The 72,089-nt window shown below is 44.0% G+C and overlaps 1 protein-coding gene and 1 long non-coding RNA gene across 2 annotated transcripts; both read left to right on the top strand.

Annotated features, from left to right (window-relative positions):
* The first annotated feature begins 24,659 nt into the window (after positions 1–24,659).
* LOC138800617 (uncharacterized) lies at positions 24,660–28,968 on the top strand. The gene is made up of 2 exons (XR_011364484.1): positions 24,660–27,259; positions 27,316–28,968. It is a non-coding gene; the product is annotated as an uncharacterized lncRNA (long non-coding RNA).
* Positions 28,969–36,369: 7,401 nt separating this feature from the next.
* On the top strand, positions 36,370–69,313 carry LOC138801728 (uncharacterized). The gene is made up of 4 exons (XM_069984819.1): positions 36,370–36,417; positions 36,498–36,627; positions 40,176–42,047; positions 69,210–69,313. Exons 1-4 carry the CDS (start codon positions 36,370–36,372, stop codon positions 69,311–69,313), a joined length of 2,154 nt encoding a protein of 717 aa, XP_069840920.1.
* Positions 69,314–72,089: the final 2,776 nt, after the last annotated feature.

The following is a 72,089-nucleotide window of genomic DNA, read 5'->3' as shown; positions in this document are numbered from 1 at the left end:
CTCCCTTTTCTCTCTTTCTGTGCAGGTCCTTCTCCCTTTTCACTCTTTCTTTGCAGGTCCTTCTCCCTTTTCTCTCTTTCTGTGCAGGTCCTTCTCCCTTTTCTCTCTTTCTGTGCAGGTCCTTCTCCCTTTTCTCTCTTTCTGTGCAGGTCCTTCTCCCTTTTCTCTCTTTCTGTGCAGGTCCTTCTCCCTTTTCTCTCTTTCTGTGCAGGTCCTTCTCCCTTTTCTCTCTTTCTGTGCAGGTCCTTCTCCCTTTTCTCTCTTTCTGTGCAGGTCCTTCTCCCTTTTCACTCTTTCTTTGCAGGTCCTTCTCCCTTTTCTCTCTTTCTGTGCAGGTCCTTCTCCCTTTTCTCTCTTTCTGTGCAGGCCCTTCTCCCTTTTCTCTCTTTCTGTGCAGGTCCTTCTCCCTTTTCTCTCTTTCTGTGCAGGTCCTTCTCCCTTTTCTCTCTTTCTGTGCAGGTCCTTCTCCCTTTTCTCTCTTTCTGTGCAGGTCCTTCTCCCTTTTCTCTCTTTCTGTGCAGGTCCTTCTCCCTTTTCTCTCTTTCTGTGCAGGTCCTGCTCCCTCTCCTGTGTCTTCTGATGTTCATCTCGCTTATCTTGCACTACAGCAAGCAGGTTGAATATTAGAACAGCAGGGCCCTCTGCCTTTCTGGGCCCCTAGAAGCACTGTGGGCCTTGGCACTTGCCCAGGTAAGCCCTGTGCTGACGCCGGTTCTGGGTCTGGACCTCGGTGAGTGGTAAGTATACTTTACTCTTCCTCCACTGTCTCCCCCTGAGGTCACACATGTCTCCAGTAGTGTTGAGCGGAGTTGCCGGACTGTTTGTGTTCGGTAACATTCTCTGAACCTGAACGCTCGGCGTTTGACTCTTGGCATCTGGAGAAGTTGGACATAACCATAGGGAGTCCTGGAAAACATGGATAAAGCCATAGGCTTATGGCTGTATCCATGTTTTCCTGACAGGCCTATGGTGGCATCCAACTTCTCTAGATGTTGGGAGTCAAATGCCGAGCGTCAAATGCCGAACTGAATTTCCAGTGTGTGTGTGTGGGGGGGGGGTACCCTTTTAATGTCACATATGAAACATCACTGATGAGACATAAAATTTAGAGCTAATGAGTAAAGGAATGGAGAAGGCCGAGTGATGTGGCGTCTCGGCTCCGGGACTTCGCGTTGAGGTCGCCCTCTAAGAGATGAGTCAGATGGGAGCTTCTTCCAGCTTCTTTTCATCAGCCCTGCGGCTCTTCCAGGATCTCCGTATCTCCGCACATCTTAAGAATTCAGAGGTTTTCTTTCCATTCTTAGAAAAAAAAATAGTTGTGAAAAAAGCAAAAAAAAAAAAAAGCGTGGTGTAGTTAATGGATTAGCTGCGGCGATTATTTAGGCGCTCGCCGTCCTCCTGGTGTTCTGCTTCTCTTATCTGTTAATGTGCCAATTACTTGCACATTCATGCAAAGAACAAAGCTGCTTCACGGAGACTTTGAATCTAATATGTGCGGGAGGAAAGTTTACGGATCCGGCGTCGGCGCTAATACTGTACAGCGGCTCGCTATCATGTTCCCTATTAGGAGGCAGACTCTGGGAGAGGCGGAGAGCACTCACCCCTGCATCCTCATCTGGACTCCCATTCACCCACCCTTTGTGTCATGTAATGACGCACGCCGCAGGGAACGGCTTCTACAACCACTTTGTGTCTGAATGGAAACAAAAAAAGAAGTCACAGGGTCGAGGAACGACTGTATAATGATTGTGTTTATACTGAAGATCTGTGCAGAACATTAACCAGGAGAATCGCTGGAGAAGAAGGATAGAAATGGGACCAACATTAACAAAAGGACTGTAGAGCAGAACTTGACAGAGAGCAGAACCTGACAGAGAGCAGAACCCGATGGAGAGCAGAACCTGATGGAGAGCAGAACCTGACCGAGAGCAGAACCTGACAGAGAGCAAAACCTGACAGAGAGCAGAACCTGACAGAGAGCAAAACCTGACAGAGAGCAGAACCTGACAGAGAGCAAAACCTGACAGAGAGCAGAACCTGACAGAGAGCAAAACCTGACAGAGAGCAGAACCTGACAGAGAGCAAAACCTGACAGAGAGCAGAACCTGACAGAGAGCAAAACCTGACAGAGGGCAGAACCTGACCAAGAGCAGAACCTGACAGAGAGCAGAACCTGATGGAGAGAAGAACCCGATGGAGAGCAGAACCTGACCGAGAGCAGAACCCAATGGAGAGAAGAACCTGATGGAGAGAAGAACCCGATGGAGAGCTAAGAACCTGATGGAGAGCAGAACCCGATGGAGAGAAGAGCCTGATGAAGAGCGGAACCCGATGGAGAGCAGAACCTGATGGAGCGAAGAACCTGATGGAGAGAAGAACCCGATGGAGAGAAGAACCTGATGGAGAGAAGAACCCGATGGAGAGAAGAACCCGATGGAGAGAAGAACCTGATGGAGAAAAAAAAACAGATGGAGAGAAGAATCTGATGGAGAGAAGAACCTGACCGAGAGCAGAACCCAATGGAGAGAAGAACCTGATGGAGAGAAGAACCTCATGGAGAAAAGAACCTGATGGAGAGCAGAACCTGAAGGAGAGCAGAACCTGAAGGAGAGCAGAACCCGATGGAGAGCAGAACCCGATGGAGAGCGGAACCCGATGGAGAGCAGAACCCAATGGAGAGCAGAACCCAATGGAGAGAAGAACCTGATGGAAAGCAGAACCTAAAGGAGAGCAGAACCTGACTGAGAGCAGAACCTGATGTGAGCAGAACCCTATGGAGAGCGGAACCTGAAGGAGAGCATAACCCCAATGGAGAACAGAACCTGATGTGAGCAGAACCCTATGGAGAGCAGAACCTGATGCAGAGCATAACCCCAATGGAGAGCATGACCCGATGGAGAACAGAACCTGTTAGAGAGCAAAACCTGATGGAGAGCAGAACCCGATGGAGAACAGAACTCGATGGAGAGCAGAACCCGATGGAGAACAGAATCTGATGGAGGGGGGGCAAAGATGCACCTGTTCTACATTGCAGTAAAAAGCCGCTTATGAGCTGCTGTATGTCCTGCAGGAAGTGGAGTATTCTTTCTAGTCCAACACAGCGCTCTCTGCTGCCACCTCTGTCCATGTGTCTATGTCAGGAACTGTCCAGAGCAGGGGAGGTTTTCTGTGGGGATTTGCTGCTGCTCTGGGCAGTTCTTGACATGGACAGAGGTGGCAGCAGAGAGCACTGTGTCAGACTGGAAAGAATACACCACTTCCTGCAGGACATACAGCAGCAGATAAGTACTGGAACACTGGAGATTTTTAAATGAAAGTAAATTACAAATCTATATAATTTGGAGTCTTGTTGACTTGTAAGAGAAAAAAAAATCACTGGAGAACCCCTTTAAGGAGAGAGGAAAGCATAGTCACAGTGGGACCATTCTGATACCAGACTGAAGGCCCCCTGTACACAGACATACTGGTTATTCTGATATCCGCAGGCTCCTGCAATGACACAATAAAATGGAAAAACTATAGAATCTTGACTTTACAAGACTTTTTCAGGCTCCGGCCATGGAAGCCACAGTCCGTGCATTGGCCTATAGAACAGACGGGTCCCATACTCTCTGCAGTTCCAGGCCGGTCTCTACCCAGCTTCTTCTAGGCCACGTTTTCCCCCCATCTTATCTCCCCTTTGCCTCCATCCACCCATTAGGAAAGTGAGGCTTACCCCTGGCATGCACCAAAAAAAGGCCAAATTCCACCCCTCTTCTGCGGCGTACACCCGGGGTATATATATATATTTATATATATATATATATATATATATATATATATATATATATACACACACACTCACCGGCCACTTTATTAGGTAGACCATGCTAGTAACGGGTTGGACCCCCTTTTGCCTTCAGAACTGACCCAATTCTTGGTGGCATAGATACAACAAGGTGCTGGAAGCTTCCTCAGAGATTTTGGTCCATAGTGACATGATGGCATCACACAGTTGCCGCAGATTTGTCGGCTGCACATCCATGATGCCAATCTCCCGTTCCACCACATCCCAAAGATGCTCTATTGGATTGAGATCTGGTGACTGTGGAGGCCATTGGAGTACAGTGAACTCATTGTCATGTTCAAGAAACCAGTCTGAGATGATTCTAGCTTTATGACATGGCGCATTATCCTGCTGAAAGTAGCCATCAGATGTTGGGTCCATTGTGGTCATAAAGGGATGGACATGGTCAGCAACAATACTCAGGTAGGCTGTGGCGATGCAACCATGCTCAATTGGTACCAAGGGGCCCAAAGAGTGCCAAGAAAATATTCCCCACACCATGACACCACCACCACCAGCCTGAACCGTTGATACAAGGCAGGATGGATCCATGCTTTCATGTTGTTGACGCCAAATTCTGACCCTACCATCCGAATGTCGCAGCAGAAATCGAGACTCATCAGACCAGGCAACGTTTTTCCAATCTTCTACTGTCCAATTTCGATGAGCTTGTGCAAATTGTAGCCTCAGTTTCCTGTTCTTAGCTGAGCGGAGTGGCCCCCGGTGTGGTCTTCTGCTGCTGTAGCCCATCTGCCTCAGAGTTGGCCGTACTGTGCGTTCAGAGATGCTCTTCTGCCTACCTTGGTTGTAACGGTTGGCTATTTGAGTCACTGTTGCCTTTCTATCAGCTGGAACCAGTCTGCCCATTCTCCTCTGACCTCTGGCATCAACAAGGCATTTCCGCCCACAGAACGGCCGCTCACTGGATGGTTTTTCTTTTTCGGACCATTCTCTGTAAACCCTAGAGATGGTTGTGCGTGAAAATCCCAGTAGATCAGCAGTTTCTGAAATACTCAGACCAGCCCTTCTGGCACCAACAACCATGCCACGTTCAAAGGCCTCAAATCACCTTTCTTCCCCATACTGATGCTCGGTTTGAACTGCAGGAGATTGTCTTGACCATGTCTACATGCCTAAATGCACTGAGTTGCCGCCATGTGATTGGCTGATAAGAAATTAAGTGGTAACGTGCAGTTGGACAGGTGTACCTAATAAAGTGGCCGGTGAGTGTATATATATATATATATATATATATATATAAATAAAAGGGACCCCCCCTCTAAGTTTTCTGAGTAAAACTTTTTGTACGTTTTATGCTGTTGATTAATCTAAGTACAAAAAAGAAACAAAGTTTTTCCGAGCGTCTCTGGAGAAGTAACCAGACACAGACGGTATCCAGTACACCGAGGTCGCACATCGCCGCATGTTCTGGAAGTTCTAGAAGTTTCATCAGAGAAAAAACTTGTGGATCAATAAAGCTTAGAAAGAAACAAACGAACAGGAAGTCAGGAAACTTTTTGCTTGACTATAGCCGGGATCCATTTATTTATTGATAGAGACAGTGATGAGAGAAAAGCGGAGATCTGCAGCCGGCGAGGAGCCTAACTGAGGCGAATACCAAGACTGATCGCGAGACGCAGAGCGAGGGTCCTGGGGGGCTCATCTACAGAAATCTCCATCAGCTAGAATCTTTAGGCTAAACGAGCTATGTGGATAAGGTTTAAGGAGCACCTATATTCCCTGCGATCTGGCAAGGGGGTTCCGCGCCTTATCAACCATGTCCGCGACGTCCATGCAAACGACCCTAAGTGTTTAAAAGTAATAGGACTAGAAAGAGTTAACCCCCCAGGTAGTGGTGGCGATTGGCTGAAAATGTTGTTAAAAAACTAAACCAAATGGATAATTCGGCTGGATGCAACCGGAGTATCCGGTTTAAACGAAAGAAACGATTTAAATGCCCTTCTATATTGGTATTGCTACTGCTTGGTTTTAATGTGATTTCTTTGTGTTTTAACTTTATGTTATGTCTTCACATTAAGTATGCATTTGTTATAAACACACCTCTACCGGCGTGACGTATGCCAGACCTGACGAAGCGCGTGATCGCGTAAAAACGTTTGTCTGATTGCACCCGCTCCTCCACCTTCCCCCTTCCCTGCAGTGTTCACTACCCGGACCAATAAAGCGAATTCACGGCAACTTTGTGGTGAGTGACCGCCTCTATTTTTCTAACCACTACCTATTATAGTAGTTATATTCCTGTATATAGGAGCAGTATTATAGTAGTTATATTCCTGTATATCGGAGCAGTATTATAGTAGTATATCCCTGTATATAGGGAGCAGTATTATAGTAGTTATATTCCTGTATATAGGAGCAGTATTATAGTAGTTATATTCCTATATATAGGAGCAGTATTATAGTAGTTATATTCTTGTATATAGGGGCAGTATTATAGTAGTTATATTCCTGTATATCGGAGCAGTATTATAGTAGTATATCCCTGTATATAGGGAGCAGTATTATAGTAGTTATATTCCTGTATATAGGAGCAGTATTATAGTAGTTATATTCCTGTATATAGGGGGCAGTATTATAGTAGTTATATTCCTGTATATAGGGGCAGTATTATAGTAGTCATATTCCTGTATATAGGGAGCAGTATTATAGTAGTTATATTCCTGTATATAGGAGCAGTATTATAGTAGTTATATCCCTGTATATAGGAGCAGTATTATAGTAGTATATCCCTGTATATAGGAGCAGTATTATAGTAGTTATATTCCTGTATATAGGAGCAGTATTATAGTAGTTATATTCCTGTATATAGGGGGCAGTATTATAGTAGTTATATCCCTGTATATAGGAGCAGTATTATAGTAGTTATATCCCTGTATATAGGAGCAGTATTATAGTAGTTATATTCCTGTATATAGGAGCAGTATTATAGTAGTTATATCCCTGTATATAGGAGCAGTATTATAGTAGTTATGTGGCTCAGGGAAGAAACAGAGTGCTGCACCTCACACCTATGGCTGATACTAGTGCCGCTTGGCTAAATAAAAAACACATCAGAATTTTGTGTATGAATTGATCAAGCCATACTGCCCCATGTACCTCGTGCCGGTATCTGATACACATGGGTCCCTACACTAAGTCCACACTGTGCCAGTCAGTGGCCACCAACACCGCAGGCGTGCACAGCCAGGGAACGGGGGCCATGGGACGGCCCTGCGACCCCCATGCCACAGGACCAGACCCAAAAACACCACACCAAAACCCGGCCAGCACTCTGGTGTTGATTTTTAATATAGGCCTGGCGGCATTAGTATCAGCCATAGATGGGATGTGCAGCCGTTCCATTCTCTCCAGTTCGTGTTTTGCAATTCTCCCTCTCTGAACAGCTAGCACTCCTTTATAAGACCCACATGACCAAATTTAGCAGGATATGTCTGTGCTCACATGTCTGGACCCTATGTCTTCCCCATTCTGTGAGAGCAGCAATGGTAAGTGTAATACCATATCCATACTTGTGTCGTTTGGGGGCAGCCTTCCCCGCCGGTGGTGCTGGCTGGGTTTTGGTGGGGCTTTTTGGGTCTGGTCCTGTGACATTGGGGTTGCAGGGCCGTTCCATGGCCTCCCTTCCCTGCACGTGCACGCTTTGCGGGGTTGGCGGTCGCTGACCGACACGGTGTGGAGTTAGCGTAGGGACCCGTGTGGACCAGAGGACCTGCGCGGTGGTACACGGGGCAATATGGTTTGATCAATTCATATACAGACACTCTGGTGTTGATTTTTAATATAGGCCTGGCGGCATTAGTATCAGCCATAGATGGGATGTGCAGCCGTTCCATTCTCTCCAGTTCGTGTTTTGCAATTCTCCCTCTCTGAACAGCTAGCACTCCTTTATAAGACCCACATGACCAAATTTAGCAGGATATGTCTGTGCTCACATGTCTGGACCCTATGTCTTCCCCATTCTGTGAGAGCAGCAATGGTAAGTGTAATACCATATCCATACTTGTGTCGTTTGGGGGCAGCCTTCCCCGCCGGTGGTGCTGGCTGGGTTTTGGTGGGGCTTTTTGGGTCTGGTCCTGTGACATTGGGGTTGCAGGGCCGTTCCATGGCCTCCCTTCCCTGCACGTGCACGCTTTGCGGGGTTGGCGGTCGCTGACCGACACGGTGTGGAGTTAGCGTAGGGACCCGTGTGGACCAGAGGACCTGCGCGGTGGTACACGGGGCAATATGGTTTGATCAATTCATATACAGACACTCTGGTGTTGATTTTTAATATAGGCCTGGCGGCATTAGTATCAGCCATAGATGGGATGTGCAGCCGTTCCATTCTCTCCAGTTCGTGTTTTGCAATTCTCCCTCTCTGAACAGCTAGCACTCCTTTATAAGACCCACATGACCAAATTTAGCAGGATATGTCTGTGCTCACATGTCTGGACCCTATGTCTTCCCCATTCTGTGAGAGCAGCAATGGTAAGTGTAATACCATATCCATACTTGTGTCGTTTGGGGGCAGCCTTCCCCGCCGGTGGTGCTGGCTGGGTTTTGGTGGGGCTTTTTGGGTCTGGTCCTGTGACATTGGGGTTGCAGGGCCGTTCCATGGCCTCCCTTCCCTGCACGTGCACGCTTTGCGGGGTTGGCGGTCGCTGACCGACACGGTGTGGAGTTAGCGTAGGGACCCGTGTGGACCAGAGGACCTGCGCGGTGGTACACGGGGCAATATGGTTTGATCAATTCATATACAGACACTCTGGTGTTGATTTTTAATATAGGCCTGGCGGCATTAGTATCAGCCATAGATGGGATGTGCAGCCGTTCCATTCTCTCCAGTTCGTGTTTTGCAATTCTCCCTCTCTGAACAGCTAGCACTCCTTTATAAGACCCACATGACCAAATTTAGCAGGATATGTCTGTGCTCACATGTCTGGACCCTATGTCTTCCCCATTCTGTGAGAGCAGCAATGGTAAGTGTAATACCATATCCATACTTGTGTCGTTTGGGGGCAGCCTTCCCCGCCGGTGGTGCTGGCTGGGTTTTGGTGGGGCTTTTTGGGTCTGGTCCTGTGACATTGGGGTTGCAGGGCCGTTCCATGGCCTCCCTTCCCTGCACGTGCACGCTTTGCGGGGTTGGCGGTCGCTGACCGACACGGTGTGGAGTTAGCGTAGGGACCCGTGTGGACCAGAGGACCTGCGCGGTGGTACACGGGGCAATATGGTTTGATCAATTCATATACAGACACTCTGGTGTTGATTTTTAATATAGGCCTGGCGGCATTAGTATCAGCCATAGATGGGATGTGCAGCCGTTCCATTCTCTCCAGTTCGTGTTTTGCAATTCTCCCTCTCTGAACAGCTAGCACTCCTTTATAAGACCCACATGACCAAATTTAGCAGGATATGTCTGTGCTCACATGTCTGGACCCTATGTCTTCCCCATTCTGTGAGAGCAGCAATGGTAAGTGTAATACCATATCCATACTTGTGTCGTTTGGGGGCAGCCTTCCCCGCCGGTGGTGCTGGCTGGGTTTTGGTGGGGCTTTTTGGGTCTGGTCCTGTGACATTGGGGTTGCAGGGCCGTTCCATGGCCTCCCTTCCCTGCACGTGCACGCTTTGCGGGGTTGGCGGTCGCTGACCGACACGGTGTGGAGTTAGCGTAGGGACCCGTGTGGACCAGAGGACCTGCGCGGTGGTACACGGGGCAATATGGTTTGATCAATTCATATACAGACACTCTGGTGTTGATTTTTAATATAGGCCTGGCGGCATTAGTATCAGCCATAGATGGGATGTGCAGCCGTTCCATTCTCTCCAGTTCGTGTTTTGCAATTCTCCCTCTCTGAACAGCTAGCACTCCTTTATAAGACCCACATGACCAAATTTAGCAGGATATGTCTGTGCTCACATGTCTGGACCCTATGTCTTCCCCATTCTGTGAGAGCAGCAATGGTAAGTGTAATACCATATCCATACTTGTGTCGTTTGGGGGCAGCCTTCCCCGCCGGTGGTGCTGGCTGGGTTTTGGTGGGGCTTTTTGGGTCTGGTCCTGTGACATTGGGGTTGCAGGGCCGTTCCATGGCCTCCCTTCCCTGCACGTGCACGCTTTGCGGGGTTGGCGGTCGCTGACCGACACGGTGTGGAGTTAGCGTAGGGACCCGTGTGGACCAGAGGACCTGCGCGGTGGTACACGGGGCAATATGGTTTGATCAATTCATATACAGACACTCTGGTGTTGATTTTTAATATAGGCCTGGCGGCATTAGTATCAGCCATAGATGGGATGTGCAGCCGTTCCATTCTCTCCAGTTCGTATTATAGTAGTTATATTCCTGTATATAGGAGCAGTATTATAGTAGTTATACGAACTGGAGAGAGTGGAACGGCTGCACATCCCATCTATGGCTGATACTAATGCCGCTAGGCCTATATTAAAAATCAACACCAGAGTGTCTGTATATGAATTGATCAAGCCATATTGCCCCGTGTACCACCGCGCAGGTCCTCTGGTCCACACGGGTCCCTACGCTAACTCCACACCGTGTCGGTCAGCGACCGCCAACCCCGCAAAGCGTGCACGTGCAGGGAAGGGAGGCCATGGAACGGCCCTGCAACCCCAATGTCACAGGACCAGACCCAAAAAGCCCCACCAAAACCCGGCCAGCACCACCGGCGGGGAAGGCTGCCCCCAAACGACACAAGTATGGATATGGTATTACACTTGCCATTGCTGCTCTCACAGAATGGGGAAGACATAGGGTCCAGACATGTGAGCACAGGCATATCCTGCTAATTTTGGTCATGTGGGTCTTATAAAGGAGTGCTAGCTGTTCAGAGAGGGAGAATTGCAAAACACGAACTGGAGAGAATGGAACGGCTGCACATCCCATCTATGGCTGATACTAATGTCGCTAGGCCTATATTAAAAATCAACACCAGAGTGTCTGTATATGAATTGATCAAGCCATATTGCCCCGTGTACCACCGCGCAGGTCCTCTGGTCCACACGGGTCCCTACGCTAACTCCACACCGTGTCGGTCAGCGACCGCCAACCCCGCAAAGCTTGCACATGCAGGGAAGGGAGGCCATGGAACGGGGCAATATGGCTTGATCAATTCATATACAGACACTCTGGTGTTGATTTTTAATATAGGCCTAGCGGCATTAGTATCGGCCATAGATGGGATGTGCAGCGGTTCCATTCTCTCCAGTTCGTGTTTTGCAATTCTCCCTCTCTGAACAGCTAGCACTCCTTTATAAGACCCACATGACCAAAATTAGCAGGATATGCCTGTGCTCACATGTCTGGACCCTATGTCTTCCCCATTCTGTGAGAGCAGCAATGGTAAGTGTAATACCATATCCATACTTGTGTCGTTTGCGGGCAGCCTTCCCCGCCGGTGGTGCTGGCTGGGTTTTGGTGGGGCTTTTTGGGTCTGGTCCTGTGACATTGGGGTTGCAGGGCCGTTCCATGGCCTCCCTTCCCTGCATGTGCACGCTTTGCGGGGTTGGCGGTCGCTGACCGACACGGTGTGGAGTTAGCGTAGGGACCCGTGTGGACCAGAGGACCTGCGCGGTGGTACACGGGGCAATATGGTTTGATCAATTCATATACAGACACTCTGGTGTTGATTTTTAATATAGGCCTAGCGGCATTAGTATCAGCCATAGATGGGATGTGCAGCCGTTCCATTCTCTCCAGTTCGCATTATAGTAGTTATATCCCTGTATATAGGAGCAGTATTATAGTAGTTATATCCCTGTATATAGTAGCAGTATTATAGTAGTTATATTCCTGTATATAGGGGCAGTATTATATTATTATATGTACTAGTATACCACTATAGTATTGTATATAGAGGGCAGTCTAGCCTGTATTGTTGTATTGCTCGGCAGGTTGTACAGTAGTGATGAGCGAATAGTGAGATATTCAAATATTCGATGTTCGTACGTATATCCCGCGAATATTCGAATATTCGATCCCATTAAAGTCTATGGGAACAAGTATTCGATTAGTGAAAAAACATTTATTCGACCACTTGGAGGGTGAAACCGGAAGCTGGGGGATTTGAACGCTTATCGAATATATGTCGAATATTCGCGGGATATACGTACGAATATCGAACATTCGAATATCTCACTATTCGATCGAATATCTATTCGATCGAACAGTATTCGCTCATCACTGTTGTACAGTCATGGGCAAAAGTTTTGAGAATGACACAAATCTATTTCACATGATCCGCTGCCCTCTGGTTTTTCTGTGTGTTTGTCAGATGTTTTTATCACATACAGAAATATAATTCCAATTATATTATGAGTAACAAAAGCTTATACTGACAGCTAGAATGAGTTAATGCAGCAAGCCAATATTTGCAGTGTTGTCCCTTCTTCTTCAGGACCTCTGCAATTCTCCCCGGCTGCTCTCACACAACTTCTGGACCAAATCCTGACTGATAGCCGTCCATTCTTGCATTTTGTCAGAATTTGTTGCTTTTTGTTTGTCCACCCGTCTCTTGATGATTGACCACAAGTTCATTGGGATTAAGATCTGGGGAGTTTCCAGGCCATGGACCCAAATCCTCTATGTTTTGTTCCCTGAGCCATTTAGTTATCACCTTTGCTTTATGGCAAGGTGCTCCATCATGCTGGAAAAGGCATTGTTGATGGCCAACCTGCTCTTGGACGGTTGGGAGAAGTTGCTCTTGGAGGACATTCTGGTCCCATTCTTTATTCATGGCTGTGTTTTTAGGCAAGACTGTGAGAGGCGATTCCATTGGCTGAGAAGCAACCCCACACATGAATGGTTTCAGGATGCCGGTTACAGTTGGCATGAGACAAGACTGGTGGTAGCGCTCACCTCGTCTTCTCCCAATAAGCTGTTTTCCAGATGTCCCAAACAATCGGAAAGGGGATTCATCAGAGAAAATGACTTTCCCCCAGTCCTCAGCAGTCCACTCCCTGGACCTTTCCCCCAGTCCTCAGCAGTCCACTCCCTGGACCTTTCCCCCAGTCCTCAGCAGTCCTCTCCCTGGACCTTTCACCCAGTCCTCAGCAGTCCTCTCCCTGGACCTTTCCCCCAGTCCTCCGCAGTCCACTTCCTGGACCTTTCCCCCAGTCCTCAGCAGTCCGCTCCCTGGACCTTTCCCCCAGTCCTCAGCAGTCCACTCCCTGGACCTTTCCCCCAGTCCTCAGCAGTCCACTCCCTGGACCTTTCCCCCAGTCCTCAGCAGTCGGCTCCCTGGACCTTTTGCAGAATATCAGTCTGTCCCTGATGTTTTTCTGGGGAGAAGTGGCTTCTTTGCTGCCCTCCATGAGACCAGGCCTTGCTCCAAGAGTCTCCGCAGTCTCACAGTGCACAGTGCAGATGCCCTCACACCTGCCTGCTGCCATTCCTGAGCAAGCTCTGCACTGCTGGTAGCCCCATCCCACAGCTGGAACACTTTTAGGAGACGGTCCTGGTGCTTGCTGGTCTTTCTTGGGCGCCCTGGAGCCTTTTTGGCAACAATGGAACCTCTCTCCTTGAAGTTCTTGGTGATGCGATAGATTGGTGACTGAGGTGCAATCTTTCTAGCTGTGATACTCTTCCCTGTTCGGCCATTTTTGTGCAGTGCAATGATGACTGCACGTGTTTCTTTAGAGATAACCACGGTTAACAGAAGAGAAACAATGATGCCAAGCACCAGCCTCCTTTTAAAGTGTCCAGTGGTATCATTCTTACTTAATCATGACAGATTGATCTCCAGCCCTGTCCTCATCAACACCCACACCTGTGTTAATGGAGCAATCACTGAAACCATGTTAGCTGCTCCTTGTAAGGCTGCAATGATGGTGAAATGTGTTTTGGGGGATAAAGTTCATTTTCTAGGCAAATATTGACTTTGCAAGTAATTGCTGTTAAGCTGATCACTCTTTATAACATTCTGGAGTATATGCAAATTGACATTTTAAAAACTGAAGCAGTAGACTTTGTAAAAATTAATATTTGTATCATTCTCAAAACTTTTGGCCATGACAGTATAGTCAGTGGAATGACCATTAGGATGTATGTATTTATGATGATACTTTTGCTGTATTGCTCAGTGATAAATAACAGCAGTCATAGTCTCTGTATATACTTGTTGCTATGTATTATTTCCTTGTACATAGGGTAGCATTGCTGCTCAGTCTGTACAATGGACACAATGCTGCAGCTTCTGAGCGCGGTGACACAATGTTATTAGATGGTATTGTGCTGAGAGCTGTAATGTAATCAGCATTTTCTGCTTTAGTGGCGGCCGAGCTACAACGGCCCCAGGCGGAAACTCCAGAGGAAAATCTAGGAACGGATTAATGAATTGTTATTGCTGTTACTGAGAAATCTTAACAAAATTTCAGCTTTGCATTTTGTAACAAGTCATTACCTCACCACTTCCATTATGTTACTATGTGAACCGCAGATTGTCCTCACACTCCCGAGATCTGGGATCCAAATTGCCGGAAACTTCATCTAAACTCCCATCCTGTGGGTGAAAGGTTTTATTGATGGAGAAGTGACACAGATAGTGGAAGGTGTGATGTTAGGACACCATGTTATCCTATGGGGGAGGACACCATGTTATCCTATGGGGGAGGACACCATGTTATCCTATGGGGGAGGACACCATGTTATCCTATGGGGGAGGACACCATGTTATCCTATGGGGGAGGACACCATGTTATCCTATGGGGGAGGATTACACTATGTTATCCTATGGGAGAGGACACCATGTTATCCTATGGGGGAGGACACCATGTTATCCTATGGGGGAAGACACCATGTTATCCTATGGGGGAGGACACCATGTTATCCTATGGGGGAGGACACCATGTTATCCTATGGGGGAGGACACCATGTTATCCTATGGGGGAGGATTACACTATGTTATCCTATGGGAGAGGACACCATGTTATCCTATGGGGGAGGACACCATGTTATCCTATGGGGGAGGACACCATGTTATCCTATGGGGGAGGACACCATGTTATCCTGTTATCCTGTGGGGGAGGAAACCATGTTATCCTGTGGGGGAGGACACCATGTTATCCTGTGGGGGAGGAGGACACCATGTTATCCTATGGGGGAGGACACCATGTTATCCTGTGGGGGAGGACACCATGTTATCTTGTGGGGGAGGAGGACACCATGTTATCCTGTGGGGGAGGACACCATGTTATCTTGTGGGGAAGGACACCATGTTATCCTGTGGGGGAGGACACCATGTTATCCTGTGGGGGAGGAGGACACCATGTTATCTTGTGGGGGAGGAGGACACCATGTTATCTTGTGGGGGAGGAGGATACCATGTTATCTTGTGGGGGAGGAGGACACCATGTTATCTTGTGGGGGAGGAGGACACCATGTTATCTTGTGGGGGAGGAGGACACCATGATATCTTGTGGGGGAGGACACCATGTTATCCTGTGGGGGAGGACACCATGTTATCCTATGGGGGAGGACACCATGTTATCCTGTGGGGGAGGAGGACACCATGTTATCTTGTGGGGGAGGAGGACACCATGTTATCTTGTGGGGGAGGAGGACACCATGTTATCTTGTGGGGGAGGAGGACACCATGTTATCTTGTGGGGGAGGAGGATACCATGTTATCCTATGGGGGAGGAGGACACCATGTTATCCTATGGGGGAGGACACCATGTTATCCTATGGGGGAGGAGGACACCATGTTATCCTATGGGGGAGGACACCATGTTATCCTGTGGGGGAGGAGGACACCATGTTATCCTATGGGGGAGGACACCATGTTATCTTGTGGGGGAGGAGGACACCATGTTATCTTGTGGGGGAGGAGGACACCATGTTATCATGTGTGGGAGGACACCATGTTATCCTGTAGGGGAGGACATTTTGCTATCCTAAAGGGTGAGGAGGACACCATGTTACCTTGTGGGGGAGGACACCATGTTATTTTGTGGGGGAGGACACCATGTTATCCTGTGGGGGAGGAGGACACCATGTTATCCTGTGGGGGAGGAGGACACCATGTTATCTTGTGGGGGAGGACACCATGTTATCTTGTGGGGGAGGAGGACACCATGTTATCCTATGGGGGAGGACACCATGTTGCGGGACACCAGCCTGTATAAGGTTTGGTGTCCTGGACTGCAGGGGCTTTTGTTTGGAGAGGTAGGGGTTAAAGAGTAGTTGGGGGGCCGTGCTATAAGAACGGGCAGTAAGGGAGTTAAGAGGTTGTTAAGGGGTGGGGGCTAGTTGGCAGGAAGGGGTTTGACTTGGGGGGAGTCGGGGTCTATATAAGTCAGGACGTGGTGGGGCTCTTCCTCTTTCGACAGTTAGCTGCCAAGGTTTTTTGTCCCGCCCGCCCTCCCTATAATAATAATAAAAAAAAAAAAAAGTATTTCGTTGTGGTTTTGGATGTGGTATGTGTGGTTTTTTGGTGTTTGAAAAATCTTACTAAGTCACAGCTGGCGGAGGTTTATGGAGAAGTTTTGTTAGGAGGCAGTGCCCGGCGGTTTGCCCGGCGGCAGGCACGACCCCTGGTTAGAACACTTAACTGTTTTCCCTTTATATGGAAATAAAGCTGTGGCCGACCCCGCCCACAAAAAGGTTAATACTTGTCTGTGGTTATTTATAGCACGACCTCAATAGGCAGGTTGGGAAGTATCCGGGCAGTCTATCCTGTGGGGAAGGACACCATGTTATCCTGTGGGGGAGGAGGACACCATGTTATCTTGTGGGGGAGGAGGACACCATGTTATCTTGTGGGGGAGGAGGACACCATGTTATCTTGTGGGGGAGGAGGACACCATGTTATCCTGTGGGGGAGGAGGACACCATGTTATCCTGTCGGGGAGGAAGACACCATGTTATCCTGTGGGGGAGGAAGACACCATGTTATCTTGTGGGGGAGGAAGACACCATGTTATCTTGTGGGGGAGGAGGACACCATGTTATCCTGTCGGGGAGGAAGACACCATGTTATCCTGTGGGGGAGGAAGACACCATGTTATCTTGTGGGGGAGGAAGACACCATGTTATCCTGTGGGGGAGGAGGACACCATGTTATCTTGTGGGGGAGGACACCATGTTATCCTGTGGGGGAGGAGGACACCATGTTATCTTGTGGGGGAGGACACCATGTTATCCTGTGGGGGAGGAGGACACCATGTTATCTTGTGGGGGAGGAGGACACCATGTTATCTTGTGGGGGAGGAGGACACCATGTTATCCTGTCGGGGAGGAAGACACCATGTTATCCTGTTATCCTGAAACAAATACATTGTTTCAAAACTCATCTCTGTGAGCAATGAACAAATGAGACAGGACTTCTGACTTCTGACAAGTAAGAGATCAGATATCACTTCATTTTGTTACCTGAAAAACTGAATAGAGACTTGTAATACTTAACTACTGACATTTCAGAGATCGGATATTACACATAATTTTCTCAGAAGTCAGGTATAAGTAGTCAGTTGTCAAGTATCAATAGTCAGATGTCAATAGTCAGTTATCAGTAGTCAGTTGTTAGTCTGAAATCAGTTGTCAATAGTCAAAGGTCAGTTGTCAGAAGTCAGGTATAAGAGTCAGGTTTCAAATGCACTGTACTTTTAACTTAGAATCGCTAATTTATGTATCCTGTGACCCCACCAGCAGAATAGTGAGTGCAGCTCTGGAGTATAATACTGGATGTAACTCAGGATCAGTAATGTAATGTATGTACACAGTGACCCCACCAGCAGAATAGTGAGTGCAGCTCTGGAGAATAATACAGGATGTAACTCAGGATCAGTAATGTATGTACACAGTGACCCCACCAGCAGAATAGTGACTGCAGCTCTGGAGTATAATGCTAGATGTAACTCAGGATCAGTGCAGGATCAGTAATGTATGTACATAGTGACCCCACCAGCAGAATAGTGTGTGAAGCTCTGGAGTATAATACACAATGTAACTCAGGATCAGTACAGGATCAGTAATGTATGTACACAGTGTCCCCACCAGCAGAATAGTGAGTGCAGCTCTGGAGGATAATACAGGATGTAACTCAGGATCAGTAATGTAATGTATGTACACAGTGACCCCACCAGCAGAATAGTGAGTGCAGCTCTGGGGTATAATACAGGATGTAACTCAGGATCAGTACAGGATCAGTTATGTATGTACACAGTGACCCCACCAGCAGAATTGTGAGTGCAGCTCTGGGGTATAATACAGGATGTAACTCAGGATCAGTACAGGATCAGTAATGTAATGTATGTACACAGTGACCTCACCAGCAGAATAGTGAGTGCAGCTCTGGAGTATAATACACAATGTAACTCAGGATCAGTACAGGATCAGTTATGTATGTACACAGTGACCACACTGGAGTATAATACAGGATGTAACTCAGGATCAGTAATGTATGTACACAGTGACCCCACCATCAGAATAGTGACTGCAGCTCTGGAGTATAATGCAGGATGTAACTCAGGATCAGTAATGTAATTTATGTACACCGTGACCCCACCAGCAGAATAGTGAGTGCAGCTCTGGAGGATAATACAGGATGTAACTCAGGATCAGTAATGTAATGTATGTACACAGTGACCCCACCAGCAGAATATTGAGTGCAGCTCTGGGGTATAATACAGGATGTAACTCAGGATCAGTACAGGATCAGTAATGTAATGTATGTACACAGTGACCTCACCAGCAGAATAGTGAGTGCAGCTCTGGAGTATAATACACAATGTAACTCAGGATCAGTAATGTATGTATGTACACAGTGACCCCACCAGCAGAATAGTGACTGCAGCTCTGGAGTATAATACAGGATGTAACTCAGGATCAGTAATGTAATGTATGTACACAGTGACCCCACCATCAGAATAGTGACTGCAGCTCTGGAGTATAATGCTAGATGTAACTCAGGATCAGTAATGTAATTTATGTACACAGTGACCCCACCAGCAGAATAGTGAGTGCAGCTCTGGAGTACATTATTGTCAGGTTGTTCTTATAGTAAGCATAATGGGACACATTTATAAATCTGTGAGAAACAAATACTGGAATGATTTGCCCAGAGCAGCCAATCACAGCTCAGCTTTCATATCTTACAGCAGTCTGGTAGATGAGACGTGAGCTGTGATTGGTTGTGGTGGACCGTCTCTATAGATTGATATATTTCAGCCTTTGCTTCTCTCATCATTCGGAGCAGATCAGCAATGAAAGAGAAATATTTATAAGATCTCACTGAAGTGTTACAGTAAAATCCATGTTGGCCGGGGTCCAGCGTAATCGCAGCTCCATCTCGCAGCACAGCGACGCATTTCACAATAATTGCAGTCAATATGTATTTTGGGAAACATTTATGTCTTAGTGAAGCGACCTCTGAATTTGTGTGATCTTCATAGCGGGAGAACGTCTCGTCCGGGAGGCTCCGCCAGACGGCCCTTTTCTCTGAGGTTTTTTTGTGTGTTTTTCTAACATATCATGAATCTCGGCCTGGGAGGATGTGAAGTCAGAAAAAGATATCGGCAAAAAACCTTTAAATCCTGTAATAATAATGTGTTATTGTCAAAGCTTCACAGCGCACAATGGATTTCTCCAATCTCAGCCAAGTATTGATGAAGCAATAAAACACTGACTTTAATATCAATGGAGGGCTGTATCCCGAGCATTGCTGTGCTGGGTGACCGGCTGTGACAACCGGGACACAAGTCTGTAATGAAGCTGCCCAAAGGGGGAACGTACACAAGGTAAACGGCCACAGGGCGGCCGTAAATCACTGCATATAATCATATTCATGGAGTAGGGGACACTCCATACATAATGGGCATACTATTCCTTGGAATGTACTCATTCACTAATTTATCACATAGCAGCGGAGTGATCCCAGGCCGCCCTCAGCTATCCTGCTCTACTCCTCACATCAGAGAGGCTGGACACCCATTGAACCTCCTCCAGTCAGTAGAGAGTCTAGACCAGAGCTCCTGCCTTCCCTTTGGAGGGCTCCTAGCAGTGTGTGTACATGCTACAACCTTACTGCTCACTGTCATGTCTGCTAAATTACACTTTCAGCAATACCAGACATGATAAATATGAAATGTTATAAAATACTGAAAATTTATGTAAAACATCACATCAAAAGCAAAATATACAACAATATATGGCATCTCACAGAGCAGAACCAACCAGGGGCCCCGCAAGGATCCCAATAGGGCATTGCAGATGGGGCTCTTAGCGAACGGTTTGATCAAAGTGAATGTACCAACTCACCACGTTAAGGTGTCCTCAGAGAGTTGGAGCTACACTAACAATGGCCTCTCTCGGACTATGAGGGTGGGTTCATGCTAAGGAATTCTTGCGGATAATGTCCGCGGAATTCCGCTGTCTGTCCGCACGCACGACCGCGCACCTTTCTGCCGGCTCCATAGACACCATTCTATGGGCCGGCATATTCCGCTATCCGCCGAAGACGTGACATGTCAGCGGCTTACATGTGAAACATAAAGTAATTACAGCCTGCACATTTATTCTAACACTTGTTCACACTATGCAGTTTGCACACAGCCATGGCTAGCAGTAAATCAAAAACAGAAAGTTGCTGCAGCAAAGTGCAAGTGCCGTAGAGCATTTTTAAGGACATTTTTTAAACATGTTTTGAAAATCTTTTTTTGAAAAAGTTTTCTGAAAAAGTTTTTTTTTTTAGGTTCTTAGCAAACGGTTTGCAAACTGCTAGCCATGGCTGTGTGCAAACTGCATAGTGTGAACAAGTATTAGAATAAATGTGCAGGCTGTAATTACTTTATGTCCCACACCACCATGGACCATCTCCACCATGGACCCCTCTACCACAGACCCACTCCACCATGAATCTCTCCACCACAGACCCATTTCACTATGGATGAACTCCACCATGGACCCAGTCTACCACAGACCACTCCACCATGGACCCAGTCTACCACAGACCACTCCACCATGGACCCAGTCTACCACAGACCACTCCACCATGGACCCAGTCTACCACAGACCACTCCACCATGGACCCAGTCTACCACAGACCACTCCACCATGGACCCAGTCTACCACAGACCACTCCACCATGGACCCAGTCTACCACAGACCACTCCACCATGGACCCAGTCTACTACAGACCACTCCACCATGGACCCAGTCCACCACAGACCACTCCACCATGGACCCAGTCTACCACAGACCACTCCACCATGGACTTGACTGTAAGTCATCCCCAGCCGTAGCTCTAGACTACCAAGCCATGGCCCAGTTAGCTCTCTGCCTGTTCCCATGACACTTTCTTCAGTCTCTGCTCAGTAAAGCAGCAAAACCGTTTCTTCTCGTGGACTCCATCACACAAAACAGGTGGCTCTCTTCTTAGCTCTGGTCAAGCCCAACATAGCGTCTCTTGGTCGGTTATTCCTAGTGGCCTCCAGCCTGCTAGCACATCTTCCAGCCTTCATCCCATTGCTTCTACAATGGCCAAGATCCCTGCAGGTGAACACAGCATCTTCCTCCAGCACCATGCCAATCCTGTAACCTGTCACCTGCTCCTCCCATTCAGCTCGGTGTTGTGGCACCTTGGCATCCCAGTGCCCAGCCTCCATCTATCACCAGTAGGCTCCATCTGATGATCCACCTGTAGCCAAGAAGACCCTGATTCTCCCAGCCCAACAAGACAATCTATTATGGTGGCGCTGCGGAGTATCATGAGCTGACATCCAGATGACCTGCAAAGCCAAGGCTGCACATACACAGTATATATACTGTATATATATATATATATATATATATATATACACAGTCATAGAGACACATGTACAGGGCACAGACATGCAATCTGCAGGAGACTTTATTTCTATCTGGATAAGACTTTATTTCTATTGAACAGTATTGATATTTGCATTGATGTTCTATAATGTCGAGAAGGAAAACGTAAGAAGTTTGTGAGCTGCCGAGCGCGGCTGTACAATGTGCAGCTGATATGGAAGAAGGCTAATCGTTTCCTCCTGTGGCTGATCTGCGTGTTGTCCCCAGTCTACAGGCAGATAATGCTTCAGGAGAGTCCATCAGAGAAGCTATTACTGGCACTTAATGCCCTTTACAAAGGAAATGACCTTTACCTCTCCGCGTCTGCTGGGAAACACCCAGATTTCTGGAAAGGAGACATTCTGTGGTTTTCTATAGTTACCAACCTTTAAACTTTCAGAAGAAATATAACCTTAACCCAGCGCAAAAGCAGCTGCTGCAAGTGGACTGTGTGATCTGTATAACCGGCAGGATACAGCAGAGTACAGTATACAGCAGAGTACAGCTACAACCGGCAGGATACAGCAGAGTACAGTATACAGCAGAGTACAGCTACAACCGGCAGGATACAGCAGAGTACAGTATACAGCAGAATACAGTATATAGCAGAGTACAGCTACAACCGGCAGGATACAGCAGAGTACAGTATACAGCAGAGTACAGTATACAGCAGAGTACAGCTACAACTGACAGAATACAGCAGAGTACAGTATACAGCAGAGTACAGTATACAGCAGAGTACAGCTACAACTGGCGGGATACAGCAGAGTACAGTATACAGCAGAGTACAGCTACAACCGGCAGGATACAGCAGAGTACAGCTACAACCGGCAGGATACAGCAGAGTACAGCTACAACTGACAGAATACAGCAGAGTACAGAATGCGGCAGAATACAGCGGTCAACCGGCATTATACAGTGTGCAAAAATCATTAAAATCAACTGATGTCAGAAAGTAATATAGATTTGTAATTTACTTCTATTTAAAAAAATCTCCAGTCTTCCAGTACTTATCATCTACTGTATGTCCTGCAGGAAGTGGTGTATTCTCTCCAGTCTGACACAGTGCTCTCTGCTGCCACCTCTGTCCATGTCAGGAACTGTCCAGAGGTTTTCAGTATCCTATTTGCAGCCAATACTAAAAAGTCATGATACCAATCTGGGCCAGATGGAAAGATGCAAGGAAAGTGACTGATAAGGCCAGCGATACGATTTTACCTACCTGCACCGTACCTGTATGACTACATATATATAGGCCTCTTGCTCAGAAGCTCCAGCACATTAGAGAGTCCCTGATAGGGTTAACTTATAGTTGGACCATTTCTTACCTTGGAAAACTTCTGATATGACACTAGAAAGAATGTTTTGTCTCAAGAACTATTTCCCTCAGAGACATGTTTATCAGCGTCCAAGGCCATTCTCAGAGGAAAGCTGCCTGTCTGTTACAGTGGGAATAATGTGAAAGTATCATTGCAGAGAATGTATTGTTCTAACCTTTTTGAATAATAATAATGAATACTAATATAGATGCCATTGCGCATGACTGAATATCTAAATCACTAGCACCGCCTCATCTATGTCTTATTAGCATTTGTTACCACCCTATATTTTATCTGTCTATAAAATGTGATTACCATAATAAAACTGGGGCCATTTTCTCCAGGCTTATAATCATGATACATTGTCTTATCTGTGTCAGTGACGTATAAGTAACGAGCTGGTAATACTGCAGGATTCCACCTCTAGATATAATTATAAAACCATCCTTTACCTGGGTTTTTGGCTTCTCTCCATAGAGAGAGGTCAACATATAAATTTAACCTTAACATTTGGCGCCCTTGGCAGGGACTCAGCCGCTTGCAAACTAGAACGCAGACAGACGGGATGTGGTGATTTATCCGTCATCGGACGCGCAGATATAACTGGCCAGGTAAGAGAGACTTTCCTTTCTTACGTACTATCTGCGCCTCAGGGGAACGGATCTAATCAGATTCCCGTCACACCTGTGTTCTCTATATATGTTTGTAAAGCTGAGTCTAATTGTTAGACAAAGAACTCTGTAACCCAGGATAGGACAAGGTTAAAGTGCTGCATTGCCGTCGCAAACTGTTGTGTGATTGAGATAAGCTGTTGCTGTATTTATGCTGAATTAAGGAAAGGGATTGCCGAACATGATCACTTCTGCGTCCTTACGGGGAGGCTGTGATTAATTCTTAACCCTTGTAATACAGCATGGCATCGAGAACAGCTGCGAGGTCACAGACAGTAGGCATATAACTTTTGGAGTGAACGGGTTCCTGATAAGTGATATCTGTCTCGAGCAGCGGGAACAATACTTGTATTGATCCCATTATTTGTGCTTGTACTGTGGTAGAGAGCAGGTCAGAAGATCTGTGACTTACCCCCTTGCCCCCTAGGAGGAATTAGCAACGAGGGACAGTAGGTTGCTGTAGTGCGTCGCCATAGTGTGTCACTGTGACGGCTGGGCCTATAGCAAGGTTGCTGTAGTGCGTCGCCATAGTGTGTCACTGTGACGGCTGGGCCTATAGCGGCTGTGCTTGTTAAAACCTAAGGTTTAGGTTTCGTTCCCCAATACGCTACCTAGGGATTAGCTGAGCAAGGATGAGACAGTTATTCTCTAAAAAAAGGGATCACCAGTCTCCACAAGAAGTTTATGTGAAGCTGATGTGAAGCTAAGGAAGATAGCGATGGGCATGTAAAGATGCAGTGCAAGATCTAGAACAGATCTTTAGGAGGCTTGATATGAAGGCAGATACATGCCTTAGCCCCACCAACCTCTGGCTCTCTGACCAACACCTGGGAAACCCCTTACACTCCTGTGCACACTTATTTTTGCCTTGTGGGTAGGTAACCAGACTTACATGTAGCATGCAGGGCAAATGGGTCCTTGGAATTTCCAGGAACCTTAGGGTCAATGTAAGTACTATCCCTAAGGGGGAATCAAGGATTAGAGAGTAGAGAGAGATGAGAGCCAGAGGGTCAGACAGAAGGAAAACATTTAGGATAATGGGTGGGAAGCACAGGTCCAGTTGGGTGGACATGTCATGTGCCGGTGACCAACAATATCTAGATAAGACAGAATATTGTAGTGTGTGTGGCAGACCCAAGCCACATCATTATGTTACACCATTGTACCCAGTTTATATCTGTATACAAACCCCAGATCCTGCGAAAAGCCAACCTACGTCCAATGGTGGCGTATAGACCCTCTGTTCTGCAGGAATCTTCCCCTTGGTTGGCTGTTGAAGTAGTTACTTTGATTTAAAGTGCCCCTTACCTGATAGTAAGACCAATGCCTTTGTGGAGGTGGCAGCCTAACCTCAAATAGTGTATATTGCCATGTAAGTGTCTAAGTACAAAGCCACGTACTCAGACAAGGAGAACAGTCCAGCTCATTGCTAGATACAGTACTGAGAGAGCTGAAGAGGTTAATTAATGCTGCGTAGTGAAGCAGCATACAAAGTACATAATGTGTGTTATTTGTTATGTTTTGTACAAGGCCATCAACCAGCTCTGAGGGCTGCAGATCACATGCAAGCAGCATTAGAAACAAAAGAATCAGAGCTGTTAGTGTAATGTAATGTACGCTCCTACATTATACTGTATTTCAGCCAGTTTTACTAAGCTGGTGTTCCCCTTTAGAAGTATGTTACGTGTTAAAAAAATGTTGATCATTTTCTGTTGTCCCGACCGTGGAACATTTGCTTATTTGTGTACACCACTTTTCTGTAATCAGCCCTCAAAGATGGCGACTGAAAGCCAACCACTCCCCATATCATCCACGTCTCCATTATAATTGTGACGTCTCAAAACCATGCCCTAAGCCAACACCCCTATATCCGGTTATCTAGTCCGGTGGCCATTTTAACTCCTGGCATTTCTGTCCTCCGCCCATACTGCTTAGTGTCACTGAGGGGGCGGGCACAGGACTCTCCGATAGAGTCTAACAACTGTTTTGCACATTTATTAATGAATATTATTACCTGATGGTGAAGAAAGTTAGACAAAGGTTTGTTGGAGGGAAAAGCAATGAGACTGTTTGAAGGAGCTGGGTCTATTAGACCTATTAGTGTATAAGATTGTTATACGGAAGTGTCAGTAGGAGGAGTCAGAGAGAAAAAGTACGTTTTATTAGGAATGTCAAGAGAAAAGTGATAATTGGTAAAGATCAAACGCAGAATTTTGTGCACTTATTAAGAACCCAATGGTATAAGGAGCCTGTAGTAACTTATTACTGTAACTTACACATTTATTTAAAAAGTATATATATGTATCCCAATATATATTGTAAGCAGATTTTCTTTAAGTGTGTGTCCCCAACGTATGATATTTCAAAGAAGAAGTAGTTTACTACAGTAAAATATATATATTTCTATGTAACTTTATTTAACAAGTGTTTATATATATATATGTGTATATATGTGTACACATCTATCCTAATAAGTTCTACGCAAATTGTTTTTTTTCCTACTAAGTTATAAGTATGTGTGCCACTGTCCAAGGTTACAGTCTGGTGCATAAGAGCACAGCGCTGATATCTTCTGTAACTTCAAGGATGTTAGAAAAAAAATAAAATAAAAACTTCCAAGAAGTTTTAACTCTTGTATCTATGATTTTACTGCTCACTGCTCAAGGTTAGAAGTGAAGCTCAGAGCGTTCTGCTTACTGATAAGAGCAGCGTATTGAAGGAATATTCAGTTCAGCTGATTTATTTAATTTTTTTATCAAAAGAAGTTTAATATGGGACGAGTGTACAATGTTTAATTATTTTTTTTAATGTTTTTATTTTTAGGGTTAACAGTTTTGTGATGATTATAGCAAACTTAGCTCATGAATATATATGTACTTTTATCCCTAGTAAAAACCAAACCCATGTCCATGGCTCCAGTCTGCACTCCTTATGCCTCTCAATATATATATATATATTGTGTTAAGTGCATTGAATCCAGCATCTCTGTTGCCTCTTGATGTAGATTCAAATGGGGGAGGGGATGGAGGTGAATGGAAATGGGAGCAGCCCATTTTGATGGAGTAGCCAATTTTGATGTTTTAAATTTTTTTAAACACCGTACAAATTTTTTATTTTTGAATAAGGATGTTTTTGTTACTTATTGTGTTTGATATTTTAAATTGTGAAAGATGAAAATGTAATTGAAAGCCCAAATATTAATGAAAGTTTAAAAGTTTTCATTGTAGATTATCTCAGACTTTTCAAAGATGGATGACACAAGACGCAAGGATATATGGTGACCGCCATGCAGAGTGACGTTCCACTGCAGAAACCGCTCCTGCTATAAGCTGGAGGTGAGGACAATCACTGAGACATGTAGGATGGTTGAAGGTAACTGTGCAGATGTCTATATGAAGCCCACCATTATGGGTTAATTGGCAAATTAGAGATTTGTTTGGTCCCTGGGCTTACCAAAAAGCTGCCATAGAGCGGCTGACGCAACGTTCACGCTGACAAACCCTGATGCCAAAAAGGGTGATGGATGATGGATAAAGCTGGTGATGCGGTGGTTTCTGTGCTCTTCCCAAGGTAACAGCGTACAAAGCGTACAAGGGAATGGGGAGATGTTTCCAGTCTCTTCCTGAGGTAACCGTACATAGTATACAGGTGGAATGGGGAGATGTTTCCAGTCTCTTCCTGAGGTAACCGTACATAGTGTACAGGTGGAGGAGGAGATGTGGATCTGTTTGTTTTTAAGTCTTTTCCAGAGACAATCAGCAACAAGCTGTGAGACCAGCGGATGGAGAGGAGGTACAGGGCAAAGATGGCGTCCAATAACTATTTGCCGACAGCCTTGTATCCCACTGTAAGTTATCTGACAAAACCAGCAGAAGGAAGCCATGTGTAATGTGGTGTAGTATCCTCACATTGGGCGGCCCAGGGGACAACAAATATAGCAAAGAGGGTTGTGTACGGCTGTATTATCTACACCTGTCATAACCTACTGTAAGTAACACCGTAAAGTGCCTGTCTGCATAGTCTGTCATCTTCCTGCCTGTTTTAGGGAATGTAAGTGGACGTCATCCACCTGCCACAGGTGGCCTATACAGGTATGTCCTTGTCTGTATTGGTGTCTTCTTTACAGGTCAGCCAAAACTATGGGAGACGACAAAGCCAATGTCTGAGGTGATATTAGTGGCCTTAAAAGAAGCGATATAACTGAGGCCAAGAATCCAAGTGTCTGTAAAGAGGCCTGTCAGTCAAAAGATGGGTTTAAGGATAAAGGATCCATACCAATGCTACTATTACAAAAAGGATCATATGATATATATTATTCTCATAAAAAGGCTTTGAAACTTTAGGTGATGTATCGTTTACACTTTGCTGTTATTTCTATGGTGGTTATCTTATGTGTAATATGTGATGATCTCAGTCAGACAAGAGACAATTCAGTAGGATCCAAATATTATATCGGTAATAAGCGCCCAATTACTTCATATTATTGGTCTATGTATTATACTATATGATTATGTACAGGAAGAGATGTGACCATGCGACCAGTCATTAGACCTGTGTGATCTAATCATAAAGACGTTTTCTAGGTACAAAATGAAGTAAAAAGACTAAAAAGAAGTGGAAATTTTTAGAATCCGGTACTGAAGATTGTGAATTCACTAATTGGTTATTATAAGTGAATCTAATGGTTACATAGTAGGTCACATTGTGGAGATGTTATTGCATTCACCTGTTATGCTGTTTTTGGTTTATGTGTCAATCAACTTTTTATTTTTGCTTTTGCCATGAGATAAGATTTGCTCACATCAAAACTTTTTATTTTCAGAAACTTTTTAAAGTTAGTTGTTGTGACTTTCCAATACCCACATGATACCGAAGTGGTAGAGTCCTTGTGATAGAGTCACGTCTGTTATATACAGTGAAGAACTTATTGTCTGATCACTCAGTGTCACAGGGAGACGTAGGAGTGACAGGAGACTAGTTAGGTTCGGGACGGAGGATTGTCTTACCTTTAAAGCAGTCCTACGGTAAAGGGACCTAGAGAAGGGGGCTACATCTGTAGTCAAGATTAGGGACAAATCTTAGGGACAGGAGTGATGAGACAATAAGGTTTGGTTATTTTGATAAAATCCGGAGAGGTATTTGTCATATATATATGATTGTTTGAGTATTGATAATAAGCTTTTATTTGTTTTGTTGTAACTAAGCTGTATATTGATGTATACTGTACAGACTCACCCATTGTTTAGTATTTTCTTTCGGTTATTGCAGATCTTACTACCACATCTGCTGTAAGTTTGTTCCGCCATCTATAACTTTCAATAAAACGTATGGTACTATTTTTGTCTATCCTATGGTGATGCCCATAAACTAATGGGAGTCCTTCAGGGTCTCTTCCAAGTGGTCTTATGCATAATACTGATCTGTTTTTCAGTAAAAGTGTTCATGTGTATTTTCTCTCGTATAAAACCTCGACAAACAGGAAGAAGCTTCACCCTCATATAAGAGACTAACGTTACTATGCTTTCTTTCTCTTATCGGTTCTCTTGAATCTGTGCCGCCTGGACATTTCTGGAGGTTGGATGCTGTACTAGTACTTGGAGGATGTTTTCACCTGTGGTCCCTTGATCAACCTGCAGCTGAGGGTGGAGTCCTTAAAACCTCCGGCTACGACCCAACCACCAGTGATGAACCATATCCATGCTCCACGGATGTCAAATGGGGGAATGATAAGGCCAGCGATACGATTTTACCTACCTGCACCGTACCTGTATGACTACATATATATATACGCCTCTTGCTCAGAAGCTCCAGCACATTAGAGAGTCCCTGATAGGGTTAACTTATAGTTGGACCATTTCTTACCTTGGAAAACTTCTGATATGACACTAGAAAGAATGTTTTGTCTCAAGAACTATTTCCCTCAGAGACATGTTTATCAGCGTCCAAGGCCGTTCTCAGAGGAAAGCTGCCTGTCTGTTACAGTGGGAATAATGTGAAAGTATCATTGCACAGAATGTATTGTTCTAACCTTTTTGAATAATAATAATGAATACCAATATAGATGCCATTGCGCATGACTGAATATCTAAATCACTAGCACCGCCTCATCTATGTCTTATTAGCATTTGTTACCACCCTATATTTTATCTGTCTATAAAATGTGATTACCATAATAAAACTTGGGCCATTTTCTCCAGGCTTATAATCATGATACATTGTCTTATCTGTGTCCATGACGTATAAGTAACGAGCTGGTAATACTGCAGGATTCCACCTCTAGATATAATTATAAAACCATCCTTTACCTGGGTTTTTGGCTTCTCTCCATAGAGAGAGGTCAACATATAAATTTAACCTTAACATTGACCATCAAAGTAAGTAAGGAACGTGTAACCATCAGCCCTGAGCGAGGCGTGGAGGAAATCTGAAGGTGATCCTGGCATGGGGGGAGTTATCAGGACATTCAAGCTGCATTTGTTGTCTCATATTTCAGTGTTGGTCGAAAGAAAAAGTTTGCCCTCCATTTTTGTATTCTTTTCTGCCATTGATTGTGAGACCGGCGACTCTCAGCCCCCGGAGGGACTGCAGCGAACCTGACTGAGATGAGTTTCGGTGTTGTGTGTGTGTGTTCACATTACAACGACGGTATCACTCCCATAAAACTTTTTTCTTCTTATTGTTCCAGCTAAGCTATAATGAAGCAGGGCTGCAGTGTAAAGCATGGTGAGAGGCGGAGAGCCACCAGGGGGTGAATGTCAGCCGACACCTGATGGTAACAGACAGTGCAGCTACCCTGGAGACACTGGACAAAGCCCTTAAAGGGGTTCTCTAGCACTACATACTACATAAACAAGAGCAGTGCTGTCTGGAAGAAAGCGGCCATGTTTTTCTAATGCTAGATAACCTCTTCAAAAACCCCATATAAAAGCAACTTACACACCAAAAGGAATAGAAAGTGAGAGACCCCATGGGAGGAGAGCCGCATACATCGCCGTCTCTCATAAACATTGCCCTAACAAAGACAGAAATAAAATAGCAATTGTATCCGACGCACGAGGCTGCGGAGATGTAGGAAAACCGTATTTATTACAGAAAAGTCATCATTAGCGCGGATTGTGAGCAGAAGCTCGCTGTTACATGGCAGGATACTGGGGGGACTGGAATAAATGGAAGGAGATATAAATAAACCCTCGCCAGGATAATACCGGGTTACATCCAACACAAATTACACTGATTGAACCGACAGCAATTAACTAATTTGAGGCGTCTTATGAAAGGGTACTGTATGTAGGTGGCAGATAGAGGTGGCGGCGTGAAGCGGGGATAGATATTACTGCGCTCTCCAGACTCTCCACAACAAGGACATCGCTCATCTCATCATCAACGCAAATCACAAAACACTTCTCAGAAACCGCTATAACCAATTCAGATAAATATCAACAACTGGAAATGGAGCAGCGGGGAAAGCGGCAGACGGCGGGGACCGCACCCAATGTGATAACTCCACCCAGTAGCCAATTATAATAGGTCCGTTTTAGTGGGATAGCCCAGGGCCTATGGTACAGTTAATCCGCCCCTGACTCCACCAAACGGACTTCCGATACCGGACGAAACTATTGGAACGAAACCAAATGAAATTCACTAAAAGCCGTTATAACTGTAACAGAAAGAGGATCTGTAACATGGCTCTCACATACTGTATGCCGATTGTGGTCTGGAGATGCTGTGTGACAAGAGGGATGAAAATATTGGAAGAAGTTAGAAGGTGCTGGACAATCCATCAGATCAAACAGTGCGGGAGTCAGTGAGTAAAAGAATATCATACTGCCCCCTATATACTGTACAATAATATAACTGCTATAATATTGCTCCTATATTCAAAAATATAAACTACTATAATCTTGCTCCCTATATACAGGAATATAACTACTATAATACTGCTCCTATATACAGGAATATAACTACTATAATACTGCCCCTATATACAGGGATATAACTACTATAATACTGCTCCTATATACAGGAATATAACTACTATAATACTGCTCCTATATACAGGGATATAACTACTATAATACTGCTCCCTATATACAGGAATATAACTACTATAATACTGCTCCTATATACAGGAATATAACTACTATAATACTGCTCCTATATACAGGAATATAACTACTATAATACTGCTCCTATATACAGGGATATAACTACTATAATACTGCTCCTATATACAGGAATATAACTACTATAATACTGTCCCCTATATACAAGAGTATAACTACTATAATACTGCCTCCTATATACAAGAATATAACTACTATAATACTGCTCCTATATACAGGAATATAACTACTATAATACTGCTCCTATATACAGGAATATAACTACTATAATGTGTAAGGTAGATGAAGACAGCACTCACCCGGTCTGTATCAGCTCAGTTTATTTCATGCACCGCTGGTGGCAGGGAGGGAGAGGTGCGCGTCCTCACCTCTCCCTCCCTGCCACCAGCGGTGCATGAAATAAACTGAGCTGATACAGACCGGGTGAGTGCTGTCTTCATCTACCTTACACATAGCGTACTACTCTCTCATCATCTTGCACCCCCGGCACCCAGCCGTTTTGCATCACGGTGTATCCTGCTAATTCAGGTCCGTAGATCCATAGGCATTGGACTGTTGTGTGGTGGTGCGGGTCAGCTGTTTCTCCTCCTCGCAATAACTACTATAATACTGTTCCTATATACAGGAATATAACTACTATAATACTGCTCCTATATACAGGAATATAACTACTATAATACTGCTCCTATATACAGGAATATAACTACTATAATACTGCCCCTATATACAGGGATATAACTACTATAATACTGCTCCTATATACAGGAATATAACTACTATAATCTTGCTCCCTATATACAGGAATATAACTACTATAATACTGCTCCTATATACAGGAATATAACTACTATAATACTGTCCCCTATATACAAGAGTATAACTACTATAATACTGCCTCCTATATACAAGAATATAACTACTATAATACTGCTCCTATATACAAGAATATAACTACTATAATACTGCTCCTATATACAGGAATATAACTACTATAATACTGTTCCTATATACAGGAATATAACTACTATAATACTGTCCCCTATATACAAGAGTATAACTACTATAATACTGCCTCCTATATACAAGAATATAACTACTATAATACTGTTCCTATATACAGGAATATAACTACTATAATACTGCTCCTATATACAGGAATATAACTACTATAATACTGCTCCTATATACAGGAATATAACTACTATAATACTGCTCCTATATACAGGGATATACTACTATAATACTGCCCCTATATACAGGAATATAACTACTATAATACTGCCCCCTATATACAGGAATATACTACTATAATACTGCTCCTATATACAGGGATATAACTACTATAATACTGCTCCTATATACAGTAATATAACTACTATAATACTGCTCCTATATACAGGAATATAACTACTATAATACTGCTCCTATATACAGGAATATAACTACTATAATACTGTTCCTATATACAGGAATATAACTACTATTATACTGCTCCTATATACAGGAATATACTACTATAATACTGCCCCTATATACAGGGATATAACTACTATAATACTGCCCCCTATATACAGGAATATAACTACTATAATACTGCTCCTATATACAAGAATATAACTACTATAATACTGCTCCTATATACAAGAATATAACTACTATAATACTGCTCCTATATACAGGAATATAACTACTATAATACTGTTCCTATATACAGGAATATAACTACTATAATACTGCTCCTATATACAGGAATATAACTACTATAATACTGCTCCCTATATACAGGAATATAACTACTATAATACTGCTCCCTATATACAGGAATATAACTACTATAATACTGCTCCTATATACAAGAATATAACTACTATAATACTGCTCCCTATATACAGGAATATAACTACTATAATACTGCTCCTATATACAGGAATATACTACTATAATACTGCTCCTATATACAGGAATATAACTACTATAATACTGCTCCTATATACAGGGATATAACTACTATAATACTGCTCCAATATACAGGGATATACTACTATAATACTGCTCCTATATACAGGAATATAACTACTATAATACTGCTCCTATATACAGGAATATAACTACTATAATACTGCTCCTATATACAGGAATATACTACTATAATACTGCTCCTATATACAGGAATATACTACTATAATACTGCTCCTATATACAGGGATATAACTACTATAATACTGCTCCTATATACAGGAATATAACTACTATAATACTGCCCCTATATACAGGAATATAACTACTATAATACTGCCCCCTATATACAGGAATATAACCACTATAATACTGCTCCTATATACAGGAATATAACTACTATAATACTGCTCCTATATACAGGGATATAACTACTATAATACTGCTCCTATATACAGGGATATAACTACTATAATACTGCTCCTATATACAGGGATATACTACTATAATACTGCTCCTATATACAGGAATATAACTACTATAATACTGCCCCCTATATACAGGAATATAACTACTATAATACTGCCTCTATATACAGGAATATAACTACTATAATACTGCTCCTATATACAGGAATATAACTACTATAATACTGCTCCTATATACAGGGATATAACTACTATAATACTGCTCCTATATACAGGGATATAACTACTATAATACTGCTCCTATATACAGGAATATACTACTATAATACTGCTCCTATATACAGGAATATAACTACTATAATACTGCTCCCTATATACAGGAATATAACTACTATAATACTGCTCCTATATACAGGACTATAACTACTATAATACTGCTCCTATATACAGGAATATACTACTATAATACTGCCCCTATATACAGGGATATAACTACTATAATACTGCCCCCTATATACAGGAATATAACTACTATAATACTGCTCCTATATACAAGAATATAACTACTATAATACTGCTCCTATATACAAGAATATAACTACTATAATACTGCTCCTATATACAGGAATATAACTACTATAATACTGTTCCTATATACAGGAATATAACTACTATAATACTGCTCCTATATACAGGAATATAACTACTATAATACTGCTCCCTATATACAGGAATATAACTACTATAATACTGCTCCCTATATACAGGAATATAACTACTATAATACTGCTCCTATATACAAGAATATAACTACTATAATACTGCTCCCTATATACAGGAATATAACTACTATAATACTGCTCCTATATACAGGAATATACTACTATAATACTGCTCCTATATACAGGAATATAACTACTATAATACTGCTCCTATATACAGGGATATAACTACTATAATACTGCTCCAATATACAGGGATATACTACTATAATACTGCTCCTATATACAGGAATATAACTACTATAATACTGCTCCTATATACAGGAATATAACTACTATAATACTGCTCCTATATACAGGAATATACTACTATAATACTGCTCCTATATACAGGAATATACTACTATAATACTGCTCCTATATACAGGGATATAACTACTATAATACTGCTCCTATATACAGGAATATAACTACTATAATACTGCCCCTATATACAGGAATATAACTACTATAATACTGCCCCCTATATACAGGAATATAACCACTATAATACTGCTCCTATATACAGGAATATAACTACTATAATACTGCTCCTATATACAGGGATATAACTACTATAATACTGCTCCTATATACAGGGATATAACTACTATAATACTGCTCCTATATACAGGGATATACTACTATAATACTGCTCCTATATACAGGAATATAACTACTATAATACTGCCCCCTATATACAGGAATATAACTACTATAATACTGCCTCTATATACAGGAATATAACTACTATAATACTGCTCCTATATACAGGAATATAACTACTATAATACTGCTCCTATATACAGGGATATAACTACTATAATACTGCTCCTATATACAGGGATATAACTACTATAATACTGCTCCTATATACAGGAATATACTACTATAATACTGCTCCTATATACAGGAATATAACTACTATAATACTGCTCCCTATATACAGGAATATAACTACTATAATACTGCTCCTATATACAGGACTATAACTACTATAATACTGCCCCTATATACAGGGATATAACTACTATAATACTGCTCCTATATACAGGAATATAACTACTATAATACTGCTCCTATATACAGGAATATAACTACTATAATACTGCTCCTATATACAGGAATATAACTACTATAATACTGCCCCCTATATACAGGGATATAACTACTATAATACTGCTCCTATATACAGGAATATAACTACTATAATACTGCTCCTATATACAGGGATATAACTACTATAATACTGCTCCTATATACAGGAATATAACTACTATAATACTGCTCCTATATACAGGAATATACTACTATAATACTGCCCCCTATATACAGGAATATACTACTATAATACCTCTTACTGTAACCAGTGTTCCCCTATAGAATACTCCCGTATATACTTGGCTCTTACATTATAAGGAAATCGCCATTAACACATAAAGTGACAGACGAGCGGCTGAAACTGAGAAATGGCGGCTGCCGCCTCGTATCAACCATCTTCTAAAGTTTCCCACTTGGTATAGGGAAGGTAAAGACCTCGCAATCCTCCGGAGCTTTCATCTGCCATTAGATTCATGTTGATATGTTTGTGTAATAGAGCAATTCCAAGCAGCGCCGAGAGATGGGAATTCATGAGATTTGCTTGGAAATATTTGCATCCCGCCCTGGGAATAGCGGCAAATGTAATGAGCGCGGTGGCGGTGGCGGCACCATGTGTTTACTAGGGGGTGAGCGTAACCCTGGCTGCTCAGCCTTGTGTCACTGATTAATTCTGACCCCAGCCTATGTGTAACACAGCTAACAGCCCGTGTCTTATTTAAAGATTATTTCCGCATTTGCATAATCCGCTTCTTTGCGAGGGAGAAATAAACAAGAAACTTGTAAATTAATTGAGTAAAAGTCTTCAACAATTAAAAATAGAGCGCGGGGCTGTAAGCTTCCGAACAGGGGAAAAAAGAGGCCTTTGAAATGGATTTACTTCACTAAAAACATCTGTGGAATACTTAATGCTGCCGCGGCTTTATAATCCATCAGTTTGGGAGATGGGATTTGGCCGTTTATTGTACAGAAAAACTTCCATTTCTTCCCCAAGTTTCTGTTAAAAGACGGGAAATTGGAAGCTTTTTTTTTTCATTTAAATTTCATTTTTTATTACATTTTTTAATTTTTTTTCTCCTGTTGTCATTATTGTATCGACCACTAGATGTCAGCACAATAGACCTAATAGACAAAGCAGGAACATTTTACAGCTGCTGTAAAGAGAGCAATAACAGTCAGGATGCGGTCATGAACAGCCAAAAAAAAAAAAAGTATATATAACTCAAAATCTGGAATTAGCTTCAATTGTTTCCAGTTTCCCCTGTGTATTTAGTCTATTGTATTTTGTATATTGTGAATATTAAAAAATATTAAAATATTAAAATATATGTGTTTCAAAAGTCCACACTTGCAGATCCACAGCTAAATCTATAACAGGTTCAAGACTTGTTCCCACATTTTTTTTTTTTTTTTGGATGGCAATCAATTTTGTTGCCACAATTTGGTGCCGTTTTCAGCACATGATGGCCCTAATTTGCATAAAACTGTTGTGTTTTCACACCAAAATTGTGGTCAGAAAAATACCCTGTGGATACCGAGCTCTATTGTGGATTCTATCTTCATTGAAGTCAATGTGTGAAATGAAATGAAATTCTGCAAACATAAACTTCCTAAAAGGCGACTTCAATAATAAGTATAATAATCATTTGCATAGCACCAACAGATTCCGCAGCGCAGAATCTTCCATGACTTCCAGGTGGATTTTGTGCAGGTATTTTCCACATGTCAGGACGAGATCTGAAGGTTCGGATCAACTTTGCTACTAGTGTAAATGTATCAGCACATCCACTAAGTGTGACTCTATCCCCCCTCACTTCAGAAGAAGCAGGATTTCTGCGACCATTATGCTCTATGGAAGGGGGAGGGGTTGATGGGGGATGAGTAAGCAGAGGGAGAAGAAAAGCCAGCCCTGCACAGCACATTCTCCTGCAATCTTCTCTCACCAAGCTCCCAGATATGCACTTATCTCCCTTACCTTTAATTCCAGCGTTTTACTGCAGAGTAACTTGTCTCCTTTCCCTGCTCTTTCATCCCCCTTGGCCCCTACCCTGTCCAGAGCAGGAGCAGGTTTTATATATATATATATATATATATATATATATATATATATATATAATTTTTTTTATATTTTTTTTTAATTTCTTTTTTTAATTAAAGAGTTTTGGTTATATCAGCACAGGCAATAATATTTGCACATTAGAAGATGTTGTAAAATGGATCAAAAAGATCAAAAAGTTGTAATATAAAATGAAGTAGAAATGACGAGTAGAGAGAACTAAATACACAGCAGGAGAGTTTTTCTATGGGGATTTGCTTCTGCTCTGGACAGTTCCTGACATGGACAGAGGTGGCAGCAGAGAGCACTGTGTCAGAATGGAGAGAATACACCACTTCCTGCAGGACATACAGCAGCTGATAAGTACTGGAAGACTTGAGATTTTTAAATAGAAGTAAATTATATAACATATATATAACTTTCTGGTACCAGTTCATTTTAAAGAAATGTGTTTTTGCTGGAGTTCCCCTTTAACACCAGGGTTCTCTATTGGAAATATACAAGACAAAGAATATGGACGACTGATAGAGCGGGGGTTGGTGTGTACTGTTCCTTGTAGTAGGGGGTCAGGGATGAGAAGCTTCTTTACATAATACCGGCGTTTTGCATATTCATATGTTTACAATCCCTGTGTATTATTTATGAGCTTATAGTGAGGTCGGACACATAGGGAAGCATTGAGCGGTGGCCGTTGTACGGCCGTATGATAGATACCAGCGCAGCCCGTAAGGTCACCGCTCTTACTCCTCAGATCAGGTAAATCTATCAGAGAGGACGCAATCCTCCTCACCAGGGCACAGCTCCGCTAACACCGCTCTCTGCTAAGGTAATATTTGTTCCTGGGTAATAAAAGTCATGAAGATTTAGGAAGAAGTCGGGTTATAGAAACACGTTGTATTTGGGGAGAGAGAATGTTGTATTCTTGTAAAGGTTATAAAGATTGTGGAAAGGTGTTAGAGGAGTCAGCGGACAAAGGAGATCAGTGATCTGAGGATGAGAGATGGAGGAAATAAAAGGGGAAAGAAGTCACTGCCGGAATCTAATCAACGTGTTCAGAGGATAACGAGAGACAATGGGGGAAGTAACAAGAGAGACAATGGGGGGAGAAGTAACAAGAGAGACAATGGGAGAAGTAACAACAGAGACAATGGGAGGAGAAGTAACAAGAGAGACAATGGGGGGAGAAGTAACAAGAGAGACAATGGGGGAGGTTAACAACAGAGACAATGGGGGGAGAAGTAACAAGAGAGACAATGGGGGAGGTTAACAACAGAGACAATGGGGGAAGTAACAAGAGAGACAATGGGGGAAGTAACAACAGAGACAATGGGGGGAGAAGTAACAAGAGAGACAATGGGGGAAGTAACAAGAAAGACAATGGGGGAAGTAACAAGAGAGACAATGGGGGGAGAACTAACAACAGAGACAATGGGGGAAGTAACAACAGAGACAATGGGGGAAGTAACAAGAGAGATAATGTGGGAAGTAACAAGAGAGACAATGGGGGGAGAAGTAACAAGAGAGACAATGGGGGAAGTAACAAGAGAGACAATGGGGGAAGTAACAAGAGAGATAATGTGGGAAGTAACAAGAGAGACAATGGGGGAAGTAACAAGAGAGACAATGGGGGAAGTAACAAGAGAGACAATGGGGGAAGTAACAACAGAGACAATGGGGGAAGTAACAACAGAGACAATGTGGGAAGTAACAAGAGAGACAATGGGAGAAGTAACAACAGAGACAATGGGGTGATAAGTAACAACAGAGACAATGGGGTGATAAGTAACAACAGAGACAATGGGGTGACAATACCACATAGTACAGTATAGCGTAGTACTAGTATATTACACTTTAGACGGATGATGTTAGATGGATGATATTAGGTGATATTAGGGTATGTTCACATCTCGTTTTTCTCAACACGTCGGGCTACACGTCAGGATTCAGTAAAAAAAGGATGCGGACGTGCAGCTCAATGTGCGGCCGACGGCCACATTGACTTGAATGAGCAGGACGGAGCCATTATGTGACTGTGTTGTGCTTATTTGATGATGATATTAGATGGATGATGTTAGATGGATGATGTTAGATAATGTAATAATAACCTCACCTCTGCTGCAGGTTCTGTATTCATCTCAACTGGACGGGATCTAACACCCTCCACCCCGTGTCCTCCACCCTGCCTCCTCCATCCCGTGTCCACCACCCCACGTCCTCCACCCTGCGTCCTCCATCCCGTGTCCTCCACCACCCCGTGTCCTCCACCCCGCGTCCTCCACCCTGCCTCCTCCATCCCGTGTCCACCACCCCACGTCCTCCACCCTGCGTCCTCCATCCCGTGTCCTCCACCACCCCGTGTCCTCCACCCCGCGTCCTCCACCCTGCCTCCTCCATCCCGTGTCCACCACCCCACGTCCTCCACCCTGCGTCCTCCATCCCGTGTCCTCCACCACCCCGTGTCCTCCACCCCGCGTCCTCCAACCCACATCCTCCACCCTGCCTCCTCCACCCCATGTCCTCCACCACCCTGCGTCCTCCACCCCGTGTCCTCCACCCCGTGTCCTCCACCACCCTGCCTCCTCCAACCCGTGTCCACCACCCCACGTCCTCCACCCATCGTCCTCCACCACTGCACGTCATCCAGCCCGCGTCCTCCACCCCGTGTCCACCACCCCGCGTCCTCCACCCCGTGTCCACCACCCCGCGTCCTCCACCCCGTGTCCTCCACCCTGCTTCCTCCACCCTGCGTCCTCCAACCCGTGTCCTCCACCACCCTGCGTCCTCCACCCCGTGTCCACCACCCCACGTCCTCCACCCCGCGTCCTCCACCCCGTGTCCTCCACCCTGCGTCCTCCACCCCGTCTTCCACCACCCTGAGTCCTCCACCCAGCGTCCTCCACCACCCCGCATCCTCCACCCCGTGTCCTCCACCCCGCATCCTCCACCCTGCATACTCCACCCCGCATCCTCCACCCTGCATACTCCACCCCGCGTCCATCACCCCACGTCCCCCTCCACCCTGTGTCCTTCTCGACCCCGTGTCCATCACCTCATGTCCTCCACCCAGCGTCCTCCACCATCCTGAGTCCTGCACCACCCCACGTCCTCCACTACCCCGCGTCCTCCACCCCGCGTCCTCCACCACCCCGTATCCTCCATCACCCCGTGTCCTCCACCACCCCGTATCCTCCACCACCCCGCGTCCTCCACCACCCCGTATCCTCCACCACCCCGCGTCCACCACCCCGCATCCTCCACCCTGCGTCCTCCACCACCCAGCGTCCTCCACCACCCTGCGTCCTCCACCCCGTGTCCTCCACTCCGCGTCCTCAACCCTGCATACTCCACTCTGCGTCCTCCACCCTGCATACTCCACCCCATGTCCTGAACCCCGCGTCCATCACCCCACGTCCCCCTCCACCCTGCGTCCTTCTCCACCCCGTGTCCATCACCTCACGTCCTCCACCCAGCATCCTCCACCACCCCACGTCCTCCACCACCCCACGTCCTCCACCACCCCGCGTCCTCCGCCACCCAGAGTCCTCCACCACCCAGCGTCCTCCACCACCCAGCGTCCTCCACCCCGAGTCTTCCACCACCCCACGTCCTCCACCACCCCGCGTCCTCAACCCCGCGTCTTCCACCACCCCACGTCCTCCACCACCCCGCGTCCTCCACCCCGCGTCCTCCACCACCCCGCGTCCTCCACCCTGCGTCCTCCACCACCCAGCGTCCTCCACCCCGAGTCCTCCACCACCCCGAGTCCTCCACCACACCGAGTCCTCCACCACCCCACGTCCTCCACCACCCCGAGTCCTCCACCACCCCGAGTCCTCCACCACCCCACGTCCTACACCACCCCGCATCCTCCACCACCCCGCGTCCTCCACCCTGCGTCCTCCACCACCCCGCGTCCTCCACCACCCCGCGTCCTCCACCCTGCGTCCTCCACCACCCAGCGTCCTCCACCACCCCGCATCCATCACCATGCAGGCCGGGCGGCGGATTACGTTATACATTATATATTATATACTCCAGTGCGGCCGGCAGGAAAATAGCTACCTGCACATCTATCAGTAATAACAGAGAATTTACAGTGAATTACTGGTATTAGCTCCTCTGAAAAAAAAAATCCTGCACCGTGCTCACAAATCATCATTTAATTCCATATTATTTATTTATATATTTTTTAATATTTCATGAATTTTTTAAATTATATTTATTGTTTTTATTTATTTATTATTTATGATTTTTATTTACAATCATTCATTTCATCTTTAAATTACCTCTATAATATTTTCATTTTTTATTTTTATTTTGTATATATATATTTTATGTATAACGTTCTCTATCTGCTGTATAAGGGTTTGGGTGAAATGCTCCAGCTCCTGGTAAGGCGGCTGCCATAGAGGTTCACTGGTTCTCTCCTGTATTTCTCTGCGCCTATAGTTTCATATAAAGTTTCTTTATTATTTATTTATACGGTGTATCCCATCAGCTGCTGTGTACAGGTAGAAGGAAACATTGTAACTGGGTGAGAAGACAGATGTAACCAGCGACACATAGCTGGTTGTTAGTCTCCCTCTATATATATGTGTGGTCCTTGTACAGCAGTATATAGAGGTTGTATATAGCTCTGTAGTAAGGGGCTCTATCTGTATCACTGTATCCTGTACAGCAGTATACAGAGGTTGTATATAGCTCTGTAGTGAGGGGCTCTATCTGTATCCCTGTATATTGTACAGCAGTATACAGAGGTTGTATATAGCTCTGTAGTGAGGGGCTCCCTCTGTATCCCTGTATCTTGTACAGCAGTATATAGAGGTTGTATATAGCTCTGTAGTAAGGGGCTCTATCTGTATCCCTGTATATTGTACAGCAGTATACAGAGGTTGTATATAGCTCTGTAGTGAGGGGCTCCCTCTGTATCCCTGTATCTTGTACAGCAGTATATAGAGGTTGTATATAGCTCTGTAGTGAGAGGCTCCTTCTGTATATATGTGTGGTCCTTGTACAGCAGTATACAGAGGTTGTATATAGCTCTGTAGTGAGGGGCTCCCTCTGTATCCCTGTATATTGTACAGCAGTATATAGAGGTTGTATATAGCTCTGTAGTGAGGGGCTCCCTCTGTATCCCTGTATATTGTACAGCAGTATATAGAGGTTGTATATAGCTCTGTAGTGAGAGGCTCCTTCTGTATATAGGTGTGGTCCTTGTACAGCAGTATATAGAGGTTGTATATAGCTCTGTAGTGAGGGACTCCCATTGTCGTTTTAAGCATTTATAATGTAGAGAAAAAAACAAGAATCCATCATCCTGAAGAATCCCTCTGCTTTCTTTTATTGCAATTTTTTTTTACATGCAAACGTGGCAACGTTCTATCCCAATATTTTCTCCAGATTTTGTAGCCACAAATCGGAGGATTAGTATCGTCTCTTCTTAGTTCCCCTCCTTCTCTTTCCCTTCTGCGAGCAGCGCACCAGGCCCCGGCTCACTGCATGTGATCAGCATTATCCATTCACGTCTACGGCTTCTGGAAGACGTGTTTCCGATAGATGAGGGTCGATGATGGGGCTATGGATATGGCGTCCTGTGGATATGATATAAATCTTAAATTAAAGGAATACTCCCAAGAAGAAAAGAAGTGGTTTTAAATCAACGGGTGTCAGAAATTTATACAGAATAGTAAATTACTTCTATAAATTGAATTAAAATAAATTAATTAATTAAATCTCCAGTATTACAGTACTTATTAGCTGCTGTATGTCCTGCAGGAAGTGTTGTATTCTCTCCAGTCTGACACAGTGCTCTCTGCTGCCTCCTCTGTCCATGTCAGGAACTTTTCATGTTAGAGAATTTGGAAAGTTCCTGACATGGACAGAGGTGGCAGCAGAGAGCACTGTGTCACACTGATAATACACCACTTCCTGCAGGACATATAGCAGATTATAAGTACTGGAAGACTTTTTGTATAGAAGTAATTTACAAATCTGTATAACTTTCGGACACCGGTTGATTTAAATACGATTCTTTCCGCCGGAGTGCCCCTTTATTTATACCTGTTTAAACTCGATGTCCCCATCTTATTTTCTGGGACACTCAATAACTATTAAAATCTGTTTGAAATATATAAAATATTTTTAGATTTTTTTTGTATTTTTCCTTAACCTTTCTAGCCTTATATTTTACTTCTTATTATATTATTATTGATTATTTTTATTAATATGATTATATTTGTTCCTCTCAATACTGGCAGTGATGATGGGGGGAGACAGATGTGTACAGCTCTTTGCGGCCGCCATATCTTCTACCATGTGGCGCTCTCATTATAGCGTTCAGCTTGATCACTTTTAGCTCTTTTCGCTTCCTTTCTTATGTGATGAAGGGTGATTGTGCGGCGGGCAGCGCTTCCAGCCCTGACACGTCAGTCACTCGGGGTAATGTATGGCACTGGAAGCCATGCAGCAGAGCGATCGATACCTTCCATTCATGTTAATGTCTCTTTCAGTGCTTCGCTCTTTTACTTACAATGAACAGTTCAGATTTCCATTTTTCTTATGTCAAGCGCATTAACCTGCAAAGGCCGATAATGTAGTAGACTACAAGGAGCAGTCGCTCAGGGAATCACTCAGGGAATAGACTATTAAAGAGATTGCATTTATCTTCAGGTCCAGGAACAGCGCCCCTCATGGCCGTTCAGTGTAAAAAAAATGCAAGACTAATGGAAATAATATCATGTCGTGTACCTAATCCTATACAATGCCCAAAAATATAGCAGAACTGTACCTAGCAGGGATTGTACTTATTACGTCTAAATAAGAAGATGAGGACATGGCCCATGCTCCATGCTGTCTGGGTGACTGCAGGAAAGGGACCTGGCTTCCTATGGGACTCCTGTGGTCTTTGGGAGGTGATCACACATGTTATAAGGGTAGCAGAAGTGAGACATCACATAGAAAGTAGAAAGAGCCACTGGGGTCATGTAGCATACCAAGTGTCACCACTGGGGTCATGTAGCATACCAAGTGTCACCATTGGGGTCATGTAGCATACCAAGTGTCACCACTGGGGTCATGTAGCATACCAAGTGTCACCACTGGGGTCATGTAGCATACCAAGTGTCACCACTGGGGTCATGTAGCATACCAAGTGTCACCACTGGGGTCATGTAGCATACCAAGTGTCACCACTTGGGTCATGTAGCATACCAAGTGTCACCATTGGGGTCATGTAGCATACCAAGTGTCACCACTGGGGTCATGTAGCATACCAAGTGTCACAAATGCAAGTTTCTAAAGTGCTGCGTACAGGTCATGTTCTAGCAGCATGGCTGCATGTCAGTGGTCTGTATAGAAGTTTCCAGAACCATACCCTCTTCCCTAGTATCCCTTCCTGTTCTGCAGTTATTATCTGAAGCTGCTCCTCATAGAGCTTATTCTAAACAACCATTGTCTACCACTGCTCCTCATAGACCTCATGCTAAGCAACCATTGGCTACAACTGCTCCTCATAGACCTCATGCTAAACAACCATTGGCTACAACTGCTCCTCATAGACCTCATGCTAAGCAACCATTGGCTACAACTGCTCTTCATAGAGCTCATGCTGAACAACCATTGGCTACAACTGCTCCTCATAGACCTCATGCTGAACAACCATTGGCTACAACTGCTCCTCATAGACCTCATGCTGAACAACCATTGGCTACAACTGCTCCTTATAGAGCTCATGCTAAACAACCATTGGCTACAACTGCTCCTCATAGACCTCATGCTAAACAACAATTGGCTACAAGCTGCTCCTCATAGACCTCATGCTAGGCAACCATTAGCTACAACTGCTCCTTATAGAGCTCATGCTAAACAACCATTGGCTACAACTGCTCCTCATAGAGCTCATGCTAAACAACCATTGGCTACAACTGCTCCTCATAGAGCTCATGCTAAACAACCATTGGCTACAACTGCTCCTCATAGAGCTCATGCTAGGCAACCATTGGCTACAACTGCTCCTTATAGAGCTCATGCTAAACAACCATTGGCTACAACTGCTCCTCATAGACCTCATGCTAAACAACCATTGGCTACAACTGCTCCTTATAGAGCTCATGCTAAGCAACCATTGGCTACAACTGCTCCTCATAGAGCTCATGCTAGGTGCCCATTGGCCTTTTGGATCCTGCACTTGAATTCCACATCCCTGCTAGACGTATATGTTTGGTTTGTACATCTATTGATGTTGCTGCTTAATATGTTTTTCATTGTCTTGTGTTGTTTGAATTAATTGTTTTATCCTTCTTATGACTACGATATAGCTGCCAGTATCTAAGTGTCCCATCAAGGCTATAATTGTTCCGACCATGTCTGAGACCATGTGATTGTGAACGCCCTCCATGGTTGGGGCGGTGGCCTATTTACTCCTCCAAGTCCAAGTTGAAGCAAATAGAAAGAGAAAACTGAGAATTCAGGCATCATGACTAAGTGGCAGATAGGTAAGAGACCATATAAAGTTATTGCTTCTTTATGGGATAAAGAAGTAGTGCAGGTCTCCAGCTCTGCTACATGGCGGAGCGCTGGCGGTTATTGCCCGCTCTCACATCCTCAGCTGTAATTAGTTGCACTAAATGGAAATGTAGCCGCCTCTCCATGAAAGCCTCCAGCCGGGATTAACATGTTAAATGTTACAAACCCATTATGTAAATGGCCAAACGCTGAACTTTTAGTAGGAAGTTTACAGATGATTTAGTTACTGCGGTGTAATAGGGAAGCTGCCTTATGAGCCGAGTTCACACTTCATTCCTTCACCTGTTTCACAGGAGAAAATCCCAAGGGACGGAGGTAAGCTCCGGGCTGGGGAACATCCAGGGTGAGAAGATACATTTCATGTCATATTTCTTAATTCCAATTAGCAATCTCACACAATGTGATAATATGCAGAGAAATTAAATTACCAGGTGTCTGAGGTGAGCCGTATCCGAAGAATCCCAGCCGGCAGGAAGACGTGTCAGCAGCCTGATGGAGGGCGAGGAGGTACTGTACTGTACACAAGGGACGTCATGGAGATTGGGACATAGAAAAGAATCACATATCATATCCTCAGCACCCCCTAAGAAATACAGACCCCAGACCAGACAAAGCTAATAAATACAGATCCTAGACCAGACAAAGCTAATAAATACAGATCCCAGACCAGACAAAGCTAATAAATACAGATCCCAGACCAGACAAAGCTAATAAATACAGACCCCAGACCTGACAAACCTGATAAATACAGACCCCAGACCTGACAAAGCTAAGAAATACAGACCCCAGACCTGACAAACCTGATAAATACAGATCCCAGACCTGACAAACCTGATAAATACAGATCCCAGACCTGACAAAGCTAATAAATACAGACCCCAGACCTGACAAAGCTAATAAATACAGACCCCAGACCTGACAAAGCTAATAAATACAGACCCCAGACCAGACAAAGCTAATAAATACAGATCCTAGACCAGACAAAGCTAATAAATACAGATCCCAGACCAGACAAAGCTAATAAATACAGATACTAGACTAGACCCCCCTAAGAAATACAGACCCCAGACCAGACAAAGCTAATAAATACAGACCCCAGACCTGACAAAGCTAATAAATACAGATCCCAGACCAGACAGACCTAATAAATACAGACCCCAGACCTGACAAACCTGATAAATACAGACCCCAGACCAGACAAAGCTAAGAAATACAGATACTAGACTAGACCCCACTAGGAAATACAGACCCCAGACCTGACAAAGCTAAGAAATACAGACCCCAGACCTGACAAAGCTAAGAAATACAGACCCCAGACCAGACAAAGCTAAGAAATACAGACCCCAGACCAGACAAAGCTAAGAAATACAGACCCCAGACCAGACAGACCTAATAAATACAGACCCCAGACCTGACAAACCTGATAAATACAGACCCCAGACCTGACAAACCTGATTAATACAGACCCCAGACCTGACAAAGCTAATAAATACAGACCCCAGACCAGACAAACCTGATTAATACAGACCCCAGACCAGACAAAGCTAAGAAATACAGATACTAGACTAGACCCCACTAGGAAATACAGACCCCAGACCAGACAAACCTGATTAATACAGACCCCAGACCTGACAAACCTGATTAACACAGACCCCAGACCTGACAAAGCTAAGAAATACAGATACTAGACTAGACCCCCCCTAAGAAATACAGACCCCAGACCTGACAAACCTGATTAATACAGATCCTAGACTAGACCCCTTAAAGTAAATACAGACCCCAGACCAGACTCCTAAACAAACACAAATCCCAGACCAGACCCCCCTTAACAAATAGAGACCCCAGACCAGACCCCTTTAACAAGTGCAGACATCTCTGTGAGACCCCCCCCCCCCCCCCCCCAGCATACATTGACCACTACCAGATACATTAATATCTTTGAGTGACTTTAGGTCTAGAACCTGGCGGTCACTAATTCCATAAATTGCGTTTTAGGGATTGAGACTCAGCTTTTCTGACACAGAGCTCCGAACCCCCTGCTGTTCCTTATACAGCCGCAGAGGTGCACAAGGAGACAGCCATTATTTTCTCATTAGAAAACTTCTATTTTAGACTCTGTGTTTTATCCTCCTCCCACCCCCCTCGGCCACCCCCCTCCCCTCGCCAACCACACTCAGCCGCTCAATCTTGGGATATGACTTTGGCAAACACTTGAACGCGCTGCCGTAGACTGGATATTGCATATATAATGAGTGCGACAGATTAACTAATATTTATACAAGCGAGATGAGCAGACTGTTTAGATACGGCGGACTGGTGGCCATGGCGTGCAGACTGTGCGCTGTCCATACAGAGCGACACTGTCCATTACCTGTATGTAGTAGACTGCCTGATCGGCCATAGTTCAGACAGGAGACGGAGCGCATGCTTCATGTGGTTAGCGGACTGGACAGAGATCGTGTTGGGTGATTTGTATGATACTTTCTCCATTGCTTGCACAGTATGTGACAGATGTATTGATCAGCTATTGCTTGCACAGTATGTGACAGATGTATTGATCAGCTATTGCTTGCACAGTATGTGACAGATGTATTGATCAGCTATTGCTTGCATGTGGTTACTTGTTAATGGGATGACTGCTTGAGTAGTATGCAGTAAATTATGAGATTAGTCATTACCGCCATACCATGTGATTAGTCATGAGACGAGCCATCGCCTGAATAATACGCTGCTGAACCATACAGGAGATTGACCACTGACTGCACAGAAGAGAATCTGAGGAAGGGAGGTACTACCGAAACACATCTTCTGATCCATTAAAGGGGTTCTTCACCATTTTTTTTCTTTTAAATCAACTGAAGCTAGAAAGTGCCAGAGATTTATAATTTACTTCTATTCGAAAATCTCCTGTCTTCCAGTACTTATCAGCTGCTGGATGTCTGAAACTGGAACTGTCCAGAGCAGGAGAGGATTTCTATGGGGATTTGCTACTGCTCTGGACAGTTCCTGACATGGACAGAGGTGGCGGCAGAGAGCAGTGTGTCAGACTGGAGAGAATACACCACTTCCTGCAGGACATGCAGCAGCACCAGTTGATTATAAAGAAAAAAAAAAGGTGAGCAACCCCTTTCATGTAGATACTACTGATTATTTCCATGATTCATCTTCAGCCTTAGGTCTCATGGTTGGGCAGCTGGATGCAGAAGCACCGTCAGCACCCATGTGATCTCCAGGCGTTCTCACCGCTTCCTATGGATGTTTCCTGCAACCAGTCCCCAGGAGAATGTTCCGGCAAGGATAGTGTAAGTGTGATGGATGTGATGCTGGAACATTACTAAATGGAGCAAATGGGAAGTAAACCAAGGGAAATTTCTGGAACCAGATGGGGAATGTGTGGGAGACTGCAGGAGATGTCTGGGAGACCTTTTGTTGGTCTATGAGAGAGTTTAGGGTGGAGCTTGTTGGTGGTGGGCTGGCGTGATGGTGTGCCCGGGGGCTATGGGGTGCTATGAGGGGCTCTTCTGAAGCTGTGACAAGGACAATGACACAGTTACAATCTTTCTTTTAATAAAGGTGCAGAATCACAGAAAATACCTGAAGTAACTTGAGATCCCTTGAGCTGGGCACTTGAGTTAATACTTAATTATACTTTAGAACAGAAGGGGGGGGGGGGGGTTTATAAATCACACCTTCTTGCTGGTAGAATATAGAATCACAGCTGGGGGATATATAATATATACTTTAGATCAGTCTTTGAATACTTTAGACTTTGCTTAAAGTAGTTGTGGACTGATGGCAGACTCAAGGTTAGTGGAGCCCTATCCACACCCTAAGGTACTCAGCTGTGGGGGCATTAAAAGAACAAGTTGCGGTCCAGGGAAGAAAAGGAGCAATGCACCTCACACCTATGGCTGATACTAGTGCCGCTAGGCTAAATAAAAAACACATCAGAATTTAGTGTATGAATTGATCAAGCCATACTGCCCCATGTACCATCGTGCAGGTATCTGATACACATGGGTCCCTACACTAAGTCCACACTGTGCCAGTCAGTGGCCACCAACCCCGCAGGCGTGCACAGTCAGGGAACGGGGGCCATGGGACGGCCCTGCGACCCCCATGCCACAGGACCAGACCCAAAAACACCACACCAGAACCCATTTGTATCAGATACCTGCATGGTGGTACATGGGGTAGTATGGCTTGATCAATTCATACACAAAATTCTGATGTGTTTTTTATTTAGCCGAGGGGCACTAGTATCAGCGCTGTGAGGTGCAGTGCTCTTTTTCTTCGCTGAACTGCATTTTGTTTCTCTCTTTTCTCCGTGTTTTGCACTCCTCCTGGTGAGACCCACATGACCGCAATTAGCAGGACACACCTGAGTGCACATGGTTTTAATCCCTCCTGTCTTTTCCCATTCTGTCTGCAGCAGCTATGGTGAGCGCAATACCTCATCCAGACTTGTGCTGTTTGGGGGCGACCTTCTCCGCCGGCGGTGCTGGCCGGGTTCTGGTGTGGTGTTTTTGGGTCTGGTCCTGTGTCATGGGGGTCGCAGGGCCGTCCCATGGCCCCCGTTCCCTGACTGTGCACGCCTGCAGGGTTGGTGGCCACTGACTGGCACGGTGTGGACTTAGTGTAGGGACCCATGTGTATCAGATACCTGCACGATGGTACATGGGGCAGTATGGCTTGATCAATTCATACACAAAATTCTGATGTGTTTTTTATTTAGCCTAGGGGCACTAGTGTCAGCCATAGGTGTGAGGTGCAGCGCTTTTTCTTCCCTGAACCGCATTAAAAGAACAAGTACCTACACCCACAGGTATGACCATCCGCCTAATGCTGACTGTGGGCACAGAGTGACACTAAACAGGAATAAAGAATAATAATAATAATAATAATAATAACAATAATAATAATAATAATAATCCTAGTAGGAGCATTGGAGTTTTCGGCTATCTTCGCTTACCTAACTACTGACTGAATATCCTGGGATGAACTTGAGAGTGTGAAGAGTTGCCACCCAGCTTACACAGGGTTGTCCCTTTTGTCCCCTTTACTGCAGCCTCACTACTTAGAACACTAGCCAGACAGGGCTAGGATGGAGAAACTTAGAAGAAGAAGAAATATAGCTTTTGCCTTAAGTCCCACACAGGGGACCTGGCCTACAGGCCAGGCCCTGGATGTACACTGCAGCAGGAAAAAGAAGCAAGAAATCAATAGAGGTTGTGGTTAGAGATGAGATTAGGACTTTTGGTCCGACGGCATCGGCACTCTCTCGATCCCAGGAATATGCGGCCAGGATATTCCAGGGATTTCAACATTGATTCCCTGGAATATCCTGGCCGCATATTCCCGGGAGCGCAACTATGCGGCCGGGATCACAGGCATGACGAGAGCGCCGATGCCGTTGGACCAAAAGTCCGAACAGTTCGCTCATCTCTAGTTATGATCTCGAAAAGTTTTGCAATATACTTTTATTTTTTTATGTTAAGTTTTCAATGTTTAAGTCCACCTTATACATCCAACCACTAGGTGTCTCCCTCCTGTCATATTGTGCTCTATGCTTCTTCTGTGCTGATATTTTTTTCTCTGTTAAAAAAAACCCACAAATAAACCACAGGAAGTCCCCGTCCTTTGTGATCACAGACCTGGCTTGGTAGTGAGACAAATCCTCACTGTGCATGTATACAGCTGCTACACCTCCACAGTTAGCAGCAGATAATCCTGGGGGGGCTTGCATTGTATGGTCAGCTCTCCTAACGCACAGCACCAAAACCTCTGTAACCACACATTGAGATTATTATACATAACACATACATTGTCTCCTATTTAGCGGCAAAGCTGAGAATAGAATTAGTCTAAGTTAATAATAGAATTAGTCTAAGTGAATTGCCCTCAGCTGATATACAACCTGTATGATAGACATGATGGAAGAAAGCATCGGTGTGCGGTAGGGATCAGCTCCCAGAGCGTGACTCTGGGCAGAAGAGGACGGCCACTCCTGGAGACCTGCAGACTGTGGTGCTGTCCCTCAGCCCCGGCCCTGTGTGTGTGAGCCTCTAAGGATGACCAGCAACCACCAGGCTTGATGTGTCACCCTGTAACCATTAGTAGTCTGGCCCTTACACCTGATAACATACTGAGAACTTAGCTCAAAGAGTTCTAGAAGTGTCTTTTCTTGCCTTGTTGAGTTTTAATGTTACATAATTCTGACTACAATGGATTCAGGGTCTGAGCTGCAGATTTCTATTATTTCCTATAGATAAAAAAGATTTACGATTCTTTGAATATAAGATGCTAAAGAGAAGAAAGAAGGAACTGCGTAATAAACAGGAATAATGCAGAGAGGGGGGGGGAGGGGGCGACATTGTTATATTACACATGGATACTACACAAGGCGCAGAGATATAAGGCGCTCACATCCCCGACATTTATTAATCATTGCTGAATGTTATAGTCCTTAATTACAGTGTATACACTGCTCCATGTTATATCCTTCCATTTCCTTCATGTCTGGAGGAAAGAAGAGAAAGGGGGGGGGACATGATGGAAACCTTTATGTATGTTACAGGAATAAATAAGGTTCAGGAGGGAAGTGTTTTTAGTAAAAAACTGAGCTCAAGAACAAGAGGACACTGGGGGGAAAGATCAGAAGCAACGTGAGAAAATATTATTTTACTGAAAGAGTAGTAGATACCTGGAACAAACTTCCAGCAGAGATGGTTGGTAAATCTACAATAACGGAATTCAAACACGCCTGGGATAGACATATATCTATCCTAAGATAATAAGAAAGAAAATACTAAAAGGGCGACTAGATGGACCCAGTGGTCTTTTTCTGCCGACAATCTTCTATGTTTCTATGTTTCTGTGTACAGCACTATCACAGTGTATTGTTATATTGCAGTGTACAGTAGTATCACAGTGTATGATACTATTGCAGTGTATAATAATATTCCAGAATACAGTAGTATCACAGTGTACGGTTATATTGCAGTGTACAGTAGTATCACAGTGTACGGTTATATTGCAGTGTACAGTAGTATCACAGTGTACGGTTATATTGCAGTGTACAGTATTATCACAGTGTACAGTAATATTGCAATGTATAATAATATTGCAGTGTGCGGTTATATAGCAGTGTATAATAATATTGCAGAGTACAGTAGTATCACAGTGTATGGTAATATTGCAGTGTACAGTAGTATCACAGTATACAGTAATATTGCAGTGTACAGTAGTATCACAGTATACAGTAATATTGCAGTGTACAGTAGTATCATAGTGTATGGTAATATTGCAGTGTACAGTAGTATCATAGTGTATGGTAATATTGCAGTGTACAGTAGTATCACAGTATACAGTAATATTGCAGTGTACAGTAGTATCATAGTGTATGGTAATATTGCAGTGTACAGTAGTATCATAGTGTATGGTAATATTGCAGTGTACAGTAGTATCACAGTGTATGGTAATATTGCAGTGTACAGTAGTATCACAGTTTACGGTTATATTGCAGTGTACAGTAGTATCACAGTGTACGGTTATATTTCAGTGTACAGTATTATCACAGTGTACAGTAATATTGCAATGTATAATAATATTGCAGTGTGCGATTATATAGCAGTGTATAATAATATTGCAGTGTGCGGTTATATAGCAGTGTATAATAATATTGCAGAGTACAGTAGTATCACAGTGTATGGTAATATTGCAGTGTACAGTAGTATCATAGTGTATGGTAATATTGCAGTGTACAGTAGTATCATAGTGTATGGTAATATTGCAGTGTACAGTAGTATCACAGTGTATGATACTATTGCAGTGTATAATAATATTCCAGAATACAGTAGTATCACAGTGTACGGTTATATTGCAGTGTACAGTAGTATCACAGTATATGGTAATATTGCAGTGTACAGTAGTATCACAGTATATGGTAATATTGCAGTGTACAGTAGTATCATAGTGTATGGTTATATTGCAGTATACAGTAGTATCACAGAGTACAGTAATATTGCAGTGTATAATAATATTGCAGTGTATGGTTATATAGCAGTGTATAATAATATTGCAGTATACAGTAGTGTCACAGTATACAGTAATATTGCAGTGTATAATAATATTGCAGTGTATGGTTATATAGCAGTATATAATAATATTGCAGTATACAGTAGTATCACAGTGCTCAGAATTATTGCAATTTAATATTGTTTAGAAACTTTACTGTGTTATTTTTGAATGTTTTCCTCGTCTGGTCGGCTTTTTTGCCAGTTTCTTTCCAAATACAGCATTGACCTACCTTTCTAAAGCTTTCATCCAAAATAGGATTATTTTATATTTTTCTAATTTTCTGCAGACATTAGATCCCTCTAAACCGGAAAATAATCCCAATATATCCACAACATTTACAAAACAAATACCTCTGCCAAAAAGTCCCCCCCATCACCTCCGCATCCTAGCGGCCCGGCTATGGCAGCTGCTGCCGCCGCCGACGTCATGGGAAATTTACATTGCCGCAAATAGTAGCTTGGCAGCTGAACAGAGAGAGCGCTCCCCAACAACTTATTTTTGCCATCGCTAAATCCTATTAAAATGATGAATGTTGTTACAAGCCTCCTTGTCTTCCTCATGTTTGGCAAGGATAAAAAACCCAGCAGGGTGTTCTCTGGAAACAGGCTTTAACCGCTGCGCGGCGGCTACAATGTGAATTCTACAATGACACCTTCAATGTTTAACGTATTAAAAGGCAACGTGAAACAAGGAGGAATAATCTCCCCGACATATTAAACATCTCCCACTTTATGACCTTGTGAAGTGATAATCCTCCGTCTTCCCTCTGTGATTTACAAAGTGCCGCCTCTTAATTTGCTTATTTGCTCGGCGATTTATAACAAGGCTCCGAGGGGAGGCCGTCGACTGAGGATGAGCTCAATCCTTAAGACGGAGCCCAATCCTTACGACAGCCGTGTAATTAGCATGAATACGAGGAAAGTCTTAGTCATGTATGGGCAAAGTGGAACCCAGAAGAAGGTCGTCAAAAGTTTCAAGAGTTCCAAAATGTTTTTTGTCTTTCAATAGAGGAAACTGAAGGAATCTTCTGAGTTGATGGGGGAGGGGAGGGGAGGTCACCTGTTCATGATCAGAGAAATGACAAATAGTGTCTCCTATTGTGGAGGATCCATCCTGCATTATACTTACTGTCCATTGACGGAGATAGAGCTTGGATGTGATGAAAAAAAAAAATCACTGCCCAACCCCTTTGTTCTGGGAGAGATAAGCCACAGCCAGAGGTTAACCCTCCCTATAGAAATCATATGAACGCTCGGCCGTATAGAGCATTTCTGTGTGTAGGGAGACAGGAGAGATGACTTGCGGCCATCAGTTATTGAAGAATCATAACTCTTGTTTCCATCTACAGAGCCATAAACGTTTTTTTTTTTGCAGAACCGCGATTACTTTGTAATGAAATCCTTTATTTAACCGAATTTATGCTGCAGAACTGGAAAAAATATATACAAAATTGTTTGTACTGATGCCAACACCTGGGTATTATTGTATGGGTTTTGCTAGTACCCGGGTGTGATTGTGTGAGGTGTGCAAGTGCCTGGGTGTAATTGTGTTGGGTGTGCTAGTACCCAGGTGTGATTGTGTAGGGTGTGCTAGTATCCGGGTGTAATTGTGTTGGGTGTGCTAGTATCCGGGTGTGATTGTGTGGGGTGTGGTAGTACCCAGGTGTGATTGTGTGGGGTGTGCTTGTATCCGGGTGTGATTGTGTAGGGTGTGCTAGTATCCGGGTGTGATTGTGTGGGGTGTGCTAGTACCCAGGTGTAATTGTGTGGGGTGAGCTAGTACCCGGGTGTGATTGTGTAGGGTGTGCTAGTACCCAGGTGTGATTGTGTGGGGTGTGCTAGTACCCAGGTGTAATTGTGTGGGGTGAGCTAGTACCCAGGTGTAATTGTGTGGAGTGTGTTAGTATCTGGGTGCGATTGTGTGGGGTGTGGTAGTACCGGGTATAATTGTGTAGGGTGTGCTAGTACCCAGGTGTGATTATGTGGGGTGTGCTAGTACCCAGGTGTAATTGTGTGGGGTGTGCTAGTACCCAGGTGTAATTGTGTGGGGTGTGCTAGTACCTGGGTGTAATTGTACAGGGTGTGCTAGTATCCGGGTGTGATTGTGCAGGGTGTGCTAGTACCCGGGTGTAATTGTGTGAGGTGTGCTAGTGCCTGGGTGTAATTTTGCAGGGTGTGCTAGTACCCAGGTGTAATTGTGTGGAGTGTGCTAGTATCCGGGTGTAATTGTGTAGGGTGTGCTAGTACCCAGGTGTAATTGTGTAGGGTGTGCTAGTACCTAGGTGTTATTGTATGGGGTTTGCTAGTACCTAGGTGTGATTGTGTGGGGTGTTAGTACCCGGGTGTGATTGCGGTGCACGAGCAGCGGGTTGATTGGGTACCGAGGTCGCTCTGGCAGTGTTGTGGCAGCTAGGTGGGTGAGGGTCACTTGGGCAATTGTCACAGTAGCCTGGAGTAGTGTTGTCACCCACCCCCAGTCAGAGGGGCTCCACTTCTGCAGGTTTAGATAAGCCTAAGTATACGCTGGTGTGTTGGTGCAAATAAATAGACAGAGTCCAATGAGTTAACCAGAATATCGTCCATTTACTTGAAACTTCAGTGCAAGACACAAAAATAGGTTTCCTTTTCAACAACAATAACAGGTGCCAACAGGAGAGCAAAGAAGTGTGAAGCTGTGAACTGAGAGGGAAGTAGTGAAGCTTCTTGAGGGCCCTGCCCAATGTAGTGCTGCACTCTGCCTTGGATAGTGTAGTTGGGTATAGTTGAGGAGAGGAACAAAATATACTCGCGCTCACGTTTACTGAACCACCTAATGCCCTACAGTGTTGAGGTTCCCGTCCTGTGAGGGTAGTACGAGGTCCTAGGTCCTAGTCTGCACTAGGTTGAGCAGACTTCCCGAAGCTTTGTTGGATAGCTGTGCATCACGTAGTGGAATACGTAGGCTAACTTAATCTTTATTCCACTGGGGTCAGTGCCTAACTTGATCCAGGTCACTGGCCTGTACTGTGTGGCTAGTATCAGTGGCGTGGGCAAGGTGTTCCTCAGAGAACATCCTTTTCCTCCTGAGGAGTCTAGCTCTGCATGCTAGTGATTTCTTGCTTATTTAGGAAAAAGTTAAAGGAGAAGTCCGGCAAAATATTTTATTAAAGTATTGTATTGCCCTCCAAAAGTTATATAAATCCCCAATATACACTTATTACGGGAAATGCTTATAAAGTGCTTTTTTCCCTGCACTTACTACTGCATCAAGGCTTCACTTCCTGGATAACATGGTGCTGTCACTTCCTGGATAACATGGTGATGTCACTTCCTGGATAACATGGTGATGTCACTTCCTGGATAACATGGTGATGTCACTTCCTGGATAACATGGTGATGTCACTTCCTGGATAACACGGTGATGTCACTTCCTGGATAACACCGTGATTTCACTTCCTGGATAACATGGTGATGTCACTTCCTGGATAACATGGTGATGTCACTTCCTGGATAACATGGTGATGTCACTTCCTGGATAACATGGTGATGTCACTTCCTGGATAACACAGTGATGTCACTTTCTGGATAACATGGTGATGTCACTTCCTGGATAACACGGTGATGTCACTTCCTGGATAACACCGTGATTTCACTTCCTGGATAACATGGTGATGTCACTTCCTGGATAACATGGTGATGTCACTTCCTGGATAACATGGTGATGTCACTTCCTGGATAACATGGTGATGTCACTTCCTGGATAACATGGTGATGTCACTTCCTGGATAACACGGTGATGTCACTCCCTGGATAACACCGTGATTTCACTTCCTGGATAACATGGTAATGTCACTTCCTGGATAACACGGTGATGTCACTTCCTGGATAACACCGTGATTTCACTTCCTGGATAACACAGTGATGTCACTTCCTGGATAAAACGGTGATGTCACTTCCTGGATAACACGGTGATGTCAATTCCTGGATAACACGGTGATGTCACTTACTGGATAACACGGTGATTTCACTTCCTGGATAACACGGTGATGTCACTTCCTGGGTAACACGGTGATGTCAATTCCTGAATAACACGGTGATGTCACTTCCTGGATAACATGGTGATGTCACTTCCTGGATAACATGGTGATGTCATGACCCGACTCCCAGAGCTGTGCGGCTGTGGCTGCAGGAGAGGAGGATGGCAGGGGGACACTGAGGGACACAGGGCACTGGAGGGACACTGAGCATCCCTCTGGCAGCCACAGCCCGCACAGCTCTGGGAGTCAGGTCATGACATCACCATGTTATCCAGAAAGTAAAGCCTTGATGCAGTAGTAAGTGCAGGAGGAAAAGCACTTTATAAACCTTCCCCGTAATAAGTGTATATTTGTGATTTTTTTTACTTTAATAAAAATTTTCGCCTGACTTCTCCTTTAAGTCTCTGGGTCCCTGACAGAGGGTCCTGGTCGGAGCCAGGCCCTGGCTTGACTGCAGCAGGAACTGTGTCTTTTTGGTTGCTCATTCTCTGACTAGACTGAACTCCTCCCACCAGGAACTAGACTCCTTTCCTAGGGGCATACTAAGCTTCCCTATGATTGGGGGAGGGGGGGGGGTGAGAGAGGAAGGATAGGATAGGAAAAGGAAGGAAAACAGTCTGCACCTACAAATGGAAAACAGAAGGACATGTGACAACCGACACTTAACCCAGTACTTTCCTCAGCTGTGCACAGAATAAGTTATAACAAAACACAGTAGTGACACCTAGTGGGGAAAACATAGAATACATTTAGACCATCTCCCGCTCTGTGAACCCGAGAGATAACTTTAGACAGGTGCATAAGAAACTTAGTGCAGCACCTTGTGCTGTGACGTTAGTGACAGGCGTGTGTTAGTAACAGGTGTGATTGTGTGGGGTGTGTTAGTAACAGGTGTGATTGTGTGGGGTGTGGTAGTACCCGGGTGTAATTGTGTGGGGGTGTGTGGTAGTACCCAGGTGTGATTGTGTGGGGTGTGCTAGTACCTGGGTGTAATTGTGTGGGGGGGTGTGGTAGTACCCGGGTGTAATTGTGTGGGTTGTGGTAGTACCCAGGTGTGATTGTGTGGGGTGTGGTAGTACCTGGGTGTAATTGTGTGGGGTGTGGTAGTACCCAGGTGTGATTGTGTGGGGTGTGGTAGTACCCGGGTGTAATTGTGTGGGGTGTGCTAGTACCTGGGTGTAATTGTGTGTGTGGGGGGGTGGTATTACCTGGGTGCGATTGGGCCGGGGGGGGGGGAGCAGCAGGTAGGTCTTTCCATCTCAGAGTTGGGCCGATTCTGTAATAAACAATCTCTGTATAGAAGTAATTTGTTGCACATTGATCGTCCCTGGTGAATAGAATCGCTGCCTGTAATATTATGTAAAACAAGAATGAAAATCCTTTCCACATCCAGGAGGGAAAAGAGCAGCTGATAAAGTCCCTGGAATGATGAAAACTTCTTATTATTCCCGACAACTAATCACCCCCCCCCCCCCCCTACAGATCGGATGGTGCGGGATTTGCATGATCTTTCCCATGTAATCCGCTTAGCGCTACGCACACTTGTCTTTTTCCAAACTATTAATCATTTTGTATCATCACAAGTGGAAGCGTTGGATCTCCGCTCGTCATGTCGCATTTAAGATTAATTCTACATATTTTCCCGCTAAACAAAGTAATTTAGTAACTGGGATGAATCTGACTGTTCCCGTAAATGTAGAGGGGCCGCCGGGGGGAGGACATGGTCAGCTCAGGAGACCCCCATCTGATGGGCCCAGTGACCCAGGGGGACAAGCTTTCACCTTTTTGCAGTGTGATGATGGGGACTCTTGTGCAGCCAGGACTGGTGCGGTCCCTTATGGGTCAGACCACTGCTATTATATGCCGCCATCATTTTGACCACCAGACTGGGGGGGGGGGCATCCAGACTGGGGGTAACCTCTGTAGACAGTCATTGGCTGAGGCATGTCACCTCTGTAGACAGTCATTGGCTGAGGCATGTCACCTCTGTAGACAGTCATTGGCTGAGGCATGTCACCTCTGTAGACAGTCATTAGCTGAGGCATGTCACCTCTATAGACAGTCATTGGCTGAGGCATGTCACCTCTGTAGACAGTCATTAGCTGAGGCATGTCACCTCTGTAGACAGTCGTTGGCTGAGGCATGTCCTCTCTGTAGACAGTCATTAGCTGAGGCATGTCACCTCTGTAGACAGTCATTGGCTGAGGCATGTCCTCTGTGTAGACAGTCGTTGGCTGAGGCATGTCACCTCTGTAGACAGTCATTGGTTGAGGCATGTCACCTCTGTAGACAGTCATTGGTTGAGGCATGTCACCTCTGTAGACAGTCATTGGCTGAGGCATGTCACCTCTGTAGACAGTCGTTGGCTGACACATGTCACCTCTGTAGACAGTCGTTGGCTGACACATGTCACCTCTGTAGACAGTCGTTGGCTGACACATGTCACCTCTGTAGACAGTCCTTGGCTGACACATGTCACCTCTGTAGACAGTCCTTGGCTGACACATGTCACCTCTGTAGACAGTCGTTGGCTGAGGCATGTCACCTCTATAGACAGTCATTGGTTGAAGCATGTCCTCTCTGTAGACAGTAATTAGCTGAGGCATGTCACCTCTGTAGACAGTCATTGGCTGAGGCATGTCCTCTCTGTAGACAGTCATTGGCTGAGGCATGTCACCTCTGTAGACAGTCATTGGCTGAAGCATGTCACCTCTGTAGACAGTCATTGGCTAAGGCATGTCCTCTCTGTAGAGAGTCATTGGCTGAGGCATGTCACCTCTGTAGACAGTCATTGGCTGAGGCATGTCCTCTCTGTAGACAGTCATTGGCTGAGGCATGTCCTCTCTGTAGACAGTCATTGGCTGAGGCATGTCCTCTCTGTAGAGAGTCATTGGCTGAGGCATGTCCTCTCTGTAGACAGTCATTGGCTGAGGCATGTCACCTCTGTAGACAGTCATTGGCTGAAGCATGTCACCTCTGTAGACAGTCATTGGCTAAGGCATGTCCTCTCTGTAGACAGTCATTGGCTGAGGCATGTCCTCTCTGTAGACAGTCATTGGCTGAGGCATGTCCTCTCTGTAGACAGTCATTGGCTGAGGCATGTCACCTCTGTAGACAGTCATTGGCTGAAGCATGTCACCTCTGTAGACAGTCATTGGCTAAGGCATGTCCTCTCTGTAGACAGTCATTGGCTGAGGCATGTCACCTCTGTAGACAGTCATTGGCTGAGGCATGTCACCTCTGTAGACAGTCATTGGCTGAGGCATGTCCTCTCTGTAGACAGTCATTGGCTGAGGCATGTCACCTCTGTAGACAGTCATTGGCTGAGGCATGTCCTCTCTGTAGACAGTCATTGGCTGAGGCATGTCCTCTCTGTAGACAGTCATTGGCTGAGGCATGTCCTCTCTGTAGACAGTCATTGGCTGAGGCATCCCACCCCCACAGCCAACCCCCACAGCCCATCCCACAATCCATCCCACAGCACACCAGGACTGAAGGGCATCGAGAGGGAAGTTACATAAAGCTCTTGCTATTAAAGCTTCATTTTATAAAGAAAACTTTATTGAAAGTGTAGATTTCCTGTGACTCTTATTCCTCCCGTCTCCCCGGGGAGCGGCTCCATTCACTCTGCCACAATGGCGGCACGAGCCTTTAATAATATATGGATTGTACATAGTGTCGGCTAATTACGCCCATTTCTGACAAGCAAAGTACAGCTGCTCCCCTTCATGTTTACATCTGTAGGATCAAGAAGCCGCAGATGAGAGAGAAGCTGAATTATTTTTATATCTAATATTTTCCCTTTCATGTCGGAGAATATCATATAATGATACATTGAGGTAATTAGGGGCCGTTGTGAATATTTAAGAATGAAGATGTGAGGTACAACACGCAATGATCTAATGCTGAAGAAGGGAGGACTGTGGAGGGAAGAGAACGGGGAAAGATGTCTGCGCTCTCCAAGAGATTTGTATGGGAGGAATCTGGAGAAAGTTCAATAGTAGCTGTACAAGTCAGTATGCAGAGAGCTCCCCCTAGAGGCAGCTACAGATCGACAAAATTCTGTGAAAGGCACAACCATATGCACTTGATGAGTGTCTGTCGTTGTTCTAGTTCTGTGTCTATAAATGTTTAAGTAAATAGCCAACAGGGCGTGGCCAGGGACCCTTCACCCAGAGGTCCACCGTGTAGTTAGTACTGCCACTTACAGAAGAGGGAGATAACCCAAGTGTACGGTGGTGTGCTTGGGTGCGAGTCCCATGCATTTAGTCAAAAATAGAATACTTTACTGAATAAGACCTAAGTTTAACAGTTGTGGCTGACAGTATAGTGAGGTATAACCAATGCTTGTAGAAGTAGGTGCTTTGTAGAGAGAAGAAAGAAGGAGAGGAGTTGCCAGAGAAGCCCTGCCCAATGTAGTGAATGTGCTCTGCCAGAACAAGTGTAGAGGTAAAGATAAAAAGATACTCGTACTCACAGATGCCAGTTGTGGCTCTGAACTGCCTTATGCCCCCTAGTTGGGAGATACCCGTACTAGGTGGGTAATATGAGCCCCTGAGTGTTGCAGGTTGCTGAGACTTCCCAGTCATCCTGCACTAGACAGTAGGATACGTAGACCTTTTCCCTGGTAGCTTTGTCCTACTGGGTCAGTTCCTCTTGTTTCAGGAGACTGCCCTGTTTTGAGAGGTTCCTGGCATGGGCTAGGGTTATTCAAGGTGGCTTCTCTCCCCTAAGGTGAGCTTTGCACTGCATAGTTGCTTTAGTGTATAGTAGAATAACTTCGTAATAATCTAGCATCTCACACGTGTGCTGTCTGCTTGGATCTCCAACTACTAACTCTTAATTTCCTCTCACCAGAAACTAACTCCTTCTACAGGGCTAATCTAAACCCTCCTGTGAGTGGTGGGACTGAGTGTGTGTAAGAGAGAGAATAAGAGATAGGTTAGAGGAAAGAGCATCTGGGACTGGTCATTACACAAAGACATTGTGCAAAACAGTTACCCCTTGGCTCTTAAGCTGTGCATAGAAGAAACAAAAACAGTGGTGACACCTAGTGAGGAAAACACAGTACTACATCTTCCACTTGTGAACCTGAAAGAGTGACTTACTAAGGTGCTCTAGACAGCACCAGTAGTGGGACACCACCAGTTCCCCTTAAGAGTAAGCCTCCCCTGCAATAAGCACAGAAGTACAGTCCCCATATAGATAACACATGGAATGGTATACTTGCTTTACTCCTGATCACACAGCTATGCACAAGGCTGGGGCGACTTTTTATGACAATAATCAGGTTTGGTCGATAATAACTCCGGATTATTATTATTTATTTATTTCTTTAGCCCAGAATATAAAATTAGGGTTTAATCTGCTGAGAGGATTGAGGTCTCCGCTCTGATTCCAAATGACCTGTTTAACATCACAGTGAAACATCACAGGCAGAACAATAGTAATAGACAGAACTCTGATTCTGGCAATAGAATAATCCGGATTAAAAAGTATGCAAGAAGAGATTTATTGTAGACAACAGACAATCTCCAATTTCCATTTAGATTAATGTTTCATTTTCTTTTAGATATATATATAAATGCAGAAATATAGATAATACACATCAAGATAGACAGGAGATAGATAGATAGATAGATAGATAGATAGATAGATAGATAGATAGATAGATAGGAGATAGATAGATAGATAGATAGATAGATAGATAGATAGATAGATAGATAGGAGATAGATAGGAGATAGATAGATAAATAGATAGGAGATAGATAGATAGATAGATAGATAGATAGATAGATAGATAGATAGATAGATAGGAGATAGATAGGAGATAGATAGGTAGATAGATAGGTAGATAGATAGATAGATAGATAGATAGATAGGAGATAGATAGATAGGAGATAGATAGGTAGATAGATAGATAGATAGATAGATAGATAGATAGATAGATAGATAGGAGATAGATAGATAGATAGATAGATAGATAGATAGATAGATAGGAGATAGATAGATAGATAGATAGATAGATAGATAGGAGATAGATAGATAGATAGATAGATAGATAGGAGATAGATAGATAGATAGATAGATAGATAGGAGATAGATAGGTAGATAGATAGATAGATAGATAGATAGATAGATAGATAGGTAGGAGATAGATAGATAGATAGAAGATAGATAGGAGATAGATAGATAGGAGATAGATGGATAGATAGATAGATAGATAGATAGATAGATAGATAGATAGATAGATAGGAGATAGATAGATAGATAGATAGATAGATAGGAGATAGATAGATAGATAGATAGATAGATAAATAGATATATAGGAGATAGATAGATAGATAGATAGATAGATCGATAGGAGATAGATAGATAGATAGGAGATAGATAGATAGATAGATAGATAGATAGATAGATAGATAGGAGATAGATAGATAGATAGATAGATAGATAGATAGGAGATAGATGGATGGATGGATAGACAGGAGATAGATAGATAGATAGAAGATAGATATATAGATAGATTAATAGATAGATAGATAGATAGATAGATAGATAGGAGATAGATAGATGATAGATAGATAGATAGATAGATAGATAGATAGGAGATAGATAGATGATAGATAGATAGGAGATAGATAGATGATAGATAGATAGATAGATAGATAGATAGATAGATAGATAGATAGATAGATAGGAGATAGATAGATAGATAGATAGATAGATAGATAGATAGATAGGAGATAGATAGATAGATAGATAGGAGATAGATAGATAGATAGATAGATAGATAGATAGATAGATAGATAGATAGGAGATAGATAGATAGATAGATAGATAGATAGGAGATAGATACATAGATAGATAGATAGATAGATAGATAGATAGGAGATAGATAGATAGATAGATAGATAGATAGATAGATCGATAGGAGATAGATAGATAGATAGATAGATAGATAGATAGATAGATAGGAGATAGATAGATAGATAGATAGATAGATAGATAGATAGGAGATAGATAGATAGATAGATAGATAGATAGATAGATAGATAGATAGATAGGAGATAGATAGATAGATAGATAGATAGATAGATAGATAGATAGGAGATAGATAGATAGGAGATAGATAGATAGATAGATAGATAGATAGATAGATAGATAGATAGATAGATAGGAGATAGATAGGAGATAGATAGATAGATAGATAGATAGATAGATAGATAGATAGATAGATATTGTGTGTTTGGCATGGGATGTGTTAATAGATAATAAGCAGCTATAAGAAGGAATCACACAGACAAAAAAATCATGAAACGGAGAAGATAAAAGTCGTCTTGAATTAGTAAATAAGTTTTGAATTATTCATTATTTACGAAAATTTATAATGACACAAAAGCGAGAGGAACATTCCGTGTGTCATCTCCTGTATAATTCTCTATAGCAGTGCTTCTCAAGCTGTGAGGCGCCCCCTAGTTGTTGGTGAGGCCCAGCTGGGGAGGCAGTTTGCACAAAAATAACTATGATCTGCACAGTCCTCCAAAATCTCCATTTTAGCAACATTATTATTTTGTACTTGCTCTATTAATATATAAAGCTTAAGAGATGGGTGAAAGGTAGCCCTAGCATTACTTTCAGCTTTTGAATGGACTTTCACCACAGATAGTGAGGCCCAGACACCCTCTTGGTCAGTCTGGTGAGGCCCAGGCATTGCCTTAGTCGGCTGGGTGAGGCTCCAGTAGAAAAAGTTTGAGAAGCGCTGCACTATATGACACTAAGATGATGTGAAGTCATCTGTGATCATAGTTATACAGCGTCTGTGTGCCTATGACAACACTCCCTGTCCCTGTGCTCTGACAGCCCAGTATAGTAGGACGGGTTCCCCTCCTTCCAGGCCATCCTATCTGTGCTGGACTGGCTGTTATGACAGGTAGTGACCCTCTAACACCACAGAACTGCCACAGCACGGAGAAGGAAGTGTTACCATGGGGATCTAGGAAATCTAGTATATACCTCTTGTTTTTTTGTATATGTAGTAATAGGGCTGTAATAGAAATCTTCTGATTATTTTTTTTGTGCATGAATCATTCTGTATATATATAACCGGCCCGGGGATGACTGTTCTGGTAAAGTGCAGGTCAAGATGTTATGTGCTGGTGGCAAGCTGGGAGCGAGACGTTATGTATGTCCGGAACACGGGAAAACAAGAATATGGTAAAAGATAAATATGTTAACAGAAATTGTGTGTGCCGGGGTAGATGTGTGTGTGCCGGGGTAGATGTGTAGAGGCAGGGGTAGATATGTGTGTGGGCAGGGGTATATATGTGTGTGCAGGGGTATATATGTGTGTGCAGGGGTATATATGTGTGTGCAGGGGTAGATGTGTGTGTGCAGGGGTATATATGTGTGTGCAGGGGTATATATGTGTGTGCAGGGGTAGATGTGTGTGCCGGGGTAGATGTGTAGAGGCAGGGGTAGATATGTGTGTGTGCAGGGGTAGATGTGTGTGTGCAGGGGTATATATGTGTGTGCAGGGGTATATATGTCTGTGCAGGGGTAGATGTGTGTGTGCAGGGGTATATATGTGTGTGCAGGGGTATATATGTGTGTGCCGGGGTAGATGTGTAGAGGCAGGGGTAGATATGTGTGTGTGCAGGGGTATATATGTGTGTGCAGGGGTAGATGTGTGTGTGCAGGGGTATATATGTGTGTGCAGGGGTAGATATGTGTGTGCAGGGGTATATATGTGTGTGCAGGGGTAGATGTGTAGGGGTAGATGTGTGGGTGCAGGGGTATATATGTGTGTGCAGGGGTAGATGTGTAGGGGTAGATGTGTGGGTGCAGGGGTAGATATGTGTGTGTGCAGGGGTAGATGTGTGTGTGCAGGGGTATATATGTGTGTGCAGGGGTATATATGTGTGTGCAGGGGTAGATGTGTGTGTGCAGGGGTAGATGTGTGTGTGCAGGGGTATATATGTGTGTGCAGGGGTAGATGTGTAGGGGTAGATGTGTGGGTGCAGGGGTATATATGTGTGTGCAGGGGTAGATGTGTGTGTGCAGGGGTATATATGTGTGTGCAGGGGTAGATGTGTGTGTGCAGGGGTATATATGTGTGTGCAGGGGTAGATGTGTGTGTGCAGGGGTAGATGTGTGTGTGCAGGGGTAGATATGTGTGTGCAGGGGTAGATGTGTGTGTGTTCTGGGGTAGATGTGTCTCACGGATGACTCGCGCCTTCCAAGAGGTGACACCACTCCTCCAGAGCCAGTTTTGTGGTCCCCAATAGTGTAATATTCTGCGGGAGTAAAGGTCTTGGAGAAAAAAAAGTTTTAATTCACCCAGTAGAATCTTCTCCCTCCAGTGAGGAAGGCCTGGCTGGATCTGGATGAGAAAATATGGGAGCAGAGGCGAAGGTGGAAAAAGCTTCTTCAGCCTCTGGCGGCCACAGCTTGGGATTCGAGTTTTTTTGGTTAGGGCTACAATCGGTGAGACCAGGGTGGAAAAGTCTGGAATGAAGACTTTTGAAGAGACCATTGAAGAACTGAAGGCTTGGCCGGGTCCATTTGCAACCGGTGGTGGGAGATGATATAACCAAGGAAGGGAAGACGAGTCCGATGGAAGATACACTTCTCCAATTTGGAATAGAGATGGTTGATTCTTAAGCGTCTTAGTACTTTAAGAACATGTGATTCCAAGCTAGGAGAGAAGATCAGAATATCGTCTGAGTACACAATGACACTGGAATACAGGAGGTCATTAAATATATCATTAACAGATTCCTAAAACCGGCTGGGAGGTTGTATAAGCAGAACGGCATTAGTAAATACTCAAATGTCCGTCCTGGCGCAGATGGAGAAGACGACTTGCACATAGAGATCAATGAACTTTTGAAAAGTTTGGTTCATTTGGTTCGGTTTTTCTCTGAGAAAATGTCTGCAAAATTCTGGTACAGAGCTGGGGGATCAGGCAAAGGCTTAGAGGAGTTCAGGGGTGACGAGGAGAGGTCAACAGGAGACATCTGAAGGCAATCGATACAGTTCGGACTCCAACGTAGGTCCTCCGTGGTCCTCCAATCAGGGTTGGGGTTGTGAAGTTGCAGCCACTGGAGTCTGAAATGAATAGCTGACGAGAGAGTCATCTCTTCCTTACGCAGGGCACCTACTTAAAGAGTCACAGGCGTCGTACAAAACTAAATGATCCCACGGAGGGACTTCCCCTTAACAAAGGAGATGCTCAAAGATTTAACAAGTAGGACAACCGGGAGCCCCCATTTCTGAACCAAGGAGGCACTTACAAAGTTGCCTGCAAGAACCAGGAAAGCGATGGTCTGATAGTGCTGACCAGAGGAGACTGAGATTAGGACCGGCAAGGACAGTCATGGTGAGGATGCCTACACACCTAGGGAGGCCTCTGACACATTGCCTAGGTGTAGGCGTTTTCCGGATGTAGGACACTAAGGGCAGTTCAGGGGGTAATAACTGGCACGGTATAAGCACAAACTCTGTTTCCGGCAGTAAGTCGTCTCTTCTTGCGTCAGATGAACTCAGTCCACTCGCATGGAATCCTCACTTTGTGGTTAAGGCTCAAGAGAAGGCGGCCTTTGAAAGGTCACAACGAGGACAGACCAATTTGTGCTCCTAGTTGACCTCCTCTGCTCTTTCTGAGAAGAGAAAGTCAATCCAAGAAGCCAAATGGATTAAGTTGTTTAAGGAGGAGGGCAGATCTCAGCCGGAGAGCATGTCCTTCACATGACTGGCAAGTTCCTCCTTGAAGGTAGCGACAAGTACAGCATTGTTCCAATTGAGTTCAGTCGAAGTATGGAATTGTACAGCATACTCCCCAAAAGAAGAGTTCCCTTGCAGCAGGGTCAGGAGAGCAGTCTCTGCAGAAAACGCATCTGCAAACTCCTCGAAAATGCCCTTGAACACCGGCAAGAAGGCTTGGAGATTGGCGGTAACCGGATCATCCCAGTCCTACAAAGATGGAGCCCAAGCCAGCACCATCCCCGAGAGCGGACTTAGGACAAATGCCACCTTTGGTCATTCCATGGTGAACTGATTCGCTATAAGCTTAATGTGCATATTGCACCGTGTAACAAAAGCCCCTGCACATCTGGGGGTCCCCGACAAAACTCGGACGGAGGTGAATGCTGCTGTGAAGTATGTAAACAATATAAATTATGTGTAGTAAAGCAGGCTAAATCCCTAATATCAGGAATAAAAAAAATCTTCCTTGAGATCGAAGAAAAAGAAAAAAAAATAATGATAAAGAAACGGCCGAGTACATGAAACCTGACGGGATTCATCAGATGTAGTTAAAATGGCAGAATATTGACCTTTCCTTGACCTTTTGAAATAACAAAGATACAATGTATCATACGGAATGACATGAAGGTCTACGGTGTATTTCCCGATTGCCGGCCCCTCCCGACCGTTCCAGGTTTTCTGGAGGATTAGGTGTCATGTGTCTCCCGCTGACATTTTACCTGCCGGAAAAAAAGAGCGCAGCATTGAGATCCAGCATTGAGCGGAGTAAGTTTTGCTGTGGGCTCTATTAGTCAGCCCGATCCGGCGCGTTCTGTTTCATTACTCCAAAGCGCCTTGATTTGTTGGATAATAGTGAGTTTTATGAAAGCGCATAATATATGGCGGGAACGCTCCCGAGAAAATGAGATGCTCATTTTTCAAATTGATCACAGTAAACAGAGAAATGATTGTCATTAATAAAATCTGTTGGTGGTGACACATTGTATTGGCAATTCCAGCCGCAGTTATAGTGCAGGGGGTTGATATATTCGCAGGCGGTAGAATCGGAGCCATCACCTCAAGGAGGAAGGATAACGACCCAGAGCAAGATGGAGCTGACATCTAATAAACCATCAATAGTCAGAGGAGGAAGGAGGGAAAAACATTACAGAGAGGTAGAGGGCGGCACGTACAAACAAGGCGGTATTATAGTAGTTATATCCCTGTATATAGGAGCAGTATTATAGTAGTTATATTCCTGTATATAGGAGCAGTATTATAGTAGTTATATTCCTGTATATAGGGAGCAGTATTATAGTAGTATATTCTTGTATATAGGGGCAGTATTATAGTAGTTATATCCCTGTATATAGGAGCAGTATTATAGTAGTATATTCCTGTATATAGGGTGCAGTATTATAGTAGTTATATTCCTGTATATAGGAGCAGTATTATAGTAGTTATATTCCTGTAGATAGGAGCAGTATTATAGTAGTTATATTCCTGTAGATAGGAGCAGTATTATAGTAGTATATTCCTGTAGATAGGAGCAGTATTATAGTAGTTATATTCCTGTATATAGGAGCAGTATTATAGTAGTTATATCCCTGTATATAGGAGCAGTATTATAGTAGTTATATTCCTGTATATAGGAGCAGTATTATAGTAGTTATATTCCTGTATATAGGGGGCAGTATTATAGTAGTTATATCCCTGTATATAGGAGCAGTATTATAGTAGTTATATTCCTGTATATAGGAGCAGTATTATAGTAGTTATATTCCTGTATATAGGAGCAGTATTATAGTAGTTATATCCCTGTATATAGAAGCAGTATTATAGTAGTTATATCTCTGTATATAGGAGCAGTAACATAGTAGTTATATTCCTGTATATAGGGGGCAGTATTATAGTAGTTATATCCCTGTATATAGGAGCAGTATTATAGTAGTTATATTCTTGTATATAGGAGCAGTATTATAGTAGTTATATTCCTGTATATAGGAGCAGTATTATAGTAGTTATATTCCTGTATATAGGAGCAGTATTATAGTAGTTATATCCCTGTATATAGGAGCAGTATTATAGTAGTTATATTCCTGTATATAGGAGCAGTATTATAGTAGTTATATTCCTGTATATAGGGGGCAGTATTATAGTAGTTATATCCCTGTATATAGGAGCAGTATTATAGTAGTTATATTCCTGTATATAGGAGCAGTATTATAGTAGTTATATTCCTGTATATAGGAGCAGTATTATAGTAGTTATATTCCTGTATATAGGAGCAGTATTATAGTAGTTATATTTCTGTATATAGGGAGCAGTATTATAGTAGTTATATTCCTGTATATAGGAGCAGTATTATAGTAGTAATATATCTGTATATAGGAGCAGTATTATAGTAGTTATATTCCTGTATATAGGGAGCAGTATTATAGTAGTTATATCCCTGTATATAGGAGCAGTATTATAGTAGTTATATCTCTGTATATAGGAGCAGTATTATAGTAGTATATTCCTGTATATAGGAGCAGTATTATAGTAGTTATATCCCTGTATATAGGAGCAGTATTATAGTAGTTATATCCCTGTATATAGGGAACAGTATTATAGTAGTTATATTCCTGTATATAGGGAGCAGTATTATAGTAGTTATATCCCTGTATATA

Source organism: Dendropsophus ebraccatus, chromosome 9 (genome assembly GCF_027789765.1).
Source record: "Dendropsophus ebraccatus isolate aDenEbr1 chromosome 9, aDenEbr1.pat, whole genome shotgun sequence".
Taxonomy (NCBI): Eukaryota; Metazoa; Chordata; class Amphibia; order Anura; family Hylidae; genus Dendropsophus; species Dendropsophus ebraccatus.
The sequence above is the reverse complement of the archived record's forward strand: the minus strand, read 5'-3'. Positions and strand labels throughout refer to the sequence as shown.

What these genes read in the sequence shown, in the direction of transcription:
- LOC138801728 (XM_069984819.1), top strand. Translation starts at nt 36,370, where the DNA reads ATGGCGGCTGCCGCCTCGTATCAACCATCTTCTAAAGTTTCCCACTTG. An exon ending in CACCATGTGTTTACTAGGGG is followed by an intron (nt 36,628 to 40,175) that starts GTGAGCGTAACC and finishes CCTCTGCTGCAG; the next exon opens with GTTCTGTATTCATCTCAACT. An exon ending in CCGCATCCATCACCATGCAG is followed by an intron (nt 42,048 to 69,209) that starts GCCGGGCGGCGG and finishes TTCTTGCGTCAG; the next exon opens with ATGAACTCAGTCCACTCGCA.